The sequence below is a fragment of the Silene latifolia genome, chromosome X (assembly GCF_048544455.1).
Source record: "Silene latifolia isolate original U9 population chromosome X, ASM4854445v1, whole genome shotgun sequence".
Taxonomy (NCBI): domain Eukaryota; kingdom Viridiplantae; phylum Streptophyta; class Magnoliopsida; order Caryophyllales; family Caryophyllaceae; genus Silene; species Silene latifolia.
Window position 1 is genome coordinate 257811265 of NC_133537.1, and position 72089 is coordinate 257883353.

Sequence of the window (72089 nt, forward strand, 5' to 3'; positions counted from 1 at the left end):
TTCTACATTAAAATTACACCTTTATCTATTAAAATTACACTTTTTTCTATTAAAATTACACTTTTTTCTGTTAAAATTACACTTTTTTCCATTAAAATTGCACTTTTTTCTGTTAAAATTACACTTTTTTGTTGTTGTTAGAATTACACTTTTTTCTGTTAAAATTACACTTTTTTCTGTTAAAATTACACTTTTTTCCATTAAAATTGCACTTTTTTCTGTTAAAATTACACTTTTTGGTGTTGTTAGAATTACACTTTTTTCTGTTAAAATTACACTTTCCTTGACTAAAATAACACTCTCATTGGACTGAAATTACATTTGCCTGGACTAAAATAATACTTTTCTGGACTAAAATAACACTCTCATTGGACTGAAATTACACTTTCATGGACTAAAGTTACACTTTTAATATGGACTAAAGATACGCTCTCAATGAACTAAAAATACACTTTAATGAACTAAAATTACAATTTAATGGATTAAAATTCCACTTTAATGGACTAAAATTACACTTTTAAAAGACTAAAGTTACACTTATAAGTCACTCAATTCACAATGAGTTGTGTTAAAATTGGAAAAATTCAAAATAATATTTGTCGAAAAAACTGAGTTACACTCGTAAAACGCAAAATATATTGTAAATTTGCTTCAAAATTTCAAATTTCAAAATAAAATTCGTCAAACCGCAATTTTTTTTGTTAAAATTACACTTTTTTCCGTTGAAATTACACTTTTAAAACAGTGAAAGTGTAGTAACATTTGTATAAGGTTTCAGTCCAAAAAAAAAATTATGCTCAAAATTTTTTTTTTGTGTATAATTAATCCATTAGTGAATGTATAATTAAAGCTAGAGAGAGAAAGTGGATTAATTAGTGTATAAGAAACTCATTAGTGTTAAGTATGCTTTTTTGCTTTCCATCTCAACCATCCTTAGTGGAAGATCTAAGGGATGTAGAGAGGACTTATGGACTCAAATATTTAGGTGGACTCATAAGAACTTTACTCTCTCTCTCTCTTTCTATATATATATATATATATATATATATATATATATCCCTTAGGGCACATGTTAATAAGTTAATTAGAGAAAGTTTGTTAAGAATATTTCACTAATTATGGTAAATGTAAGTTTGTACATCTATCTTTCATGATTTATTCTCAACAAACTTTATATATTTAACTTATTAACATGTGCCCTAAGGGCACATGTTAGAAAAACCCATATATATATATATATATATATATATATATATATATATATATATATATATATATATATATATATATATATATATATATATATATATATATATATATATATATATATATATATATATATATAGATTCGGGATCCTGTGAGAACCGTGAGAACCACTATTCTACACACGGTTAGATACTCAGCATTCACTTTTCATAACCGTCGCACACCCCCAAACCCTCCAGTTCCATTCATTTTCTCTTTCTCACTCATCTCGCTTTCTCTCTCTTCCACCGATCATCGTCTCCGATCACCACACTTCTACCTCCTTCATCTTCACGCTTCATATTTTCCGACACTTTTCAAATCTCCTTCTGAAGTTATGGTTTAAGTCATTCATCACTATCATTTTCGCCCCTCTACTTCGCTGAAACCGCCATTAAAGAGTTTCATTCCTCCAAATTAAGGTATTCTGCTTTTCAAATTAATGGCGATTGTATTCTAATTTTTTAATGCATGTTAATTTCCCTAAGATTCATCAATTTGTGTCCATATTTTAACCCTAATTTCAAGTAATTTCCCTAATAAAGCTAATTCATTGTTTTTACATGACGAATTCTTAGTTTTGTATTCTTATTCCTCAATCTATGTGGGCTTTCAGTTTCCGTAAAATTACGCAATAATCGAACCCTAATTCCCCATGTCGTTTGTTACTTTTCAATTTCAACCTGCGGAAATGCTTCATTTCAATGTGTCAATCATAGACCTTCACATTACCGTTTAGCTAATTGCTATCTTTCTCAAATTTCCAGGTTGTGCAAACAAGTCAAGCTAGCGAAAATCACCGAGAAAGACTCGCTTTCCTGGTATATAACTTATCTTCATATTACAAAATCTTTTGATTATTTATCTTATGAATTCCTGATTACAACTAGTAGTTGTTTTGTTTATAAGTTGTATGCTCGGGAATTGTTCAATTTTTGTGTGTTGAAATCCATGTTTCATGTGTTTAATTGTTTATAAGCTAATTGATTGTTCTTGATAAGAAAATTAATTGTTGTTATATGACTAATTTATAGGTTGTTCTAACTTATAAATTCCTGATTACAACTAGCAAGTTCTAATTCGCTAATTCAAATATCACTTATCGTGTTTTTTTTGTTGAAATCTATGTTTCGTTTTAACCTAAGTTGTATGTTGTTGATTTTCTACTGAAATTGTTTAAATATCAAGTTCAAACAATGCATACTAAGCAGTATATGCGCTGTGTTTTAAGCTACTAAAGTTAGTAACTGTTGTACTGAGTAAAGTAAAGTTGTACATTTTTCCTCAATTTAAAAGTCTTTCCTCTTTTCAATTCTGCATACAGAAAAAAAATATGGAAAATTGGTGCAAAGGTTGGGTAGTCAGTCTCGAGAAACTAGAAAGAGAACTTTTTATTGAACATTATGTCCAAGAGAAAACAGAATCTCTGAGTTACCTTGGTCAAGTTAACAAAATGGAGTTCGATGATCGTCGCAATCAACCAAGATATGATGTTTTAACTGATCCAGATCTTGTGTCAAAAATCTTCCACCTACTTGATAGTTGCTCGGATAGGGCAAGTATGGCCAATGTCTGTAAATTTTGGGCTAAGCTCTTTCTTTTTTATCCGTATTCACCTGGTGTTCTGGTAGAATACCTGCAAACTTTACGATTTAATGATATTAAGGGCGTGAGGATAGTGCGTAGTCGTGGTAGACTAATTTCCAAACGATGCAAGTGTTTTATGACGGATAATATGGCAACCAAATTCGTCATGCATGTTCACCAACGAAGAAATGTATTTCAGAACACCCATCGTCTTAATCCACTTAAGGACATTCAAATTAAACAAGTTGATGAGATGTTGCGGGATATGCCAACTTTGTCACATGAAGAAGCGAAAGCAATAGCAGCACCCTTACTAGCTCGTCGAAGGTTCTCTTATGTTGAATTTGTTGATTTGACGTAGGTCTATCACAAGTTTGTACAACTTTACTGTATTGGTACTTAGGGCACTTAGGGTATTGAATGTTAAGGTTTAAACGTTCCTTTTGTCAGGCTTCAGTAATAATTATGTAATTTAGTTTTGGCATTTTGGATTATAGAAGTTGTTATGTAATGTTGGTTTGACATATATATATATATATATATATATATATATATATATATATATATATATATATATATATATATAGGTTCAGGATCCTTTGAGAACCACTAATATAATGAGAACCGAGAGAACCCTTACTAAATCATTATCAAATCTTGTTCCGAACGTTTTGATGGATCATTTAACCTTAGTTTAGTTTATTCAAACACATTTTTAGTATAGCTAAACAAAATTTATCGATTTTATTAACAAAATATAAACTTAATGTACAAAAATACAATTAGGTATACTAAAATGGCTATAAATGCACGAAAACGAATACTAGGTGCATGGAAATTGTTACTTGCATGAAAATTATTACTAAGTGCATGAAAATACGAGGCTCTAGGTGCACGAAAACGATTTCTAGGTGCATGAAAATTGTTAGATACATAAAAATGAGTAGTAGGTGCATGAATATTAATAAAATGTTTCTCATCTTGATTTCTGTCAATAATTTATACTTTTTTGACCAAGAAATATGTTATCTAGTAATATAATTCTATGCCGAATCCAAATATGTCGTTAAATTTTAGAAAAAAAAATCCATAAGGTGGAGTTCTCACAGTTCTCACTATGTAGATGGTTCTCACCGGATCCCAAATCTATATATATATTATATTTTGGTTTGACTTTCACAACCAATGTTCTTTCATTTCCCAATTTTAATTAGTTTTGATCTGTATTCATCAAGTTGTGTTATGCTCTTCACCATTGTTTTGCAACATAATCTATTGTGAAATGTTGCAATCTATCTTCATTATAAACATGTGATTTGTACAATAGTTTTTCTTTCAACTGTCTTTTCAATATCCCTCAAATCATTGATAGATATGGGGCGAAAGAGTGTTGCAGCCAAGAAAAAAGTGCTACTAAAAGGATGTCGGTCAGTCAAAGATTATTTCCCACCAAAATTGAAAGCTGCAACAACTGATGCTATTGACCCAAGTAATTTGAGTAAGAAAATCAGTATAGTGTTGCACATTCATGAAAAAACAATATCCTTATCAGTGCATGAAGTAACGTTGCACATGCATGAAAGAAAAATATATGTACATTAAAAAACCTTACACATGCATGAACTAATCAACTTTAATTTTGACAGCCTCACATAATGCAGCCTCACCTTAGAATGAGAAATAAGGGAAAGGGTTGAGGGCTGGATTAGGCGGACCCGCGATAGCGATCCACCTAATCCAACCCTCAACCCTTTCCCGTCCCGTTCTAGGATACCCGGCAACATATGTTTATTAAAGAACCGTGTACATGCATGACAAAGCACAATATGTACATTAAACAGTCTTCTACATGTATGAAAAATAAGGGGAAGGGTTAAGGGTTGGATTAGGCGAATCCGCGGTAGCGGTCTGTCTAATCCAACCCTCAACCCTTTCCCGTCCCGTTTTTGGATACCCGACCCCTCTAAATTTTATCCCGTCCCCAAAAAAGGGTTCACTCGGCTCCTCTAGGGTGTCTTTTGGTCTCGCGGCCGATAGAGTGAGAAGAGAAAGGGTTGAGGGTTGGATTAGGCAAATCCGCGGTAGCGGTCCGCCTAAACCAACCCTCAACCCTTTCTCGTCGCGTTTTAGGATACCCGGCCCCTCTACATTTAATCCCGTCTCCAAAAAAGGGTTCACTCGGCTCCTCTAGGGTGTCTTTTGGTCTCACGGCCGATAGAGTGAGAAGGGAAAGGGTTGAGGGTTGGATTAGGCGGATCCGCGATAGCAGTCCGCCTAATCCAACCCTCAATCCTTTCCCATCCCGTTTTAGGATACCCGGCCCCTCTACATTTAATCCCATCCCCAAACAAGGGTTCACTCGGCCCCTCTAGGGTGTCTTTTGGTCTCGCGGCTGATAGAGTGAGAAGGGAAAGGGTTGAGGGTTGGATTAGGCGGATCCGCGGTAGCGGTCCGCCTAATCCAACCCTCAACCCTTTCCCGTCCCGTTCTAGGATACCCGGCAACGTATGTTTATTAAACAACCTTGTACATGTATGGCAAAGCACTATATGTGCATTAAAATTTTACATCAGTTACTAGGTTATTTGATGCTAATTCTGTTCTGAAACCCTGATGAACTTTTCCATTTTAGGTGCACTGGTGAAACATTAATGCATTAAAAACTTCTGCATTTCACCTAATTGATGTTGTTTAATATTTGACAGATGATAAGGATGTCTTATCAGAAACAGTTGACAACGAAGCTTCTAAACCAGAAACAGCTGACAAGGAAGCTACTAAAACACAAACGGTTGTTCCGCGTCGAGTGAGTCCTCGTACTAAAAGACCAGTTGATGAGGATGTCTTATCGAAAGATGTTCAACCATCTACCAAAAAAAGGAGAGTGTCGAGCTCAGGTAAGAATGATGCTAGCAGCAATCCTAGTAGGAAAGGAACACCACATAGGAAGCGTAATAAAGATTATGATACACTAGTAACTAGAATGAGTCTTTCTTTGATAATTAATTTTATCAACTCGAACCCGTCTGAGAAGCAAATTGAAGCTATTCAGAGCATGGGTTTTGTAGAGTTGTTAAAACTTTAATCGGAAGAAATCCATGGCCATTTGGCTAGATGGATTGTGGAGTCCTTCAATCCATTCACTTGTTCGTTGATGAATGGGGATTTGACTATCACAGATAAGGATGTCTACCTTGTCACGGGAATTCCTATGGGGCCATTAGATATCAATCCAGTTGGGAGGTACTGTAACGAAGAGAGTTATTCAGAGGCTGTCCGGAGATTTAAGGAGCAATTTATGACCTCAGATATTACCAAGAAGGTTTTACTAGAGAAGATGATTCAGCAGCGGGATGGTGGAGACGATTTTAAGAGGAATTTCCTCCGTATACATTATTTCTATTCTGTTGATGGGGGTAGCTAGTGATTATCCCAGCACTCGTATATTAAGCTGCCTGTCCGATCTGTACGATGTACCTAAATATAATTGGTGCAAGTTTACACAAGTCAACATGATTGAAAATGTCATTTCCTGGAAAAAGGCAACAGCTAAAGACCCTGATACGTCCTTTAAGGGGCCAATTCTCATTTTTTGTTTTATCTACTTGGATAGAGTCGTTTTCAAGACAAGAACGGTCGATCGATCATTCCCTTTGTTAGCCAATTGGTCTGACGAACGTATCAGAGAGAGGGTGAAGATGGAAAAATATGAGGCAAATGGTTTTGGAGAGAGGCGTGTAGAAGACATATTTGTTTATAAAGCACCCGTGTCTAAAACTGACAAACGGGTTGATGATGCAGTGACGACAAAGGGAAAGGAAAAGGTTGAGGGTGATGCATTGATGACAAAGGGAAAGGAAAAGGTTGAGGGTGCTGGAGTGACGACAAGGGGAAAGGGAAAGGTTGAGGATACTGAAGAAGGAGGTCCCGTTGATAAGAAAACAACAGATTGTATCAAGTTTTTAGCGGGAACTGTTGTTACTCTTGCAGACAGTTATGGTTCATTCTCAATGGCAATCATGCAAGCAAAGTTTGTTGTTCCTGGTATGGAAGCAGTTACCAAAATGTCCACTTTGGCAGATTCGTTATTTGAAGGTTCTCACTTTCACAGCAAAGTAAAGAAGAATCCGAGATGGAGGAAGAGGAGAGAAAGGACAAGGAGAAACATGACCATGAAATGCAGGAAGAGGAGAGAAAGGATGAGGGTAAAGTGGATGATAAATTTGAGAAGGATAAGGAGAAAGATGACCATGAAATGAAGGAAGATGTGAGAAAGGATGAGGGTAAAGTGGAGGAGGGGAAGAAGTATGGGGATTATATGGACTCTGATGAGTTTTACAACGATCCCAACATCTTGGTTGATTTAGAGGAGATTCTGAATAGTGCATATAACCGTGTTGGTGAGGCATTTAAAGAACACCAAGTTACGAAGGAAAAGATGGACAATGAACTCATGGAGGGACCATCTTTCAGTCTCTTCCACGGTGAGGATGCGTTATATACATCTCAAGAGTTCCACGAAGCACAGAGGTCTGGTGATATGCGTCATATGGACGTTACCCATGTGAGCACGTCAACCTCACCTTTCATTTCATCCCCTCCCTGTGCAACCACGTCAGCTACACCTTCAATTCCATCACCTCCTTGTGGAAGCACTTCCGCTGCACCTTCCATTCACTCCTCTCCCTGTGCAAGCACATCAGCTGCACCTTCCACCACATCCCCTCCCCGTGCAAGTACGCTAGCTACACCTTCTAATCCATCCCCTGTATCACCAATACTTATCTCGTCCCAACTGCCATTGAATGAATCTCCAATTATGCCTTCTTCTCCGCTAGTAGAACTGTCCCCAACCGTCCCCTCCCAGACTCGGAAATGTAAGAGGAAAGTTGAGTTATCTGACGTTTTTCGTTCACCTTTTTTCATAAGAAATGTGAATGTGATGGTTGCCTTGAGTCAGTCTGAAAAACTGATTGGTGACTATGCATTCGCTGCTGACTTAGATAAAGGGTATGTATTAGTCTATTAATTTTGCTTTTTTTTTTCTTATTCGGTATATGTATTATATTTTCTTTCTATAACACTAAGGTTTTATTTTTGTAGCGAGGTTCTGTTCAACCGTGGGGGCAAGATTCTTACACGATATGATATGCAGACCTTGCTATTTGGTGGTAACGTTAACATCGACGTGACCAGTGTGTGGTGTGATTATCTGAATAATGGAAACAGGTTAAGAAATCGTAGATCAATTTCCCATCTCTTTCTCACTGAAACAACCGATGTAAGTTTTAAATTTAAATTTTGTTGGTCTAAGTTATCAACTTGTAGCTTTTTATTCTCTAATATGGGTCACCTGATTGAAACAACAGATAGCCTCATTGGATATCAACTATAGAGACGTGAAATTGGTAAGTTGTTCAAAATTTGAAAAGTTTTCAAAATACATAATTAAATAATATTCAAATCCAACTAATCATTGTTTGACAGGGTTTTTTCCCTGTTGTTGCACCCAACCCACTTCTTCATTGTTTTGATGTTGATTATAACTTGTATGAAGTTATACACCCGTGTGATCAAGCTTGTATTTATTTTAATGTCAATGTTCAATACGTGGTATGTTTTCACACCGTTTGGCAATAAGTCTGTTAAATGGCTGATTTAATTCTTACATAACGAACTTATTTGTTTGGCATTGTCTTTTGTCTAACAGAAGAAACAATTAAGTGCAAAGCTTTCTTCCATGATTCCAAAGCTGCAGGCTACATATTTTTTAGTAGCCAAAGAGTATGTTCCGAATAAAAGTTTCTCTGTCGAGCGTGATACTGGAATCTACATGATGCGACATATGGAGAAGTACAATGAGAATAAGTGTCGATATACTTTAAAGCTGCTCAACAACGTAAGTCTCCATTATTTAAGTCAAATTTTTAGTTGGTGTTTCTATATTTTCTGATGACAGTAGCCATCAAGATGCATGGATTAGCTTTGTTCTTTCATGAATCAGCCTTGTATGTGTATTAAATATGTAGGTTCTGCTGTTGATTTCACTTTATGTTATTGTTCAGAGAACTGATGTGAAGCGTTACATTGTGAGGGTTTGCAATGAAATTTTGACTTGGAAAGACAACACTGTGAACGATCAAGTGACGTCTAAAACAAAAGCTTACAAGAATGGCTATGAGATTCGGTAATCAGAAATATTTTACCAACAATGCTTCTCATTAGTATATGATGACTCCTGGTTTATTAAAAGTGTGCTATGATTATTTAATTGTTCTGCGTTTTTCCTTTTTCTCCCCAGGAATGAAGTTCCACGAGACTTGTCCTATACAGATGAACACTTGATGAATTTTATTAGGACAAATGAGGCAAATAAGTAGTAAGTTATCACTGACCATATAACATCTTTTTAAGTTCGGTTTGTCCACTTTGCTGTTCTGTGTGAATCTAATTACAATATGTGCATTATTAGTGACATTGTTGTAGACACTCCATGGCTGCAAGTAACCCAAGAAGTAATGTCGACTTTGTTTCAAGGAAAATGGCTCATGGATATGGTAATTGACCTTGTTGGTCTTCGTTTAACACTTGAAAGACCAAATCTTATGTACTTTACGATAATAATCAAGGTATTCATATTCATCCTTAGTAACCGCTAATGTTTCTACTTGGAATTACCAACATTTTTTACAAATTTTCTCAACTTTCAGGATGTTGTCTCTAAAAACAGTTTTCGAAGTTAGTACATTAAGCTTCAGTACTTGCCCAAAAGTCTAACCAAAGATAAACTGGTAATTATCCTGTCACTTTTTTATTTTATTGTATCGACGGAATTTACTACTTGCCCAAGAAAGAACTTAATTCATTATCCTGTCAAACCTGAATCTGTTTGTATATTATCTGTTTTCATTTCCCTATGTGCGTTTTTGCAGGCTTTCTTTCCTTACTGTGTCGACCGTCAACATTAGTTTTCTTGCGTGTCTGACTTTGTTAAAAAGACCAACTTTATACTTGACTCAAGTTTGCCTAGGCGTCCTGACGGAAGATGTAAATTTTTAGTTGAAACGGTATGATTATATCCGTATGCCTTAGGGGTTTGTTACCTCAAGTTTGTCTTGGTTTTCCTTCGCTTTTATATTATTGTGTTTTTCTTTTTTTAGTTTTTGTTTTTTTAGTTATTTCCTGCTTTGAGGATTATTGCAAGAGACTTTCCAGAATACAAAAGGCTGTTGCAGATAAACAATTTTCCGTTTATGATTGTGGATGTGCCTCGACAAAAGAAAGGGTACCTCACATGTTTAAATTATACTCTACTCGTATTAATATTTTCGATGGGATACATACCATTTTAAAGGGTTTAATAAATTTCATTATTTTAAAAGGTATTCTTGCAGAGTCTATTTGCTAAAGTGGCTAGAAAACTTGAGTTGTCAATCATTATGGTCCGATAAGACTTGTTACGAGGTAATGATGTTTAAACCAAGTTATATTAGTCAAACATTATTCGGCATATTTTATTGCAACACTTTCAATATTGTTGTCAAATATATATGCAGAATTTGGATGAATATGGTGAGAGTTTGATTGTAGATCTTATCAGATGGGAGGAAAACAAGAGAATAGTAATATCAAGATCTTTCGAATGCTTTATCTAATTTTGTTTCTATTATTTCCCCATCTTTTAACTGCAAGACTTTCAATATTGATGTCAAGTGACTTAAACATAACAATATTTCCCTACCTTTTTTTTTGTAGGATTATAACTAGGTGTTATTTTTAAACACTTGAGTTGTGTGCTTAGCAAACGGAGTGGCAGAGAACCTTCTAATTGTCGTTTGTTGATTCCTTGATTTGGGCAGGCATTAGTTTGTAGGTGGAGTAAATTTGTAGGTTACATATGTGTAAGTACTCTAAGTAACTTTTGTGTGTATGAAACACCCTTCTATGTGCATGAGAAGGCGTGGTGTTGTTGTAAAACTCGCCTTCAAAAGTTACTCAACCAAAACAATATTTATAACTTCACAAACTACTCTTAGTAAAGAGGCAAGTAAAGGTCGGATCCCAAGGGATGGGTATTGATGTAGGATTTTCAATTGTAAATGGTCGTGTCTTAGGGTGTCACAATTTGGGGTTGAGATAGGAGATCAATTAAAACTAATCAACAATAAAAACAAAGCAAGGTAGATAAAATGAAGGTGTAAACAATTGATTAAAAGCATTATGGTATCATGGGTTCATAGGGGAATACAAGGGAGTTGATCATACAAATATGTTCTCAAATTATAAGCAAGCAATTATTGTTGTGATGGGATCGAGTTAGTGTATATCTTACAATCCCTAAGAAGGTTTGGGTCCCGGAGCCGAATCGATTAGATTGTACAACACCTACAAGTCGACTTAGTCCTTCCTATTCAACATTATGCATGGTCTAATGAGACTTGAGTTGATTAATGTCTTACAAGTCTCATTGAAAAGATAGGTAATGGGTAAAAAATGCAAGGATTCATAGGCTCGCATTTCATCAAACATAACATGTGCATAAGTTGAAATCACAACAAGCAAGCAAATAAATTATGTGAACATATTAGATTAAGCATGAATCATTCCCCATGTTGGTTTCCCCTAATTACCCATTAACCCTAGCTAAGAAAACTACTCACTCATGATCAAGTTTAATATGTTAACAAGGTTGTCAATCACATTAACAAGGCAAAACATGATGAATGAATGAAAATGATTAACAATAATTAAAGTAAGGATTAAGAGAATTATACCTATGGAGATTCCAAAATAATAATGTAAAAAATAATAGAAGTACTTGATGATTGATGGAAGGTTGTCAATCTCCCAATAAACCTAAATGATCTTCTAATTATCCAAAATAAATGATGAACAATAGAGAAATTAAGGAAAGATTAAGTATTGAGATTTGTATTAAGACTAGATTAAGAGTTGATTACAAGATTAAGATGAGATTACTAATTAATTACAACTTGATCAAGAGAGTATTAAGATTGCTTTTCAATCTAGGTGGTACAAAGGGGTATTTATACTAAAGATTAGGTACAAAGATTAAGGTTACTAAGGGCTTAAATGGCTATGATGACCCTTAAGAAAAGTTGAGGAAGTGCTCCTCTCCAAGGAGATGCGCATCTCCGTTTTTCTAGTCCCCCATAGATATGCTCGTCCCGAGCGGCTTGGAAGCTGGCACGGTGGTTTCTGTCAGGAGATCCGAGCGGATCATTAGGGGAGACGCTTGGATCATAGGGCTTCAAGACGAGCGTCTTAAGCTCGGGACGCTCGGGTTGTTGTGCAGGGAGACGCCCGGATTGCTTGCAATCCGCTCGGATCCTGGGTCAGACACTTCTCTTTTTTTCAATCCTCAACAATCCGCGGGGATCTTGTTGGGGATGCAAGGATCCTTTCATCATTGACCAATCTACTTTATTATCTACATAGGCCTTCTAGTATCGTCTTCCCTTTGATGCTTGGTCATTAGATGCGATCAATTTAGCTCCATTTCGCCATGTAAATGCAAGATTGGCACTCCTCTCCTACCAAGGAAACAAAACCTCAAAGAATATGCAAAATGGGAAACTAAAGATAGTAAATGACCCAACTATGCACTATAAAGCATAGGAACGAGGCTAATTCGAGGACTAAATGTGCTCAAATATGAGTCACATCAAACATCCCCAAACCGAACCTTTGCTTGTCCCGAGTAAAGAGGTGACAAAAACTAGGACCCTTATTCGAACTAACCTACTAATATAGCCGATGTGAGATAATTAGCGGGTCTCACTCCGCCCCTTCAACTCACAACAAGACAACCATGAGGTAGGATGCCTTCTTGCAAGGCAAGGTGGGGCTTGCCAAAATGGCGATACATCCAAGCATTAAAGCACACAAAACAAGTAATGGATGCATCTACAAAAATAAATAGCCACTTTCCTCATCTAAGTGGCGGAAATTATCTAAAGGGGAAGCAATCTAAGGGTACACATTCCATCATAGATATGGTTTCTTCAAACTACTAAGCCTAGAAGGATACCAATAAATCACATCCAAGTTGTGTCAAGCTAGGGTATCTTTGTCCTCAATCGTTAAATGCTTTCGTCAAGAGTGGACTCCCTATGGTGTTAGAAACACTGGAGGATCGCAGAATTCCCCTTCTTGCCTAGACAAGAAGAAGGGGCGTCCCCTCTCTACCATGCACAAAAGTGGATACGATGGAAAAGGGATCAATAGAACTTGAGTTTCATATGGGAGTTTGCTTTTTGTTGTTGTTTTTCCCCCCGATTTCTTGCATTTGACATTTTGAGAACATTTCTTATTTGCCATTTCTTTGATGTTTGGCAATTTCAACACTTGACAATTTCAACTTTTTGCACTTCTTTTTGAACATTTTCAAAGCTGCCCCATTTGTAGTGACGGTGCTTATTTTTGAAGCATAGGAGTTTTCATTTTTGTTACTCCTCTTTTCTTTTGATGCATTTGCAAACTTTTTGACTTTTCATTTCAATTCTTGAACTCAAATTTTGAACAATTTTTGTGCCCATTCCTTTTGATGACAAAATGTGGTAGAATATGGATGATGGTTGCATGGTTTCAAGGTTCACCTTGGAATAAACGGTAGCCAAGGAGTTATCACACTGCAAGGTACTCTTGACTAGGCCTTAATCCATGGGTCAAAGGATACTAGCATGACACATCCTAGGGTGTTTTACAAGTATTCTAACAAACAAAGTCTTAAGAAGATAAAGTATCTACAAGGGCCTTATATACACTTGTCAAGCTTCCCAAATAGATGCTTTCACAAATTTTTTCCTAAATGCAACTATATGCCATGATGCAACTAGCATTTATACAACCTAATGCATATGCTTCTACCAACTAATATGCCAAATAATCTAAATGCAATCCTATAATCACATTTTTTGTACCGCATCAAACAAAATAAAGCCACATAGTCATTAACAAAAAGAGGAAAAAGGAAATTGGAAAGATCATACCATGCGGTCTTCAATATCCTCATGTCTCGGATGTGGCGTAGTCAATCAATGTGAAAAAGGATGAACAAACACAATATATATACAAGACTACACTATAAAGGAAATGAACATGTTTTTGGGATTTTGCATTTTTCAAATTTTTATGGTTTTTATGTTTATGAATAGAGAGACATATTTTTGTTTTTTTCAAAATTTTTTAATTTTTATCATTTTTGTTTAAAAAGTCATGTTAGAATTTCCCATCCCCACACTAGTATGGGCATTGTCCTCAATGGCCAATACGATAGGAAATTATGCAAACTATATGAAAATGCATGATTCCTAAGTGAAAACTATATGACATATATATATATATATATACAAAAGTGAATGCAAACTAAGCTATGCTATTGCATTAATTTTTGTTTGGTTGGAGAGCATAATTTAAATTAACTCCCAATGCATATGCATAAACTTCCCCAAACCAAAATAGACATTATTTCTAATGTCAAAAATTGGGAAAGTTCATGCATAAGAGTGATATGCATGAAACTAGAATTGTCATTTTGGATTTTACATGGTGGGAACAATGAAAATACTCATGATCAAGAATAAAAATATATGAAAACAAGAATAATGAACAAAGCTAAGGGAGGTGTAGGAAACTCACAAAGTATTGTGGCATCCTCCCAAGAGCTTGCTAATCCTCAATCATCGCCCATGGCGACGTCACTATCATCTCCATCATCATCACCAACTTCCTCACTAGCATCGTCATCCTCATCTACATCCATAGACCCGGAGGCTTCACCACTTTCACTTGAGCTTTCTTCTTCTTCACTTCCCTCTTCTTCTTCTCTACCACTCTCAACAACAACCTCCTCATCACCCATGCTAGCATCCCTAGGAGCATTAGGAAAGAAAACTTCCCTATCCGCCCAACTAGGCAAATGACATGATGGGTCAAGAAGTCCTTGCCTAGCTAGGTGTAAGAGGGGCAGATATTGAGCTCTATATGTATTGACTCGGTCTTCATGGGCTTGCTTATTCATTTCTTGCATCAAAAGAGTCAAGTAATCATTCCCCACCGTAACATTTTCGGGTCGAAATTCATGGTAGGTGAACGGGTAAGGTGGAGTGATAATAAAGGAGGAGGGCTCGGCAATGGCCTCCCTATGGTGTTGCATTATGGACTCGGCTTTCTTGGAGAGTGGGAGAAGATAGTGTGGGCTACGGACATTGAGCCGATAAATTTTGTTCGGTAGAATGAAGGACTTGGCATCTTTTGTAAGCCACTCAAATTTGTTGTCAAGTGTGTCATTCTTGACCCAATGGAATTTGTGAACCATAGTGGCTAGATCAATGAGTTGGCCTCCTTTAACCGGTTTATAAGTACCGTCTTTGTTGAAATCCCGGTTGAAGTATTTTGCCAACCAAGTTACCAATCCCCTATTTATTATAAAGGCCGCACCTTCCTTGCCATGATCGATATTAAGACACCTTTCGATCAAAAGTTGAAGAATATTGTACTTCGTGGTGAACTTTCTATCAACATTCAAGGTTGACTCGAGATAGATAAAATCAAGTTCGGTGAAGTGGTTTGTTCCCTTCCTAGCAATAAGAGTATTTCCCACTACCTTGTGCCACACCCTTATGCCCGGGTGATGAACATAAAGGGCACGACATTCATGGAAGGACTCGAATTTCCTTCCGGTAATAGCTTTCCACAAAGGGCGGGATCATATTTTATTGAAGGTTTCTTCACATAAGTTGAGTCATTATCAAGACCGAAAACTTTGCCAAACTCATTAAAGGACATCTTTCTATCCACATTCTCAAGGCGGAATTCAATATTCGTTCGAGTCTCCACCTTAGTAACTTTCAATGAACTTAGAAATTCCAAGGTGAGGGAGGGGTAGGTCAACTCTTGTATATTAAACAATGTAAGCAACCCCATAGACTCCAAGAAGTTCTTGGTCCTTTCAAGGACACCCAATTTGGTCAAGGCATCTTGGCAAATAAACTTGGTGGGTAAAATCGATTTCTTAGCAAGAGACACAAAAATTTTCCTATGAGAATCGGATGTGAAAGTTACCTCCGGATGTTTTTCTAGTTTCTCAATAAGAGGGATAGAAGGAGTAGCTTCCACCATAAGAATAGGAGTTTCTTGAATTTCCATTCTTGCTTGTTGAACCACCAAAGCTTTTGAGGCTTGAAGTGCTTGTTGCCTTTTGGAAAGGTTTGGTTTTGTAGGTGCCTTGCTTCCATCTTTGGTCCTAGCCATTGTTCTTCTCCTTGTATGTATCAACAACCAAAAATTTGCTTGAATTCTTGTGTAATCGTCAAGTTTCAATAAAACACAAATCGATTTAGGATTTTTGAATTTTGCCTTGTATCCTAGAAAATCGATTCAAACTTTGAGGATTTTGAATGTTTGAATGACTTTTTGTTGATAAAGGAGTGATTTGTTTGAGTTTTGAGGGAGTTTGGAATTGATTTGGGTGAATTTGGTTGAGAAAATTGATTTTTATGGATGGAGGGATTGAGGGTTTTGGGGTTTTTGGAGGTGTGTTTGTGTTTTGAATGGGTGAAATGAATTGGGAAAGGGGGGTTTTAATCCCGTAATTTTGAATTTCAGCAGGGGAGACGAGCGTCTGCAGGTCGGGACGCTCGGATTCTTTATTAGCCAGTTTGAGAAATTGCAATCCGTGCTGAGACGAGCGTCTTCAGCAGGAGACGAGCGTCTTTCTGAAGGGAGACGAGTGGATTCTTTTGAGGACGCTCGGATTCTTGGTCAGGGAGAAATCCCAGATTTTAATAGAAGCAGGACGAGCGGATCCTCACTGAGACGAGCGGATTCCTTTAGGAGACGCTCGGATCTTCAGACAGAGAAAAAATTTCCTTTCCAACTCTCTCAGGACGAGCGTTTTTCTCACAGGACGCTCGGATTACAGCCAAGACGAGCGGATTTCTCATGAGACGCTCGGATTGCCCTTGTGCCTCACGGATTCAGTTCCACCCGTGGGTATTTCATAACCCAAGTCATTCCGTCTTCGTTCCTTTGGTCTTCATTGTGGGGGCACTATGAAGGCTTAGATAGCCTAGGCAATTGCTATCCCCACACTATGACACTGTTTGGTAAATGGCATATTGACCAATTTTTAGCATATTCAAGGATTTTAGCATGTTTGACCAATCAATATGCTAATTTTAGTGTTTGGTAAACAACATATTGAAACAACATATTTGGGGTCAATATCTGTTTTACAATATGCTGCTTATCCCAGCATATTGTAAAATTGGAAATTTTTCTCCATTTTACAAAGAAAACTAACAATTTAGTAACCGTAGTCTGCCAATTACCAAACACTCAAATTAATTCTGCTAATTATAATATGCTAGTCAAACCTTCTGATAAAATATACCATTTATAATCTGTTTTTGCAATCTGCTTATACTGAAATTAATCCGCTGTTTACCAAACAGGGCCTATGTCAAAACACTACATATCAATAAACATATAAGTCCCTCCCTCACTTTCTCTCAAAATGATAATCTTGATCAAAGCATAAAAATATAAATCCAAAATTGACAAAAATGCAATACAATAAGTAAAATGCAAGTTAAGGGGTTAGAATATTTACAAATGGTGGTTTAGGGAGGACTCCACCAAACTCTCATTCATGTATGAGATGTCAAGGAGGCATAGCCAAGGTGTTGTTGATGTTGCTCAACACCTTGAAGAAGTAGTCGAAGGCTTGTTTATTGTCATTATAAAAATCTTCAATAGACTTTTGCACATTGTGTTCTTCATTGTGGTGGCTTGAGTGGAAATGGTCACCAAAGCCTTGGTCTTGGGTCATAGCATTACCAATATAAGGATTGAATAATCCTTCAAACTCATCATCCCATAAACCGCATACTTCATTAGCTTGTTCCCCGATAGTATCATGAGTTGATGAAAACAACTCCTCTTCCTTATTGTCATTATGGCCAATGAGGCCTTCTTCTTCTCTTGTCATGAGTGGTGGTGAGCTATTCAAGCTCTCATTCTTGTTGAAACATTTTTGCTCTTTGGATGGAGCATCTTGGAGATTATCCACTTTCTTCTCCCATATGGGTGTTGATTCTTTACCCATAGCTTGTTCTTTGCATTGAGATGCCAACTTCTTCCTATCACTTTCTCGACTATAATGATCAACCATGAAACATGGCTCATGTAAGCGGGGATCTCTCATTGTCTTGTCAAGATTAAAAGTGATTGTTTCATCTCCCACTTCAAGTGTGAGCTCTCCATGTTTTACGTCAATCACCGCTCCCGCGGTGTGTAAGAAAGGTCTCCCTAAAATGATAGGAATGTTGGAGTCTTCCTCCATGTCAACAATAACAAAGTCCACCGGGATGAAGAACTTGCCAATTCTTACCGGCACATCCTCCCATACCCCTAAAGGTGTCTTCCTTGATCGATCCGCCATTTGAAGTATGATATTAGTGCACTTGAGTTCTCCCATTCCTAGCCTCTTGCACACCGAGTATGGCATGACACTCACACTTGCCCCAAGGTCACATAGAGCTTTGTTGATTGTAGTGTCGCCAATGGTGCATGGAATAGAGAAACTTCCCGGATCCTTTAGTTTTGGAGGTGAACTTCCTTGTAGGATGTCGCTACTCATCTTAGTGAATGCAATAATCTCTAGCTTCCGGATGGATTTCTTCTGTGTAAGAATATCTTTCATGTATTTCGCATAGGCCGGAACATGGTTAATCAATTCGGTGAATGGGATTGAGACTTCCAAGTTCTTCACAATCTCCATGAACTTTCCAAGTTGTTCATCGAATTTAGGCTTAGCTTGACGACTTAGAAATGGAAGCCTAATCATAATAGGCTCTTTCTCCTTAGCCTTCTCTTCATTCTTCTTTGAAACTTCTTGAATGGTGGTGGGTTCTTCTTCTTTCTTAGAGTCTTCAACTCTTTCCTTGTCACTAGCATTCACAACATCTTCATCAATGGGCCTCTTCGGCCCTTCATACCTTGTACCACTTCTCAAATGGATGGCACTCACCGACTCATGTCTTGGGGGATTACCTTGAGGTGGTAATTTCCCCTTTTGTCTTTGAGAACTAGAAGATGTTAATTGAGGCATTTGGGTCTCCAACATCTTCGTGTGAGCTAGTATGTTGTTAATGGTGATGTCTTTTGCTTGGCTATCCTTTTGCATTTGAGTGAAAAACTCTTGTTGGTTCTTTTGCATTTGGAGGACCGCTTTTTGAACATCAAAGCCTTGGTCATTTGTTTGATTGTATGGAGGTTTATTTTGATAACTTTGGTTTTGATTGTAAAAGGGTCTTTGAGCTTGGTTTCTCATTGGATTTTGGGTGTATGTTGGAGGATTTTGAACATTTTGACTTTTGTATGAAAGATTGGAGTGGAATTTGGTGTTTTCATTGTAATAGTTGGAATAAGGGGTGCCACTCTTGTATGCTTGGAAAGCATTCACTTGTTCCCCTACATTCACTTTGGTAATGTCCCAAAGTTCCACAACTCTCACATACTCCACTTGGAATTGATGATGATGCTACCATAGCATTAACATGTTGCTTGGGTGATTTGGAGGCCTCTTCAAGTTTAGCCATATCCTTCTCAAACTTCAAATTAATGGTGTCAATATGAGCGCTAAGTTGAGCACCCAATTGAGTAATGGAGTCCACCTCATGCTTTCCTCCTCTAGTAGCCTTCCGAGGTCTACTATATTGTGAGTTATGGACCGCCATTTCCTCAATCTTATTCCATGTTTATTTGTCATCAACTTCGGTAAATATACCATTTGATTCCATATTGAGAATGTTCCGGGAGTCTTCATATAGACCAATTCCAAAATTGTTGTACAAGGAACTACTCGCTAAGTCCATGGTGTGGAGAAGATCGACAAATGTCCTTGAATCTCTCCCATGCTTCATACAAATATTCCTCATCCCTTTGTTTGAACCCGGTGATTTGGGCTCTCAACATGTTAGTCTTCTCCGGAGGATAGAATTTTTTGTAGAAAGCAAGTGCCAATTTCTTCCAAAAATTAATACCAAGAGTAGCCTTATCTAGGCTCTTCAACCATTGTTTCGCGGTACCAATCAAAGAAAAAGGAAATAAGACCCATCGAATTTGGTCTTGAGTAACTCCGGTTTGAGAAATCGCATCACAATAGTCACAAAAAGTCTCCATATGCGAATGAGGGTCATCACTAGGCATCCCTCCAAATTGACTTATCTCAACTAATTGTATGAATGCGGATTTGGCAATGAAATTACCGATTAAATGTTGTGGTGTAGGAGTACCATTTGGTAGGTTCTCCTCGGTTGGGACGGAATGTGATGAAAATTTAGGCATTATGGGTTGATTTTGTGGTGAGTTTTGTATTGGGTTATCCTCTCCTTCTCTTGCAAAAGGGTTGATGAACTCAATGTTATTTGGTTGAATGTCCACAATCTCACCAATACCTCTCAAAGTATTTCTAGCAAGTCTTCTATTGTTGGTCAAAGTTCTTTTGATTTCAAGATCAATGGGTAACAAGTTACCTTGTGATCTCCTAGACATGTAAAATATCAAACAACTTGAAAACAATTAGAACAAACCTTGAGGAGATTGACTTCGCCAAGGTAAAGAAAGACACAACTAAAAACAATTCAAAGAAAATCAAATCAAGTTAATACCGTCCCCGGCAACGGCGCCATTTTTTGGTGTTGTTGTAAAACTCGTCGTCAAAAGTTACTCAACCAAAACAATATTTATAACTTCACAAACTATTCTTAGTAAAGAGGCAAGTAAAGGTCGGATCCCAAGGGACGGGTATTGATGTAGGATTTTTAATTGTAAATGATCGTGTCTTAGAGTGTCACAATTTGGGGTTGAGATAAGAGATCAATTAAAACTAATCAACAATAAAAACAAAGCAAGGTAGATAAAATGAAGGTGTAAACAATTGATTAAAAGCACTAGGGTATCATGGGTTCATAGGGGAATACATGGTAGTTGATCATACAAACATGTTCTCAAATTATAAACAAGCAATTATTGTTGTGATGGGATCGAGTTAGTGTATATCTTACAATCCCTAAGAAGGTTTGGGTCCCGGAGCCGAATCGATTAGATTGTACAACACCTACAAGTCGACTTAGTCCTTCCTATTCAACATTATGCATGGTCTAATGAGACTCGAGTTGGTTTATGTCTTACAAGTCTCATTGAAAAGATAGGTGATGGGTAAAAAATACAAGGATTCATAAGCTCGCATTTCATCAAACATAACATGTGCATAACTTGAAATCACAACAAGCAAGCAAATAAATTATGTGGACATATTAGATTAAGCATGAATCATTCCCCATGTTAGTTTCCCCTAATTACCCATTAACCCTAGCTAAGAAAACTACTCACTCATGATCAAGTTTAACATGCTAACAAGGTTGTCAATCACATTAGCAAGGCAAAACATGATGAATGAATGAAAATGATTAACAATAATTAAAGCAAGGATTAAGAGAATTATACTTATGGAGATTCCAAAATAATAATGCAAAGAATAATAGAAGTACTTGATGATTGATGGAAAGTTGTCAATCTCCCAATAAACTCAAATGATCTTCTAATTACCCAAAATAAATGATGAATAAAAGTGAAATTAAGGAAAGATTAAGTATTGGGATTTATATTAAGACTAGATTAAGAGTTGATTACAAGATTAAGATGAGATTACTAATTGATTACAACTTGATTAAGAGAGTATTAAGATTTCTTTTCAATCTAGGTAGTACAAAGGGGTATTTATACTAAAAATTAGGTACAAAGATTAGGGTTACTAAGGGCTTAAATGACTATTAAGACCCTACACATTGTCCAAAATTAAAACGTCTCTCTCTCTCTCTAAACTTTTCTCTCTTTTTTCCCCAAAAAAATAGAACAAAACCCTAGTTTAATTTAGCCGCCGCCTCTCCCTTCCACACACCTACTCTCCTTCGCCTCCTACCCGATTGCCGGAGATGGGCTCTCCCTTTAGCCTATCTCCGGCGATTGCATGTGCCTCCTCTGGTTTTTGGTCCTCTTTGGCCTGCTTTCACTCCTCTTTCCGGTGACGGACCGTGGTTCCATTTCGTGGTTTCGGTGGACTGGTTTGGTTTTTTGTGTTGTTGCTGAGGTCGTTCCGTTCCTCCGTTCTCCTGTCCTGTCATCGAAGGACTTGCATGCCACCGGGGGTGTTTCCCCTCTCCCTCGCCCCTTTCCCCGTTCTGGTATGGCCCCGTTTTCTTCTTGTGGCCGTCGACTTTATCCATGAGTTTTGCTTTTCTTGGTGTCTCTGGTGTGTATGTTGTGTGAATCGCCACATGATTGCATTAGCGTCCTGTGTTGTAGTTGTAGGGAGTATGACCATCTCTAAAAGCCAGTGTTTTTTTGTTGAAGTTCAAATTTAGACATTCTGAAAGGGGCACACGTCTCAATCTGCCCTCCACAAGAATCACAATTAAAGTTAATTGGTAAATTTTTGTTAAATTTACAAATTAATTTTATCCTAATCTCTAGGTTTTTTGGGCTGTTCCGTGGTTGTTTTTTAAGCTTTGCTTTTCGGGTGAGCTAGGGACTGATTGGTGATCCCTCCATTTCCCCCACCTATCGGTCCTTAGCCTTTTGTTATGAGGTTTATGAACTTGGATCTTCGGGTTTTGTCGGGCTGTGTCGTCGTCTTGGGTGGTATTGTTGCATGTAGCCGATGGTCCTGAGGGAGTCGGTCGGAATTTGGAGTCTCAATGTCTTTTCGGGGTGGGTGTTTGTTGGGTCTGCCGTGTTTTGTGGATGGCTTGTGTGGTCCGTTTCCGTTCTTTGGTTGTAGTGTGGTTTTGGTGGTTGTGAGGTCGTGGAGGCGTGATGGGTAGTGTGGAATCGGTTTGCTGGTTGTGGCGTTGGTTGGGTCGGATGCGGTGGATCCGCCTATAACTAATGGTTATTTCTATTTTAGCATGTTTTTTGTTATTTCAAATAATAAGCTCATGTTGGTTTGGGGTGTCCTGTCCCCTTATCCATGAGTCATGTAGGATGAATGGTACATTGCATGTGGTTTGTGTTGAGCCTAGCTCTCGGTGGTATCCAGAGAGTGTTTGGGTCAGGGGGATTTTCAAGTGATTTTCTCCATTGTTACCCAGTTTTTTACTTGCTTTTCAAAGCTACGAGGTCCGGGTTAGCGGGAGTTATGGTCCAAAGTGTAGGAGTGTTCTCTCCTTTGGAGACATATTTTTGTTGTCTATTATCCGCCTTTTCTTTCTACGTCCTTGTGGCGTAAGTGCACTTTGTTCTCTCTCGTTGGATCAAGGGGCTCGTTGGTTTCCTGATGACGTGTACCACAGCCAAGGAGATGAATCTCCGAGACGCTTTTTTGGGTCTTGTTGTAGGTATTTCTCTGCAGCTGTATCGATGAAGACGAGTATAGATGAGTTTATGGGGGCTCGTTGTTTTTCTAAGGAAGTCTATCACAGCCAAGGTGATGAATCTCCGAGACTTTCTCTGGGGTCTTGTTGCAGGTATTTCTCCGAAGCTTCATCAATTAAGTCAAACAAAGATGGGTGGTTTCCTTTAGTCAGCGATGCTTGTCCATTAAAGATTATAGGGGAAGTTGATTTTGAAGGCAGTGTCCAGACTTCCGTCGAACGACACCAACACGTGACTTTTAATCGATGCAATTACTTTGTATTTTTAGTTTATGCTACTATTAGTACTTTGTTTTATGTTGTTTTTATAGGTATGGCTTAGTGAGCCGTACCACCGCAATGTAAAACACTTTCTTTACAGCTGTAAAAAAAAAAAAAAAAAAAAAAAAAAAAAAAAAGACTATTAAGACCCTTAAGAAAAGTAAAGGAAGTGCTCCTCTCCAAGGAGATGCGCATCTCTGTTTTGCTAGTCCCACATAGATATGCTCGTTTCGAGCGGCTTGAAAGCTGGCACGGTGGTTTCTGTCAGAAGATCCGAGCGGATCATTAGGGGAGACGCTCGGATCATAGGGCTTCAAGACGAGCGTCTTAAGCTCAGGACGCTCGGGTTGTTGTGCAGGGAGACGCCCGGATTGCTTGCAATCCGCTCGGATCCTGGGTCAGACACTTCTCTTTTCTTCAATCCTCAACAATCCGCAGGGATCTTGTTGGGGATGCAAGAATCCTTTCATCATTGCCCAATCTACTTTATTATCTACATAGGCCTTCTAGTATCGTCTTCCCTTTGATGCTTGGTCATTAGATGCGATCAATTTAGCTCCATTTCTCCATGTAAATGCAAGGTTTGCACTCCTCTCCTACTAAGGAAACAAAACCTCAAAGAATATGCAAAATAGGAAACTAAAGATAGTAAATGACCCAATTATGCACTATAAAGCATAGGAACGAGGCTAATTCGAGGACTAAATGTGCTCAAATATGAGTCATATCAAGGCGTTATATGTGTATGAAATACCTTTCTACGTGCATGCAATTTGTCAACTTTCGGGTCCGTTTACATGCTAAATTGTAACGTGGGGGCACAATTATGTCACTTGATTTGGCCTTTTTTAATGACTCTTGTAATGAAAATTAACCCATTTGTCAGGGGGTTGTCTTTTTTAAATCCCAAAGTACCATGCCTAAACAGACTTGAAAAACGTAGTAATGTGGGCCAAAATTATATAACTTGAATATTTACATGCATGAGAAGGCGTTATATGTGTATGGAACAGCCTTCTACATGCATGAAATTTGTCAAAACACAATTTACTTGCGTTATTTAGAGATCGCCTAGGCAGTGCTCGGTCATGGCCTGGGCATTGCTCAAAATGGCCCGTGCCGGCCCACTGTGCTGTGAAATTGACAAATTTATGGAAGAAAAAGGATCGGCCCAGGCCCAAGCCCATGCATGTCGTGCCCGTGTAGTGTCCGTATCGTGCTTGAGCGTGCCTGACCAATTCTTCAACTTTAAGCCAATTTCTATGTATTTTGAGCGTGCCGTGTTGGGCCGTGCCTAAATTATGGCCTAAAGTGCTGATAGGATGGGCCCGACTTCTTCAATAATCACTCACATTTAAGTTTTGGGCTATTCTCATGACTTGAGACTTGAAATGAGAATTAAAGCCCAAAGTAACATGACTAAATTAAGCTCAATTTATTTGCTAAATTATGGCATTTTTTAATGATTTGTAATGAGAAATAACCCATGTCATGGAGAACTAGCCCATTTGGGTTATCTGTGCTTGAAATAACCTTCCATGTGCATGGAATAACCTTGTATGTGCATGATATTAAATGACTTGTCGTACACGATGATGATTCAACTAATCACATTTTATTGTTGGCCTATTCTTTTTACAGCTTTTTAATTACCAAATTTGGAGAAATAATGATCACATTTTTCAGATTTCTTAATACTTGCCTTATGTGCATAAAATGACCTCGTACGTGCATAAAATGACCTTGTATGTGCATGACATAATTTGCTCAGGGAAACACATGTTTTCCATTCTTAAATCCAGAATCACAATTTCATCTTCTCAAATATACAATTTGAAAATCCGGAGGACTCCCGTTACATTTATTACAAAACATTGTAAATGAAGAAAAATAATCCAAAAAACAAGTGTTGTCTTCTCAAATGATTCTAAAAAATTCCGCTGCACAAGTCCAATTCCTCGCCAAAGACTTCAATCTTACACATAAGAAAGCAAATGTCAGCAAAGATAAAAATTAGAGGGAAACAAAAAGGGTAAAAATAGAAAACTTATGCTAATAAGAGACATCACTTAATCGACTAATTGTCAGTGATCCTTTGGTCGGTCACAATTCCTGCTGTCGTGGTTCGCCATCTGCCCACAAGCCTTGCATCTTCTTAGTGGTTTCTTACTGACTTCCCCCGCTCGTTCTCTTTGTGAAATCATTCTTTTTCCCGAGCCTTTGTTTTTGCATTGTCTTGGAGGCAAACTTTTAATTTCGCTAGGCACACTTGTTCCCAAGAGCATTCCAATTTCAGCATTTTTGTCCCTTTTCTTTCCAATACAACTATTACCACCATCATCAGCGACACTACTTGTTGTTTCTGCAAGTACCCTTTCCTTGAACCTGCGTAAAATGGTTAGTAACTCATCATAATTAACAGGACTCTGTTCAACTAGTGACACACAAGTGAACATTTCTGACCACAATTCAGTCAGTTTGTTCTTTTGTTCATCGACTGATATGCAATCAGCAAGCAACTGCCCATCAGAATTGAAAATTGGCTGCCAGGTTGCTAGTTTGCTCCATCTATTAAGTAGGTATTTGCTTGGAATTTTCTCAAAACCATAATCTTTAAGGACACATAGAATATGTCGACAGAGTATTCAATGTCTTTCAAATTTCTTGCAATTGCATACTAGTTTCACTTCATATGTCTTATAACCCACCTTATAGTCTTTCTTTCTCTCACGATCCTTGACGTCTATATAGAGAATTTCATGATTCTTATCTTTTTCTTTGTCCCTAATGGCACATGTAAAGCATGCTGCTTTTATTTCCTCTTTGAACTCATCGAAAATTCTCGGAGTGTAGGTTTCTGCTGCATGCTTTTCTAGGTCTAGAGGAGTAGCCAAGTCAGGAAATGAGTACTTTGATTGTGCAATCAGTTTTGATTGAGCCCATCGTTGTGTATCCATTGCACTCTCAAAGCGCATCCAAAATTCAACAAGGGTCAAATTTGGATTAGTGAAATTGCTAAAAAAATGATTTTCTGACTCGGACCACGAGGTTGTTCTCATCAACCCTCCTAACAACAAGTCACGAAAGTAAGCTGGAATCCAAAATTGTCTAATTTTTCCTGAAGCCACTCATTATCCGACAACCCATGAGCTTCCACAATGGTTGTCCATCTTTCCTCAAATTCAGCAGGCTCCACATCTTCACCCCAAACACATGAGTTTATCTCTTTCAAAAACTCAGTTTCTTTACATATCACAAGCCCTACCTTCTCTGGCAACTTCTTCAATATGTGCCACATGCAATATCTATATTGCACCTTATCTTTAAAGACTTTCTTAAGTCCTCCTTCTATCCCCAAATCTTTGTAAGTTATTATACACACAGGATAACGACCTCCCGTAGCTTCTAGGAATCTCATAAATAACCAAGCAAATGACTCCTTGCTCTCATTAATAAGAAGTCCAGCCCCAAAGGTCACACATCTCTTATGATGATCCACCCCTGTGAAAGGAGCGAATATCATTCTATACTTATTTGTCCTAAAGGCAGTGTCAAAGGATGTCATGTCCCCAAATAGCAAATAATTTTTTATACTAATAGGGTCAGCCCAGAAAACATGTGACAATCTACCTTTCTCATCTACCTCAAAGTAAAAGTAAAAGGTTGGACACATTCTTTTTATTTTCATAAAATGCTCAATAAGCATTTGAGCATCCCCTTATGACAAGAACTTTTTCATATCCCTTGAAAAGTTTTTAAAGTCTTCCTGAAGCACCCATATTCTGATAACATCTGACATACTCCTTAAACATCCTATAGGTCATAATTGGACCTTTGTTAACCTTTGAGTCGTCAACTATCATTTTTTTATAAACTATATTCAATTCTCTCGTTTGCGTCAGATGTACCATTGTTAATGGTGTAGCTGGCATATGATTATGCCTTTCAACAAAACCATAAATTTGGTATTTACCTTTAGCAATTCGTTTAAATTTAATCCTATCAAGGCAACCTACCCCAGTCCTTTGCCTACGGTGTTTTTTGCCTTTGGCTTCACATTCTCCAGCCTTATTACACAAACAAGATTTATGTGTAGTGACACCCTGTTTATTCTTTTGTGAGCCTTTTCTAGTCACAAACCCACATTCTTTTCCATATGCTTCATAAAAGGCAATACAGAGTTCAAGTGTATCAAAGACCATACCAATAACAGACTTGAGATGGGTAGGACAACCAAAAATCCGATTCATGTTGCTTGAACCGGACGCCTCCTCCTCCTATGCATCCTCTATTACCTCTGCCTCCTCTATTACCTCTGCCTCGTCTACTATGTCATCTGCAAATGTGATGAAATTAAAGTAGAGTTAGGATTTAGGTTTACTGGATAACTCAAGTATACAATAAAGACGATTATAGAACAAGATTCGATCATTCAACAGATTCAACAGAATTGTACCTTGTACGATTTCTGAATTCAGATTTTCAGGAACATCAATGTTAAGGGCAGATATTTCTGATATGGAATGAGATGCATTAACTTCAACCATCTGTCCTTCATTTGTAATGACATTAGAAGAACTATGTGATCCCATTGAACTAAGAATGTCATTGCTGCAATAACAACCATTTAAAATTAAATAACTAACAATAAAATCATATCAGGAAATTATTACATAGATATAACCCGAATTTTGATGCACATAGCAATAATTTGATGCACGTAGCTAATAGTTTGACGATTGTAAAACCTGTCTAATTCATAAAACTGAGTCAACAATATCACGATTTCAACCAATTTAAGCAATTTCTCAATTTACCGAACCCTAATTTCTCAAATTACCGAACCGTAAGTTCTAAAAATAGCTAAAGACGATGATACAAACAACAAATTCAACTAATTTAATCGATTATTTGATAAATTACAAACAGATCAAAATATAAACCCTAATTTGGGGCACATAGCAACAATTTGATGCACGTAGCTAATAGTTTGACGATCGTAAAACCTGTCTAATTCATAAAACTGAGTCAACAATATCACGATTTCAACAAATTTAAACAATTTCTCAATTTTCCGAACCCTAATTTCTCAAAATATAAACCATAATTTCACAAAAATTAATCAGCAATTTCGAAATATTACCTTGAATAAAAAGGTTCCATTGATTAAGGACGCGTCGAATAGGTAGATCGTTGAAGAGATTGATGGATCAGTAGTTGAGGATCAATCGTTTCGATCGTAGAAGAAAGAAAGATATAGCTTTGTGGAAGATGGTGACACTCGAGGAGAGAGAAAGAAATATAAGAGGGAAAAGAAAATTGGTAAATGACGGAGTTGAGAAGGTTTAGGGGTAGGACCGAGATTGATTTTGGCGCGCTGTACAATCCTCCGTACTATTATTATATTAGATTAAGGTGGTTCTCACGGTTCTCATTATATGGGTGGTTCTCACTAGATCTCGACCTTATAAATCTCTTATAGGTTCACAAGGGTATACTTAGTATTTTATCAGTTGATTAACGATTACTTAATAACGGTTGGCTTGCTAGAAAGTTTGACGTTATTATCATACTGATGGCGGTGATCAACTGGTCCCTAAAAGTCACACCTAAAGGATGTGTATGAGAGATGTGATTGTATGAAGATATAATCACATTGATGCCTTATATGAATAAAAGGTTAGTTCATGTATTTGACTAAACGGTTAGTCAATGTGATGATGAGATGATTATTTAATACAATTAAATAATATTAGCTGAGACGAATTAACTGTCAATTCGTAAATTGAATATAAACTGTTATATTTAATTATTGTATATAATGTTAGCTTAAACGAATTAAGATATTAATTCGTAATTAAACATAAACGGTTATATTTAATAAGAAAATTATAAATATGCGATATTTATAGTTAATGTATATATTATATAATATTGTCATAATAAATGTTGACAGACTGGTATTGATAAATCGACTGTAAACTGTTATAAGTGGACTTATTAATACATGTCGATATATATGACAATTGATAAATAATACACATAATATACAATTAAACAACAACCAAAAATAAGAAGATTATATCCTCATTTGGTTGTTGGGATCACTCGGTCAAACCGGGTAAGAGGAAGAAAATAAAGAAAAAAAATCTTTCCCTAATTTTCTCTTAACCTACACGGTTTAAGAGGGAGAGTGGGATTCATTTTTTTCTTACTTGTTTTTCTTAACCTAATTCTCTCATCAAAACATAAACCCCAAAAATAATTAATAAACTTTAGGGATCTCATTCTAGCAAATTGAGGGGCATTTCTCATAGCATCTTGGGTGCAACAATTAGGAGAATATCAATTCGATATTGTTCTTAGGCCATATTTGCTAGGACCGAAGGTTGATTCTTAATCTCATTCTTTTTGTTTATGTAAATTCGTTTATGACTAGTTTTCATTATTATAATTTCGTTATAATCCTAAAATTTATAGAGGAAGTATACCGATATTTCCTACACACAATACGAGGAAGAAAATAAAGTCAAAATCATCACCAAGAATGACTTAAGCTATGCAGGATTTGAACCTACATCTATGTACAATATTGCACATTGCTCTAACGTTGAGCTAATAGCCTTTTAAGAACCATTTTAGTAAAGATTGCACATTACGCCAAAAACAAGTTAACCTAGAGAAAAAAAACAGATATGAGGCTTAAACAATCACTTTTGTTACGCTATGTGCGCTTATGAACGACTTGAACCCATACCTCTACGCTAATTATTTGGCTATCTCCATCAAGCGTAGCTTCCCATTCCACGGAAAACAAAAGGATCTGCAAGACTATTATCACTGCTTCCCAAAGACAGAAATCTTTATTTCACAATCACAAACAAATGCAAAGTAAGCAAGGGAACTTTAACCAGTCAAAACTGTGTTGGCTGTATGAAAGGATACTATGAACACTAGTTTGCTGCCAATCATCGGACCTATCGCAAAATCTTCAAGAAGCACAACAAATAATACTAGAATTCCGCAGACTCAAAAACTTCTGGGCATGCCTTCTTCCAGGATCTGTCTGTTGACTTTGCTGACTCTCTGAGTGGTAGACTGATGACCTCAACTTCAGACATACAAATACAAGTATGAGAATCAGAGCTAAGCAACTAAAATTAGTCCATGGGTCATCGTACAGTTCATACACCACATTGTAATTCTTTTCCGTTATGTTTAATATGGCCGGATACCTCTTGCATCTCACATGAGCTAACATATCTTCACAATCACAATTCACCGAATCAGGCATCGTCTATTCGGCCCATTTCACTTCATTTTCATTGCAAAGATTCAACGAAAAGGAGGCCATGTGGGACTTGAACCCACATCTATGTACAAGATCACACATTGCTCTATCAGTGAACTAATAGACTTTAGGTTTTGAACTCAGCAGCCCATTTGTTGAAGGAAATAATATTTCGAACTGTAGATACGAAACCAGAATTCCCTCAGAATGTACCAGTATTTAATGGAAATTAATTGCTCAATTTCAGTTGATTATAGGCAACGCTAGCTGTGTTCATAGACAGTTTTGAGTGATGGAATGTTCCAACAAATGATTTGTGCATCACAAAGACAATACAACTTTGCATTGTCCAGATTTATCAAATGCTAACACCAACATCGTGGCTCCACATCACAAAATTAAGAAGAGAGCGATAAACCTGAGTACGGGCACCAGGTGGAAGCATAAACAAGACCACCTCCCTAACAACCTTCACAGCCAGTATATAAAAATGTCAAAACTACATACATTTCCATTTAATCGTCAAAACTATTGCATAAAATTAGGGTTTACCTCCGAAAATCTTCCGATCAGACATTAGATTATCGCAGACATAAGCAATTACAAAAGATCTGGTGAGTGCTCCGACGATGTACTTCGTCGCCAGTGTTGTAAGCTTCGCACTGAAAAATGCGTCGAAAAATCGCAAAATTAAAGGCAAATCGGAAAAATGAGAATGTAAATAAACGATTCGATTAGCAATTTGAGAGTGATGAAGCTCGAAATTGATTAAATTTCTGGATGATACAAATAATAATTCTTAGACATTTTGATTTAATTCTATTAAAGTCATCTAATTCAACATACATACAATAATTTCAAACAAAATCAACAAGTATAATCAATTTAATACTACATAAGTTGAAATAAAATCGCAAAAATGAAAGAAAACGAGTAACGAATGTACCTTAACGATTTTTGAGAGAATTCTAGTGAGATTATTGAATCTAGTGAACGAATAAATGTAGAATGTTGAAACGCAGTTGAAATCGTCTTTGAATTTTTCGGTTTTTGCGGATTTTTAGCGAGATTTTAGAGAGGATTTGTGATTTTTTTTTGTTTGAAATGTTTTCAACTGATTTTGGTAATGTTTTTAGATAGAGAAAATCACGTCTAATTTTGGGGTTTTAGGGGGTTTTGTTTGTCAATTTTTCTCCTGATATTGTTTTGTTTATGGTGTGATATTCCATCCTTTACTCAATCCTCAAATATTTAGTAGTTCTCACCGGATCCTGACTCTCTCTCTCTCTCTCTCTCTCTCTCTCTCTCTCTCTCTCTGTATATATATATATATATATATATATATATATATATATATATATATATATATATATATATATATATATATATATATATATATATATATATATATATATATATATATATATATAAAATGGTTGAAGCGCTGTGGATACGCCACGTGTCAACCCAGCCATAAATACAAGTATTAATTACAACAAAACATTCAATACAAACATGATAAATACTGTATAAATCTCAGCAAAATATTAATTATAGTTTAATAAATTTTATTATAAAATTACATTAAATAATTACGGTGACTTAATTTATTAAAAAACTATTTTGATAAAAATTCTAAAATGTAAATAATTACGTTCATTGCGAAAAATGGTTCAAATTGAGTATAATTTTCATTGTATTTATTGAAATATTTTTTATTTGTAGAGATGATTAAAGTGAGTGTCTCATAATGTTTTATGTTTACGTAAAAAGGTATTTTGAGAAAGTTATAAAACTTAGATCACTAAATCCTAAGAAAAATATATTTGGAAGAGTCGTTGTATTTCTTAAAAACATAACTTAAAGAAAATTACTAAGAGATAAGTATTTATATGAGAATGAAAAAAAGTATGTTGCGAGAAATTGAATACATATGAGATTTTGATAGGTTTAAATAGTGTGATAACGAGTATGTGTACGAGTATGTATGTATGTATGTATACAGTGATCGCGAGTGCATTTGAATAATCAAAACAAAAGTAATGATTATCAAATAATATATATATATATATATATATATATATATATATATATAGTACTATAAACGACATGAAAAAATAGAAAAAACGTTACATTTTTCTTTAATATCTTCAATTAAAATATATATACATCAAGTATACATATTGATTATGACTAGCTAAATATTACTGTAACAACAAATTTGCGTTAATCTCCAAACAAATAGAGAAAAACACAAAAGATGCAACAAAATAATAATTTTATTAATCAAAAGGATTTAGGGTACAATCTACTAGTTATTCTACTGATTTGATTTCCGCAATTGAATGAATAGGAGGGTCTTGATTTGAAGACTTGATTCTCCTTTGGATGAATTTGACTTGCTTCTCTTTAATCGATCGAACTGACGGATCTTGACGTCGGATTGAAGAATAGTCCTTTCTTTTCTCTAGTTTTCTCTTAGGAGAGATTTTTGTAGAGATGTAAATATATTTTCTTTTCACTTATTTTCTCTTGGGAGAGATTTGTTTAGAGAGTGTTTTGTAGGGAGGTTTTGTGTGTAGTGTATTTTTTGTGGGATTTTGGTGATTATGGAGATCCGTCCTCAAACAAGAATGCTTTCACTTTACTTATAATGCTCCTCTGAATTTGCTTCCTCCGTATTAGTGCGTAATTGACGGTGAACAAACAACATATGACTCTCCATTATTCTCGTTGACTCACACTAACTTCCCTCATTTAGTGATCACTTCCATTATGACTCTCCAAGTATTTGATTTGTTTCCAAAGGCTAACATTACGGAGTAATATAACAAATGCATGGGTGGGCCATCATAAGCCATGTCTTCAGTTTAAATTTATGGACTTGTCACCTCTATTTCGTGGGCTCGTCAAGCTTGGTCCTATTCGGATGTAACACGATTACTTTTGGCCTTTAACATTTATGCCCTATACTTAATATTCGAAATAAAGCACAATCCATCTTTTGAGTGGGTCGAATTTATTTCTTAACAAAATGGACTAATTACGGACATATTTGTTCGGGTTAAAATCCACCGATCCATTTCTCAGACGATAAACTTTCATATAAGTCAATATTTGACTTTGACCCATTTTAAAAATGTAAGACATATTTTTATGTCTACAAATTTGCCCCCTCGGGATTGAGTCATGTACACGAACTTGAGTGTTTAAGCGTGAGTCGGTCCCGATATTTCACTTGTGCAGCCATCCAAATCCATTCTAAACGGACCAAACTTTATTTTGCGGGCACACACTAGATATATGACCCATGGAAGCTTAAGACTTCAAGGCCGACCATGGTTTATCTGGTATCAAAGTCTTTAAACTCAATCCATTGGTCAAAGTAGATTCCCTTTGGAACTCCTTATTGTTCTGGGATACTACAAATTTGGTAAAAGATAAAGCTTTTGTCCTCCACTTTGATCAATTAATATATCATTGGATATTATTCAATATGGAATTAAAAGTTTTGTAGTCTGGATCAAATTCTGAGTGTACTCGTCTACCAATAAGGCAATATGTATAAAAGGAAGGCAGGGCTTCATAAATTTACACCCATTACCACCGCATCTCACCCCAGAATTCACAAACTATCTTCGACGGAAGCATCTCATCTCGCTAAAACACGCACAAGAATTGTCGAAAGTACTTCAGTTCAGAGACAGTACCGAGCCAAAGCCTCAGGTGAGCAAAATTTCAAAATTTATTGACCCTTGTTTCCTGTTTGTGTATACAGTATGTTGTCGAACGACGCGGAAATGAACTTCTCGTCATCATAGCTGCTTCATCATTGACGCGGACCCAGTGCTCATTATCATCTAGGCGTGGTCCTGAGTTCTCAACGTTCAAAACTCACCCCTCCTTTTGGCGTGTGAAGTGCGAAATTGAGGTGGTCACCTAGCTTGACGATGATATTTACATTGGGTTCTCCTCATTGACCGGTCGGGTGCCCCACCAATAGTGACGCCATGCTTCTGAATCCATCTCACTTGTGACTTACGGACGCCTTGACTAATGATTCACGACTTCACGCCATCTGCATCATTCGATCTCTGCCTTTATTCTATGACGATGACAATCAAATCACCAACTGGAACGAGAGATAGAACCAACTCTGATAACCCCATTGTTCAGTTGTACAAGCTGCTTGGCGACGGAGTGAAGTTTCTATCGACTGACAGCCACGCTTCCGACTGCATCCTTGACGATGATTGACATGAAAGCACGCCTCCCACATCCCTACTCCTCTGCTCAACTCCTCAAATCCCAAGGCAGCCGAAGTGAATTCTATATACGACATTGTTTTCGTCAACTTTCGCTACCGCTGGTGACTTTCCATAAACTCGGCATTGTTTTCGTCAACTTTTCGCTATCGGTGGTGACCTGCCATGAACTTGATGCCTGCGATTCCGATGCTGCTAGCCATCTGTTTTAATGACGAATAGTTAGCCGTCAATCGAGGGTCACGACTTGACATCCAAAATCGGAGTGTGGTCAATAAATCCATCAGCGAATTAATTGTCATCTTCCGCATGCGACTTCGACGACCGAAAATAAACTTGATTTGGTGGACAATTTGAGATACACTGGACTTGAATTCACCTTGACATTCGAGAATTTGAACCAATCTTGAAATCAACGGCATATTTAATTTTGGTTCATTGTTTGCTTGGTTCTGTTTTCACATTTTTTTTTGAACGTGGGAGTGTAGTATGCAGTAGGAGGAAACTCTTTTTTTTTTTCTTTTTTTTTGAAATTGAACACATACTCCACTTACTTTATTCTCGCTTTTTTTAAAAAAAAAAAAAATAGGAAAATAACTTTGGTTTGATCTCAAGTCAAGCAAATTCACGACGACTAGCAAGGAGTACTTAATGACTGTCGAACATGCCACAAACCGAGCAAATAACGAAGTCAAACACACCATTTTCCTTCTATAACGGGTCCATTTGCCGAGGCGTGGCTACCGATTATATATTCACCGAATTTGTACTATTAGCAGCTAGAAGTCGAAGGCTCTTAGCTGGTGTTCCGAGAAAAACACTGTGCCAGCGTTTTCCGAAGTTGTGACACTTTTCACTCCGTAGAGATGAAATTTAACAAGCGGCATCTTTCACTTGACTTGATGATGTTTTAAGGAGAGTCGCGATGACTTTAATTCTCCTTTAACGGGATGTTGTTTTCTTGACCTTGACTACACGATTTCGGGTGATTGACGTCGACATTTGAGGAGAAGAACGAATTGATGGAGGAGGGTCGCTTGACTTGATCTCCACAGATGATTTGATGGAGGGTCGTCGGACTTGCTCTCGTTTGATGATTTGACTCCTTGGTGAAGACGACGATGCATTTATTTTCTTTCTTGATGGAATTTAGAAGGATTTGATTTGTAGAGAGAATGAATTCTTCTTTCACTTTTGATTTGGATTATTTTCACTTTGCGTCACTGGGTGTATTATTTTCTTTTGTTTTAGAATGTTTTTGACACTTGTGAGTGTATACTTAACGATGCCCCCAAGATACAAACTTTGAGTTTTTTTTTTTTAAGGTGTGGCTGGACTTGAGCAAGACTCAAGCTGTCTACATACTCGTAAAAATAAGAAATTATTTCACGAGATCAAGTCAACGTAGTTTCTGCAAAACAAATTCGATTTTGTTTGGGGGTTTGGCCGCACCTAAGAAAAGGAGTTTTACTTAAGCTGCCTACGTACCTACAAAGTAATAATACTTCGCAGGATCAAGCCAACGTAGTTCATCAAAGGGATTTGTGTTTGGATTTTTTTTTTTTTTTTTTTTGGTTTTTTTTTTGGTGTGCAGTTTAGGCTCGTGCTCAGGAGTTGACATGATGATGGATCTCCGGACTATTGCCCTCTCGGAACCTTGTCATGTGCACTTTTTTTGTTTTTTTGCGTCTTAACGTGGCGGGGTCCCGATCCATTTTTCTTTGACTTGGAAGTCGATGACGAGCGTCATAACTTCTCGAACGCAGCTCCACTTGGCTTGACTTGGAAGTCGATAATGAGCATCCTAACTTGTCGTAAGGATGATCCATCACCCTGTCTGGCGGGCGAATTTATGTTTGACTTGGAAGTCAAGGCGTACCAAAACTTGTTGTAATAGTAATGATTTTTTTTTTTTTGAAGTCACCCTGTCATTGTATGACTTGGTGGATGATTAGTCGTGAGTGAGCTCCTTGAATTTTCCTTGACTTGGCAGTCGATGGCACGTCAACTTGTGCCTAGATTGATTTCCTTCAAGTCACCAACATCACTTGACACCATCTTCGAGAGTTTTAGGAGTTTCAACAACTTCCATCTCATCATCCGAATCTTGGCACTTTTGTGTCGTCACATGGTTGGACGAGGCAATATTCCGAGCGATTTTCCTTTGACTTGACTCGTCTTGCGGATTCGTGAAAATGACGGTATGTCCTTTTATTTTCAGTGACCTACCCGTGGTTATTTCCAATTCAAGATGACGTTTCATTCGAGAGGGAATTACACTATGAGTATCTTTGCTGAGGTCGACTGCAACTTTTGTCTTCGAGGACTTCTTCTGCTTTCGTCGACACCTCTTTTGCACCTTTGAGCTGCCAAGGCGACTGAAGACTGATTTCTTTACCTCACTTCCTCCAATGCGAGTGAATACTGACGTATTTGACCTTTGTTGTTGAGAATATGATGTTAATTGCACCCGGACGGTCTCTTCCCTTTCTCCGAGCCTGTCGAACACGGAAGAGCGAGGAGTAGAAGGTGGTTGACCCAGCCTGTCGAAAACAGACCTTTGTGGCAACATTTCTGTGTTCTCGCCTTCACTTTCCGCCAGTTCTGCCACAATATATTGTGATGACGCTTGATTTGCCTTACGTCGTGCAGAAATTTTAACGGGCTCGGGAGGCGAAAAACCAATACCAACCTTTCCGATTTCGAGCTTGTTCCCTTGTTGATGAAATTTCTTTTGCGTTTGGTTTAAACCATACGGGGTGACTTCAATCACTTGGCCTAATGGCGTTGGATTTTCAAAATCGTACCCGGACTTCGTCATAAGCTTGTAAGCATTTGGATCGAATCATCCCTTTGTCGACTCTTCGGCACATGTTTGGTCCTTTTTCATCGACGCCGTCGTAAAACCGGGCAGAGGTTGTTTACTCGTCCTAAAGCGATTTGTTCTTGCAACCGGAATGATGACAATGTCTTTCAAAGTTTGAAGATCGTCATCATCAATTGTTCTAGTTGATGCGGATTCTTCATTTCGAGGTGCACACTCTGTGAAAGGTGTCTCTCCATCTTTACGCTTTGATTTTGGCATGTACTTAAGGATTGGTGTCGCTTTTTGCGTGATCGGAGCAACTTTCTTTTCGGCAGAGTTCACATTTGTTTGACTCGTCTTTATGAAGATGCTTTCATGATGTTTGACTGTTGTCGAATCCTTTTCGGTTGGAATTTTGGCGTCATCCGTCTTTTTCGGAACTTTGGTCCCAGTCGAAAAGATCTTTGATGGTAGCATCTCATTTGGTGTGTCATTCTCTTCGTAGAATCGAGCATCAGCAAAGTAGGACTCCACCGTAGAAAAGGGCTTCACATCGCCATTTATTTTTTTCTCGCCGTCTCTGTAGTATTTCAGGCATTGATGTAGGGTTGACGCTACAACACCATTTTCATGAAGACAAGGTCTACCAAGCAACAACTTGTATGACGTTTTGGCATCGATTACTTGAAAAAGCGTGGTGGATAACATATCTCCCATTGAGATTTCAACACTGATCATGCCAATTGCTTTTTGTCCACCGAGATTGAAGCCTTGGATCATCAAACGACTTTTGGCGAGCTCGCTTACAGAAATTACAAGCTCTTCCATAGTGGCTTTCGGCATTATGTTGACGGCTGAACCTCCGTCCACCAAGATGCGACCCACCTTCCTTTCCCGAATGTATGCAGATACAAACAAAGGGCGATTGTGTAGCTTTGATCCTAGTAACAAATCTTCATCAGAAAAAGAAGAGCGGCATTGCAAGCAACACATTTTTTTGATTGATCTGCAGACTCTCCTGCGGCTTTAAGTTTATCAGCGTACGCTTCTGGTTGAAGAATCGCCAAAGACAACTGTTGACGCATCTCTTCGGGCAAGTGAAACATTTGTTGCCACCCCATACGTGCAGGCAATGTGTCTAGGATTGCATCAACCTTTGGCTCCTTGGTCGAATTTGACGAGGATTCTTTAGTCAGATCGTCTTTACTGCGATTTTCCTCAATAACGGCAGAAGATGCGGTGTTCACCGAAACTTGTTCAAAGTAACGCGTGGGAAAGTAGTCTTGTAACGTCACGACTCGACGTGACTTTGTCTTGGTTGTCTTAGACGATACGACATTTGACGAAGAATCCATGACGATTCCTCCATCTTTCTTGTGTGAAAATCTCCATCACTACTACAAATCCAGGCAACTACAACGCCCCTTTAACAACGTTTATGCACGAAAATCACAATAGACGTAGAATATATGGCGCGATTTTTACTAAACTTTATTACAACGGGTATGGTTATATAACCGTTGTTATACGTTTTAACAACGGGTTAAATTTGCACAACCGTTGTTAATAATTTGGCGCAAAATTGGCGCAAAGTTAGTGAAAAGTAATCACAACGGGTATTTTTAAACCCGTTTTTAAAACTTATTTGACAACGGTTGTTGATTTACAACCGTTGTAAAACTTATTTAATAACGGTTGTTGTTTAACAACCGTTGTCAATACTTTCCATACTATAAACCACACAAACACAGATCAGCTACAACCACAAAATACATACATAACCTAACACAAACACAAACACAGACAAACACAAATACAAACACAGCAAACACACTTTCTCATCGTCTCTTTCTCTCTTTCTCATCGTCTCTTTCTCTCTTTCTCATCGCCGCTTTATCATCTAAATCCTTTCGTTGGTTTCATCGTCTCTTACTTTCTCTAATTATCGGTAAATCTCGCCGTCATCCTTTGTTGGTTTCATCGTCTTTCATCGTCATTGTTTTCTTTTTTTAATTATTTCATTTGCATGTATATATGATGGGTTTTTATCGATCATTATTATGTTATTATTCGCTTAATTAGCTCGTAAAACAAATTAAATAAAATAAAACAAAGAAGAAGCAAGATGATAGAGAGGAATGCATGATAAACTTAATTAATAATTAATTAATATATATATATATATATATATATATATATATATATATATATATATATATATATATAGAGAGAGAGAGAGAGAGAGAGATTGGATTTGGTGATTTTGGTTCTTATGGTGAGTTGTGAGTTGGGTGAATCTCAACCATTAGTTTAAATTAGAGATGAGTGGCCAAGATTAATCTTAGTTGTCATATAAAAGCATTGTTATTTAGTTTATTTTCTCTTTTTTTCCTTTTTCTCTCTCTCTCTTCTTTCCCTCATTTACTCTCTAACGATTTCTCTCTCTAATTAATTATCCACATTTACTGTTAACCGTTTATATAATTATCACCACTGCAAAGCGTTCCTCTCTCTTCTATTATTCTTGTGTTATTCTTCTTCAACTGTTCGTCTCCTTCGCTTTTTCTCCCGTTTTCTCTTCGCCGTTCATCGTCTTCCTTCCTATTGTAGGTAATTTCATGTCATTTTCCTCTTTTATTTTGTAACTTTGTTTAATTTCATGCTTTTGTATGCTTTTTAATTCGTTTTTCAGTGTAATTATCGCTAGGTTTACTTAATCGAGTACTTTAATGTCGTTATTATCTTTGCATTTTTGAGTTTTCTATAGTTTTGAAGTGATTCACATGTTCTATGTGTCGCGTTGTGTTGAGAACTTTACTATTGTTCTCTGGACTTTAGTTTTGTGTTACTCATTTGTTATTCTATCGCTTAGTTTGTTGTCAAGTTATTTGTCATGTTGTAATTGTTTAATGTGTTTTTCTAGGGTTTTTGTGTTTGTTCGTGTTGTCTTCACTTTTCAAGATTTACGTTATTCATTTGTTATCTTTGGTCGTATGGTGTCATTGCGGCGCTACTCTTGCGGTCATTGTAGTGTTTTTCTTTGTGTTGAATTTTTCGTTATTCTTTTCCCGTTATTCTTCATTGTTATTCTAGTGGTTTTGTTTGTTTGGCTTTGTTTGTTTGTAGGTTTCAAAGCATTACTAATGGACTTAGTTTGTGAGGGATGGGCAATAAATATAGTGAATGAAGATAAATTGTTATTTGCTAGCGAGTTCGCTCATCGAAAAGAAAAAAATTGGGATGGTTATTGACGATAAGATGAAAAGTGCTTTGAAGTTAATGTACGAGTTCGTCGTCGTAATCAATCAATGTCGGCAGTTTTAAATAGCCAGGACCTAATGGAAAGAGTTTTCGATTATGTAGAGACTACTTTGGACAAGAGCAATATGTCTCTTGTTTGTAAGAAATGGTCACAAATGTTCCTATTTCATAAAAGTTCGCCGGTGTTCACGCCCGAATATATGAAAGTTCTAACAACAAGTCACGATCAAGGTTTTAAGATTTTGTCAAGGGCTCGGACAAAGTAGTTTCCAAACGATGCAAGTGCTATATGCTTGCAAGTGAGCCATCAAAGGCGGTGTTGCATGCTTGCCAAGATATATACGATCATGACAAGATCCTTGATGCACTGTATCGAACGGATGAGTCTAATTCACGAGTACTTTGACGCACTCGGGGACTTTTTTCTTCGCTTATGATCTTGCTCACCAATTGTATTATAAGTCGGTCGATGTTGTTGACGTTGTGACTTTTTATGTTATGTCCTGTATTTTCGGAAGTACATTTTGGTTCTTTGTGGGAAAGAATGTATTTTGGGTTTTATGTAATTGAAACCTTCCGGGGTCTGTAATTTAGTACGTTATTTTGTTTTTATGAAGGCTTATGTAGGCTATATGTAATTTTGAAACTGTCTTTGACTCTTTATTCAAAGAGGCTTTTGTTTTGATTCTCTTTCGTGTTTTTGTTTACACATCCATCATGTTCTTTTTGTGTTTTTTTTCTTTGTTATTTGTTATACTAATTGTTAGTGTTCTGTTATTCTGGTGTTACGGTACTCTCATTCTGGCGTCATTATTAAAAAAGTCTAGCTGAATATCTATTTATCATTGAAAGTGATCCTTATCTTTATTTTCTGGATAGTAAAGCAGAAAATGAAGTTAAGAATCAAATCCACCGCTTCATCAAAGTCTACTCAACTGTCATCATCAAATTCTCCGGGTCCGTCTCCATCCAAATCCCGTGTCACATCTCCATCAAAGAGCACTGCTTCTCAGAGAAGGAGTACTCGTAGTCAAGAAATATGTACAACCGAACCACCCACGAAAAAAACCAAACGAAAGGCCGAGACCCAACTTGTGAAATTGTCGTCTAGTCCACCCAAGACTAGTAGTAAGTTGGGTGGCAAAGTTAAGCATGAGAAGGGAATTGTGGTAAGTAGCAAGCAACCTCAGCCGGAGTTTCTGCAGGAAATATCCCACCGTATGTATCTTTGTTATTCTACTTTTATTTTCTTTGTTATTTAGCTATTAATATGTTACTTTTCGTGTTATTTTTTGATGCTCTCTTGTTATTTTGCTATTATTTCCGCTTTTGCTTATGTCATCTTAAATGTTTTAATGCATTGTTTATTTTTTTCACCCTTTTGTGTGGACAGTGCCGATCCATTTATTAGTCATTTGTCGGCCCGCTTTTCTTTTCAAAGTTATTGAAGCCCTCACCGAGGAGCGGAAGGAGGTGTTAGGGAGATGGGATTCGGGGTTTACTTGAGTTGAAGCTTTCTTCCCTCCCCCATGTCATGTTTCGGGAGTTTGTATATGCTTTTAGGAGTGGGAAGTATTTTGAAATATCTGAAACGGAGAAGTTCGAGTTGATTGCAGATGATGTGCACGATGTGTTTGGTTTACCAAATTCCGGTGCGAAAGTGGATTTGGTTATTCTTGGATTTCTGGTTCCGCCGACATTTGAAGGACAAGCTTTGAAGCGTGCTTGGCGGAGAAGTATGGTATCGGCAATAACAAAAGTGGGATACCACTTAACAAAGTTCAGGAGACCCTGCTAGAGTCTCTGGTTGCGGACGATGAGTTTAAGAAGACTTTTGTTACGCTTGCCATGTCGTGTTTCCTTGCTCCGTGTCGGGTTATGTGCTTGATCTTAGACTTCTAAGCGCTGTGGAAGATGTTTCTAGGATCAAGGAACTTAATTGGTGTCGGTCATTTGTCTTCTCGGACTTGGTGACTTCAGACGTGAAGCCCTTATCGGGAGGAGAAATATTCGTTGTAGTGTAGTGTTGTTGGCTATCACCTATTTTCACCGTTATTTCTTTAGCGGTGATCGGGTGAATAATGAGCTACCGCTCATTAAACATTGGGATTTTAAGTCTTTCAATGAGAGGTTGCGGCGTGAGGCATTTCGCCGGTGCTCGGGCACCGGGAGCGTTGACGTTGCTTTCCCATTGTCTCGCCCAAACATCGTTGGCTCTGGTCAACGTACTCAACGTCGATGTCTTGTTCGGATCTACCGATGATATTCTTACGGATGAGCAAGTACGGTCCGCAGCGTGGTCGACGTAAGCACTGTTTGATTGTTTTTAAACGAATCATTCTAAAATGTTATTTCGTTATTGTCCTCGAGCATTAGTTTTCATCTTTGCTATTATTTTACTATTATTCCCATTGTTATTCCTCGTTTTCCTCTTTGTCATTCCATCGTTATTCTAATTTTCATTCCAAGTGTTCTTGCATCGTTATTCTATCGTTATTCTACTACTACTCCACTTTGTTATTTATTCTCATTGTTAGTGTCTCGTTATTCCTTTGTTATTTTATTACTTCTTTGTCATTCTACTATTAATCCTTGTTATCTATTTTCTTTGTTAGTGTACTATTATTCCTCTGTTATTCTACTATTATTGTCTTTGTTTTAAGTAAAATTTTGGGATTTTAACTTGACGGGATGTTCATCAACTTATACTTCTTAATGAGAGGGACTCTCAGATTTTATGTCGCCGATACTTGGAACGGGCGGAACTTATAAAGTCGAAGATGATGGAAGACCCAAGGCTATGGGTCAAGCACTGCCGCTAAGTTGCCTGACCAAGTAACCCGACGAGTCGCTAAAGAAAGCACAAACAAAAATCGGAAAAAGTTGGTTGTGAAGGGTCGAGAATTTGGTTGCCACCCCATCTTTCTTCACGGATCAAGTTATCCGTGAGTCGGATTTAACGGGTAAAGCATGTATTGGCTATGCAAGCGGCCAATAAATCGCGATCAACTGTTCTGAAGAACCACTTCCAAAAAAGCTAGACATGAAGATGTCATCATTGAACCCCATCATTTAACTTTGTTTTCTCAATTCTATGAGGAGTGTGTGTCAGTGTCGGATGTGCGGTACCGACTATATCTGAAAAGAAGGGTGTAGCCGAAAAGAAGGGTGTTGAACATAGTCCCGTCATTCAACAAAGTGCAAAGGTGGGGACTCCACAATTGTCACCACTCGGTTTAGATTCTATTACGACGGATATCGTGGCGACATTGGATTTCGTTATGGAGAGCCACGGTGATGTCGGTGAGAAAGTAGTTGATGTTGGGGATATTAGCATTGGCGTGGAGGATGTTAACAATGATGTGGAGTACGTTAACATTCAAGTTGAAGACTATCTTGTTGATAATCCGCCGCAGGAGGTGGCTAATCTTGTTGAGTGTCCACCGGTAGAGGTTCAAGCAATCGAAATTCCAAAGGCCGATGCTTGTTTGCACGAGACGGAGGTGACGGATACCGTCGACATTCCATCGCGTAATGACACTCAAAGCATTCCACTCAAATTGGCGGTGAAGCATTCGTGATCGAAGTAAGGAGGTAGCGGATGTGGTGATGTCTTGTCATGCAGACTTGTTGCTTGGGGCTGCGTCGAGATAGATAAACGATAAACAGGATTCCGAGGTTGTGTCGGAGGCCGGGCATCTTGTTGTTGGTGAGGTGTCCCGAGAGGACAATGGCGTTCTTTGGGTTGAATGCTCCTACTATGTGTACAAGTTATTTATTTGCACTCGCCGCACATGAGGAGCTGTTGTCCATTTGTGCCTCGAATTTCGGATGCGGCTATGATTGTGGTCCCTGTGGCTCCGAGCTAGTTGTCTGTCAAAATCAATGATAACGATGGGACATGTTTTCAACCCAATGCTATCCAAGCGGAAAGAGGTTGAGACTCATCGCTTCTTGAATGATCATAACCTTTCGCAAGGGTAAGAGCTTGTTTTTATTGTAAAAATTTTCGGCTTTCTGTTTAATATATTATATTGCTTTTTGTTCTTCAAAAATATATTCATGTGACTCTTATTTTGCCTTTTTATTCGGTTTTGAAGGGATAATCTTGTCACTTGGGGTGTGGACGATTACACGAATCGTGAGGATATGGAATCGATGGTTCCGATACAATGATAATGCTTGGTGTTGTGCTTTGGTGGTCCCTCTTTCTTAATGATACTTGTATAAGAGGAAGCCCAAGTCGACTTTTCTTTGGGATGGGTACAACGGTTAGTTATTCTATCTTATCTTTTCTTTTACTTTATTTTTCATGTTTGGATCACGTTTCAACTCTTTTCTCCACTTCTTGTTTAGTATCCATTGCGGCAACTTTGTATGCCGTCGAAAGATGATAAGGCTTCTGGGAGTGATTTATGTGCGGAAGTCAAATTGTCATTTATTGTCTTTGTCAATAACAACAAGAAAGAGTGTGATCTTACTTCTGATATGGTATGTTTTTCTGTACTTTGTGTGTTTTCTACTACTATTCTCTTTGTTAGCCTACTATTACTTGTTATTACGATGTGTTTCTGCTTTTTTAAAAAGAACCACATAATTAGTAACAATTTTTTTTGGCCAAATATTTTCCCAGATTTTCATCCCAATTCTTTTGCATGAGCACTTTAGCTGTTTGTGCATCAATTTCATTTCGAAGAGGGTTGAATATCTTGATAATGTATTTCAAGAGGCGATGTTTCTTTGATGATCAAAGCGTGTGTACATTTGGTGTATTGTCAAACTGCTTTGTAAGTCATTTATTGTGTTTTAATTTTCTCTTGGTGTTTAGCCTAGTTTTGTTTAAGTATTGTTAGTAATTATGTTTTCTTTTTCCTTTTTTAAAAAAAAAAGGTGAACTTGATGTCCGATTTCTGGTCCACAAAGGAGTTGCCCGAGGTGGGGAGGTTAAAGATTATAAAATTGTCAACGTCCCTTTTACCCGGCAAACGGCCGAGATTGAAAATTTGGACTGCGGTGTATATACGATGTTGCACATGCTCTTTTACCGTGGAACTGTTTTTGATTGTGACTTGAGTAATTCTGATTCAAGAGCCCTCTACCGCGCTGAGATCGTTGCCTTGTTGGCTGTCTCGATATGAACGAGTCCAGGGAAGATGTGTTGAAAAGTTTGGAGGAGTTGAATAAGACAAGAAAGGAAACCCTGAGCGTGCTTGAAGAGAGACGGCATATTGAGGATGCGAAAAAGAGGGCTTCTCAAAGCGGTAAGAAACGTCGTGGTTCCTAAGCAGGTGAAAACTGTTGGTAAGAAGGTTAAGACGTCGCGCACTGTTGACGAGCCCGTCGCTTCTCTCCTTGTCATTGACGGCCCTAAATTCTCTAGAAAAACCCCTAATGCCGGCCCGTCAAGTGGGAAGCGGGGTGTGGATAGCCCCGTGAGTCCACGATCGGCTTTGGGTAGTCGTAAAAGGGGTAGGGCGACGACACGGGTCAAGGTTGCTCTATGGATTGCGGGCCGACGACGATGAGGTTTGTTGCGGTGTCGGATTTGTTTCGGAAGAACAAAAAACAGTTCTCTAAGATGTGGAAGGTGCGGAAGCAAGTGGTGGACTTTGTTCTTCGTGAAGACGCTCGATTGATGACAGTATGTGTCGATTTTCATTTCTTTGATTGTGGTGTTTCGCATTCGATTAGTCTTTCATTTCCCCGTTAGTCTGCATTGTCTATTTGTTATTATCTTCGTTATTTTTGTCAACCTAGCGAGCCGTCTAATTTCACCGTTAGGCCCCTTTGTTATTCTCGTTATTATTGACTGTTATACCACTATTATTCCATTTGTTAGTCCACCGTAATCCCACCGTCAATCCCGTTTTGTTATTCTCACGTTATACCGCTATTATTTTTTGTTATTGTTCTGTTATTGAACTGTTATTCTGCTGTTATACCACTTTGTAATCCCACTTTGTTCTCATCATATGTTATTTTTGTGAATGCGGGAGTCTGTTAGTGTTGTACAATGACGACGACGTCGGCGTGTTTTTGGACAAGGGGGATATTGTTTCCCTTGTAGATGCAAACTAGTATGATGTCAACAAGAGTAGTTGATGTTTGGTCGGTTCTTTTGAATTCGTTGGAGTTTGAGGAACGCTCAGCACCAAGCTCAATGTTTTTCGGAGTTCGTCATATGGTATTTTAGTTTTTTCCTTTGCTATTTTGCGTTATTACCTACAGATTGACTCACAAGTATTGATATAAAGTTAACACTTGTGCACTATTTTTGGTTGTTTATGCTTTCTCTTTTTGTAGGATCCTCTTTATTCACTCTTAGAGAACTTTGATTCCTCAAGTCCTCTTGACGGTCAGGGTAAGAAGTCGTTGGCATTCTCGGAATGTGTTTTACGATTCTGCAATGGAAGATGTCGTACGAACTCCGACCTTGTGTTTGTGCCGATTCTGTACAATGATCACTACTCTTGTTTTTGCATCAACTTTTTGAATGAATCGATTGATATTTTGGACAACATGACTCACGATTCCAAGCAAATAGCCGATTCTGAGAAGATTGGCCGAGATTGTGGCAAACTATATGCGTGTTTTTATGGAGGGTCATAATGTTCTGAAGGGTGAAGATTGCCGCAATTTCGAAATTGTTGATGTGCCTTTTAAATGGAAAAAGAAGGAACTGCTGAATTCGGAGTCGGGGTGTTTCTTCTTTGTACACGATGGCGGAATATGGTGGAAGCGTGTTTGAGTGCAATCTTCACAACAAGATTGCTCGTCGAAGCTACCGTGTTGAAATGTTGGCTTCCCGATCTTGGCGGATATTAATCTTCATAGGCGAGTAGTTCTTGACAAAGTGAAGGCTTGTGAGACTGGAAGGCCGAAGACGTTGGGTTTGGCGGCAGCAAGGAACAAGTTGCGAAAGTGCCCCAAGTGCAACCCCAATCATCTCTTTGGTAGTGAAGAGTCGAGGCATCGTCATGAATGCAGACCTTTGGATGTTGTGTATCCAGGAAGTCGGACTAAGTTGGTGTAAATTGTGTTGTTAGACTATTAGTGTCTTTGTTATTGCACCGTTATTATGTATAATTACTAGTTTATTGTCTTTCGTTATTCCCGTATTACTCTAGTGTTATTCCAAAGTGTGTACTCTAATTTTAATTGAGTTTTGATATTCCTTGTACTTTTTTCAAACACCATCCATTTTTACTCTAATCCCATCGTTATTCTCATTGTTATTCGGGATAATGAGCGGTTTGTTGTCTTTGTTATTGCACAATTAGTCTGATTTTTTATTCTAATTAAGCTTTCTTATTACCTTTGTTTTCTAGAAACACTATCCATTTCTATTCAAGTGTAAATTTAGTCAAGTGTAAAAGCAAAGTGGTTTAGCGTTTGCGTTTTTGCCGATGTTATTCTACCATTATTCTAACATTGTTATTAGATTACTCGCATATTAAGCGGCTACTCTCTTTGTTATTGTACTATTAGTCTACACTTATTCTCATTGTTATTCCACTAGTTTAATTAAGTTTTACAAATTCTATCCAATTTCTACGAAGAATATGCATTTTCTATTCAATCGCCAATGGTCAATTTGTTTTTTCTCATTGTGATTCTATTGTTATTGCACCGTTATTCTTCTCGTTATTACTCTATTATTCCGCATAACTAGTTTATTCTGCATTTATTACATCGTTAGTCCAGCATTATTTTGTCAAAACTATTCAATTTTATTCAAGTGTAAATTTAGTCAAGTGTAAAAGCGTGGTTTAGATCGCTTTTGTTACATCGTTATTCTACCATTATTCTCAACATTATTGCAGTATTACTCCGCATAATTAGCAGTTATTATCTTTGTTATTGCACTATTATTCTCGCAAAGACTTCGTTATTCCAACATTACTTAGAAATAGTTTTAAATAGCACTTAAAGATAGTACTTACATAATAAACATTAACGTTCTAAAATATTAAAGCCATTATTTCTAAAGCAATATAATATTTTAAACATATTTAAAAGCAAACCCTGGACCATCATCGTTAGATTTTTATATCTTTATTCTATTCTCGGCGCGCGCGCCGGTCCTTGGACAAAGTGCTCTCAACTTCCACCGACTCATCCTCAAAAGGGTTTTTGTACGCTTCCATTAGTTCCATGGCTTTTAATCTGGTGTCCAATGGCCGAGATTGAAATATCGGCTTGTGTAATACTTCTTGAGCATTCACACCAAAGCAATGAATTGATTGTCCATGTCGGCTTCCGTGTAGTTCCTATTTTTCTTTTCCTTTAACTGTCTACGCATACGTTCATTTTGAAGTTCAAAGAACCTTCAATTGTGCCTTTACACTGTCGACCTCTCTTATTAAGGCCTCTTCACGGGTTTCTGCTGCCTCTAAATTTGTCCTTGTGTCGATCAACTCTATCGTGAGGGACTCTATCGTCCGTTTGGCTTCATCGATTTCCTGCCTTGTCGGGGACCTTCGGCTATCGTCAGTTACGTCACTCATCCTGCAGCATTGGAAGTATGAAACTTTTTGCATTATAAAAAGATGTTTAAAATTTTTGAACCAAATTAAAAGCAAACCAAAGCATAAGAAAGAGAATTACCTTTTTTGCAGCATAGAGAAGAGTGTTGACAGATATGAAAAATAAACATGAAAGAAAAATAAAGAATAGAAAGATAAGAAATTACCTTTTTGCAGAGGAGATAAAGTTTTTTTTTGGAATGGACTTTTTCAGTGTGTGTGTTTGTTTTTTTACCTCGAAGTAGCAGTAATTTATAGGGGTTTGGGGAATAGAATCAGTTTTTCTGTAATAAAGTATAGAAAGATAAGTAATTAACTGTCTACCAACAAAAAAAAAAGATAAGAAATTACCTTTTTGCAGAGGAGATGCAGAGTTTTTTCTTGAATACAAACAGTTTTCTGTACTTATTCAGTGTGTGTGTGTTTTTTTTTCTCAAAAAACCACGCAATAGCAGTATTTATAGGGGTTGGGGAATACAAACAGTTTTCCTGTAATTATATTAGATTAGGTTAGGTAACTGTTTTTAATAAAAACTGAAAAGTGGAACTGCTTTTTATAAATATTACTAAGCTGTTATTATTCAACTGTTATTGTAGTGTGTAATTTGCAGTTTTATTTTTGTGGTTGGTTTGTGAAAAAAACAGTCAGATAATATTAACAAAAAAAATTAAAGTAACTAGTATTAATTCTCATATAATGTAGGTCTCACTTTATTAGCTAGAAGATACATTTTAGGTTAAAATGTAATTCGAACAATGACAAATAGTAAAAGTCTTTGACATTTTTAGGCGAGGTCTTCATCGTAGCCGCTGTCTTTTGTGTCTCTTTTGTCTTTGTTAGTTCATGCATCTGATTCATATTCCTGCAATTTTTGCTTAGTATTTAGCAGCTACATTAATAGCAGAATAGCAGTAGAATAACATTGATAGCAGTAGAATAACAACACATTAATAGCAGAATAGCAGTAATCTAAATTTAGCAGCTACTCTGCTTTGTTATTATTGATACACTATCCATTTCCACCAAGAATATCCATTTTCTATCCAAAAATAACAACACATTAATAGCACAATAGCAGTAGAATAACACAACAGCAGAATAGCAGAGTAACACAGGAATAATAGGGGAATAACAAAGAGAATAAAAGGATAACATATTCCTGCAATTTTTGGTAGTTCATGCATCTGATTTATATTGCTGCAATTTTTGCTTAGTATTTTAGAAGCTACATTAATAGCAGAATAGCAGTGGAATAACATTAATAGCAGTAGAATAACAACACATTAATAGCAGAATAGCAGTAGAATAACACAACAGCAGCAGAATAGCAGAGTAACACAGGAATAATAGGGGAATAACAGTAGAATAAGAGGATAACATTAGAATAATAGGAGAGTATTAGTCCAGATTCATACCTCTTGATTTCGATTCTTCTTCATCTTCGTCATCGAGAAGGGGGACTTTCAAAGCAAATGGAAGAGTACAAGTTCTCTTGTTGTGGTTCACCCACTTCTTGCGATTACCGCATCTTCGCTTCCTCTTTTGTTCCTTGGTTTTGGCCTTTTCTTTGGAGGACCTTAATCTTTTGCCACTGCCCTTATTCTTGGCCTTGTTTGGCGGTCGAAGGTCAATGTCATTTGAAGCTGTGATGCCTAGAAGAGCCTCGATTTCTGGTTTTAGTCTTCGGTTCGATTGGTCTGTGATGTTCTCCCTGAACGTGTCGGGATTTTCTGCAGTTGTTTCATGTGTTTAAAAGTAGCATAATCGTCCATCACCCCGACAGTTGCATAAATCTCAGACCAAACCTTTGACATCTCAGCTTTCTTGATGTCGGCCTCATCAATCTCTTCTATCACCTTTCCATTTTCATCTCGGACAAGCGCTCTGTATGATTTCTTTGTCCATCGAGCAAGGACATAAGGGTCGGGTATCCCTGTGGACCGCCTACCATTCCACACCCAAAGTATATGGCGACAAACAATGCCATGCCTCTCAAACAGCTTACATGCACATTTGCTCTCGTTAGTTTTGGTGTTAAATTCAACTCGGAAGCTCCTGTGCTTGAGTCCATCACGAACGTCATGATACTCCACCGCCCCTATCGTTGTCAAACCCCCACCCCCATGCCGCATATGGCATGTTTGACTTCATTTCGAAAGTCCCCAAAGATAGGATGGGTGTAGACAAGTGAGGCATGCATGTCCACCTTAATAGCGAGAATAGCGGTGGAATTACATTAATAGCAGTAGAATAACAACACATTAATAGCGAGAATAGCGTAGACTAAATTTAGCGGCTACTTACTTTGTTATTGCAGACACTATCCATTTCCACAAAGAATATCCGTTTTTTATTCAAAAATAACAACACATTAATAGAAGAATAGCAGTAGAATAACACAAACAGCAAAGAGAATAACAACAGATTAATAGCGAGAATAGCAAGTAGAATAACAACACATTAATAGCGAGAATAGCAAAGTAGAATAACAACACATTAATAGCAGAATAGCAAAGAGACTAAATTTAGCGATTACTTTTTTGTTATTGCAGACACTATCCATTTCCACAAAGAATATTCGTTTTTTATTCAAAAATAACAACACATTAATAGAAGAATAGCAGTGGAATAACATTAATAGCGAGAATAACACAAAAAGCAGAATAGCGGTAGAATAACACAACAACAGCAGAATAGCGAGTAACACGGGAATAATAGGGGAATAATAAGTAGAATAGCAAAGTGGAATAACATTAATAGCAGAATAGCAGTGGAATACCTTCATCGGCCCTACTTTCTCGAGCATACTATGCTCATTGGCATTATCCATCCTCCTTTGTGTATGCCTTTGTTGCTCTATTGCGGAATTGTACCTCATCCAGAACTCGACGAGGGTTCCAAAATGGCTTTCAAACCGCTTGAAATAGTGTTTGAACTTTTGATCTCGGGTTGTTCGCAACAAACAACCTAGAGGCGAGATCCCGAAAGTATGCCGGTATCCACTTTTGTCGATTGCAAAGACATACTTCAACCACCGGTTGCTTTCCATACCATGGGCTTCAATATGATCTTCGATTTGTTCAAATTCGTGTGGCTCGAGGTCGACATCCCACACAACGGCATTTATGTCGGTCATAAATTCCGTATCATTGCAGATTGCCCTTCCCACTTTCTCGGCATTTTCGCATGATATGCCACATGCAATACTTGTGGATGAGAGAATGGTTGAAGACATTTGGGCAGGCTTTTTAATTCAGGGCACGGTCCAGTAATTACACATTGAGGTTCTTTGCCCCATTGCTTCGAGGAATTTTTTAAAAATCCACTCAAATGAATGCTGACTCTCAAAGTCAAGTAACCCATTTCTGCAAAAGTCACCGTCTTCTTGTTGTGGTCTACTCCGGTGAAGGGATTAAACACCATGAAATATTTGTTTGTCCCATAAGTAGGGTCAAACGAGATCGTGTCTCCATATAACTTGTAGTTGTTTATCCCTTCCTTATCAGCCCAAATAACCTTCGTCAAGCATTTGTTCTCATCCTGATCATAAGCAAAGTAGAACCCCTTTGTTTTTGACATTTTGAAATGCCCAATGAACATTTTAGCATCGTTATCCCCAATGTAACACTTGATATTTCGTTTGAAGTTTTTGAAGTCTAGCAAAGAGGCACCGATATTCTGATAACCATTTGAGTATTCCTTGAGAATTTTGAAGCTCAATGTTGGACCTATGTTGAGCTTAGTATGATCAATAATGGTCCTCTTAATGTAGTCATGGACGTCCCTTGAGAGCTTCAGGAACTCCCTGTTTTTGTGAGTAAAGAGAGTGATTGTGAACGTCTACAAAGACATCCACAATATACCCAAACGGTCGTGTCTGCTTTTTTCACAGGTTCTCAACCTCATGTTCGCCTTGCGGCCACACCTTGTCGAGCATGCTTCTTTGGTTGTCTAATTCGCCGGTCTTTGTTCTCTATCGTACTCAAATTACCAGCTTCATGATTTGTTGTTTCAAGTCGCATTTTTCTTTTCATATCCCTATACCCCCATCTCATTCTGGACGGTGATTTGACGTGACGCCCCCTTATATTGCGCATTTGTGTACCTTCTCACATCAAATCCGCAAGCCGATGCATATATCTTTGTAGAACCTATCATCGCATCCTCCAAGGTAAGAAAGAACATGCCACGTTTAGGCGTAAAATCACTCTCAACAATCCTCACCCACCGCTCGGTCCCGGGTGTCACTTTGTAATGAAGAGTTGAGACAAACTCATCGTTTTCTTCGTGCCCGAACAGGTTGGGCTGGTGTATATACTTGTTATTAGAAGAATCCCCATTAGGTAAGACCGCATTGTCTTCAACAATAGACACAAAGAGAAAGATCTGCGATAAAGTAAATTAATATAATGAGTACGGTCGTTCATTGGACAACAAAATCACAATAACATCACAATAACAATAGCACGGGGGAGAGATCAACATTGCAGTAATGTGACAATAATAAAAGATGATAACAAAGCAGTGTGAAACAAACGACAATCAATAACATCACAATAACACTAAATGTGTTTATCTCATGCTACTCTCTTATCAGTAGTATATTTTCACGCTTTTCGCACAATAATATCACAACAATAGTAGCATAATATCGAATAAGAGTACAATAATATCAACATGTTTCTCTACTTTTTTACAATAATAGTACAAAGAATATCGAATAACGAAGACTCTGGTTCTACTTTATTACATACGAGATAATATGTATTTATTATGTAACTCTTTTGCAAGGCATATATTTTCATGTTCTTTGCACAATAATAGCACAATAATGTTACAATAATACCACAATAATAAAGACAATAATATAATCATGTTCTTTATGCATTTACAATAATAGTACATTAATATCGAATAACAGTTCTCTTTTTCTCTCAGTAATGCAAGCTGATAAAGATACAATAGTATCGAATAATAAATTTGAGAAACACATAGAAAGCAATAATTGATTTATAAACACTCAGGCTAATAATAGAACATTAATATTAGAATAACAGTTCTCTTTTTGTACTCTAATACAAGCCAGATAGTACAATAATATCAGAATAACAGCTGAGAAACACATAGAAATCAATAATTGATTTATACACACTGAGGCTAATAATAGTACATTAATATCGAATAACAGATTTTCTTTTTCTACTCTAATACGGCTTTAGAAGACAATAATATCGAATAATAAATTTGAGAAACATGTAGAAATCAATAATTTATTTATAAACAACGGCGGATGAAGAGATAAGAATGAATAGCAAGATTACTGTTTCCATATTCACTGTCGAGTTGATTTCTTCGCTAACATTGTTATTGATCTCGTTGTCCATCTTTTATACCTGAAAACAGTAAAATCAAGTATTGAATTCAATTAAAATCAACGAATTTACACTAAAAATCAACGATTTTTACATTAATTAGGTTTTTACATTAATTTGAAAATACGATTGAATATACTAAAAATCAACGAATTTACATTACCTGTAATTCGATTGCAGCTACAAATCAACGATTTTGTGTAATTTTATTAGGTTTTTTATGAATTTCCTATAGTCGGCGTTCTGATTTTTGAGTTTTCTCTGTTTTTGATTTGTAGAGAGATGTAGAGAGAGAGAGAATATCGTTAGAATGAGGTTGCTGTTTTCATGTTTCAGCGCTTTTGTATTTTTCGATTTTTCCTTTTTTTTTTTTTCTAATTTATCTTTTAATCTCAGCCCTTGATTTCTTTTAATCTCAGCCCTTGATTTCCCCAACTCACAACTCACCATAAGACCTCAACTCACGAGATCCCGCCTCTATATATATATATATATATATATAAATACATAAATTAAAAAAAGAATTACATTTCTAAAAATGCAATTCTTATATTTTCATAGAGAGTCTTATTCTCTTCTATGATATCCCTCCTCTCCTCCTTAGCTATTTGGAGGTTTCGCTCAGCCATTCTTGCTATATCGTCATATAGCCGCAACAATCGCCGCTTTCTGTTAAGCCATTTCTTTTGGCGTCCTTGAGTGCGGCTTGAGCATCCACAAGATAGCTCCTAAAACTGTCCTCGATGTGGAGCAACCGGCGGATGAAGCTGTTGTTGTGCTCGGTCATAGTAAGAGTTTTAAGGATGTAATCGTTCATTTTGTTGATGAACTTTGGAGTTGTTAGTTTGAAAGATTAATTAGGAGTTGGAGATTGTTTTAGCAGTTAGGGTTTGAAGATAGTGAGATAATGGAATGGTGGTTGAGATAATGTATGTATTTATACTAAGTAATGTGTCCTTTGAGTTGTTTTTTAATTAATATAATATATGCATGTTTAGGAAGTTGTGTCATAATCATCATATCTCCTTGCTTCAAATCTTATGTAAACCCTTCTCATTCCATATATTGTCCATTCATATGCCGATGAGGATGGCGGTAATAATGCATGCATCGGAATTATAACGGGCCCCGTAATTATGCATGCATCTAGTAATATTTAATTTAATTTTTTTTTATTTTGTAAAAACAAACAACAACGGTTATGTAGATACAACCCGTTGTCTTTAGTTATAACGATGGTTCCTTGTAAATTAACCGTTGTTATAACTTTCCCACCAAAATTGAGTCACACTTTCAACAACGGGTTTTGATACTTAAAACCGTTGTTAATAGTTTTAACAATGGGTTGCTTAAGAAAACCAACCGTTGTTAAAACCTTTTACAACGGACGCTTTAACAACGTCCGCTTTTTTATATAACAACGGTTTTTAACCGTTGTTATAGCCTGTATCTATAGTAGTGCATACTTTCTCACGAGTTGATCTTCGATTTTGAGGTACCGACGCCTAACCGTTTTGCTTCTTTTGTCGATGCCTAGTCACAAGGGTCCACCCTTCGTCACCGTCCTCTATATTGTGAATGCGAGAAGTTGGCGATATGATGAGCTTAGACTCTTCAGGCATAACGACTACCACCGACTCGAGAGTTCCAAACTGAATCATTCGTGCACATTCCTTGACTGCCGAAGGAGGACATGTCTTAACACCTTCGACGTTTACACGTGCTACGATATAATTGGATTCAGCGGTATCTTCGAGGTCCAAGAGAATTTTTCCATCCTCGGCTAACTGCATTATTTTCTCTTTGAGGGTTATGCACTTCTCCAACGGATGACTCACGACCCGATGATATCGACAATACTGGTCGGTCGACGTCCGCTTCACTTGGTCGTTTAGACTCGGGAAGCTCGATCACCTTCTTCTCCAAGAGATCATCTAACATGCCGCCCAGATCAGAATCCGGGAAGGGATACTTCTTCTTCTCAAGCTCTTTCAAAGTTGGTCGTGGCTTTCGTGTATCCTTTAAATAGGTCGCCACCTTCTTGTCTATTTTTGGTCGAGCCGAAATTTTCACCGGATTAGAAGTAGACACCGTCATAATCTCCTTCGAAGTGCTCTTGGATGCCTTTTCGTTTTTCTTATACTCATTTCTTTCCGTCTTTGGTTCTAAATGAGTAAAAAGTCGTCCCCCATGGCTAGCGATAGTAATCTCCATGTCGTGAGCTCGAGTGGCTAAATCTTGGAATGTTTTTGGCTTGTTGCCTTGGAGGATGTAAACTAGATCCAGATTCATTCCCTGAATGCACATTTCAATAGCCGAAGTCTCCGACAAACGATCTTTACACTCGAGGCTTAACGAGCGCCACCTACTTATGTAGTCGATAACGGGTTCGTCATTCCATTGCTTCGTGTTAGTTAGTTCCGTCATGCTTACAATACGCCTGGTACTGTAGAAGCGATTAAGGAACTCTTTTTCCATCTGGTCCCAACTGCCGATTGACTCGGCGCTTAGATCCGTGTACCAATCAAAAGCAGTCTCTTTCAGAGATCGGACAAACTGCTTGACAAGGAGATCGCCATCAGTACCGGCAGTGTTACAAGTTTCAATGAAATGGGAAACATGTTGCTAGGGATTGCCCTTTCCATCAAACTGCTGAAACTTCGGTGGTTGGTAGCCGATAGGCATCCTCAAATTGTCAATCCTCTTACTATATGGCTTGACGTAACGGTGATTGCCGACGGAGCGAAAGTTTCCATCAAAGTGACTTTTGAACGCCTCCGCGATCATCTTTTGGACGTCTTTAGCAGTAAACGACTTATCCTTATCACGATCCTCCTCGTTCTCGCTGGGATAGTCACTATCTTCATTTTGAAATGACGAAGTAGGCCGCTTCTCCAAATTTTTCGTCAAGGCGGCAATCTGCTTGGATTTCTCTTCGTTTTCCTTTTGGAGGTCTTCAAGAATAGCTTTCATTTTAGTAAGCTGTTCTTCCATATTTTCGCCCTCAATGACCATGACGCGTGCCACCATGGAATATGACGGTTGGCTTAACATCTCCTCGTTACGCCTTTGTGGTGACGACGGAGACGAACTAGCGCTACTGTGGCTATCATCGACGGTGAATGGCTCGAACAAAGGGCTGGTGTGAACAGTCATCTCCTCAAAAGTGCCGGACATTATCTCTCGAAATGTTGACGAGACAAACTGAGGGTCGTCGACTCGGATGGGAGAAGATGAACCGAAGACAGGATATTCACATGGCCTAGAGTTGCCGGCACCATATGATTCCCTTGGAGCATTGACAGTGACATTGGATTTACGGGGTCTCGTAGGCACGGATGCAGAACGGAGTCTCGCTGCAGCGGTACGGAAGAGGATGGATCTGGTCCTGCTCCTTGTAGAAACACCAATGGGCGATCTGTCGAGAGACCCACCGAGACGGACTGAGTTTTCGTTAGAAGCCATTGAAACGATTGTTGTGAAACTTGATTGTGCGGAAGAAGAGATGAGTAGTAGAGATGTCCCACCGAGCGTGCCAAATTTGTAACAACAAATTTGCGTTAATCTGCAAACAAATAGAGAAAAACACAAAAGATGCAACAAACTAATAATTTTATTAATCAAAAGGATTTAGGGTACAATCTACTAGTTATTCTACAGATTCAATTTCCGCAATTGAATGAATAGGAGGGTCTTGATTTGAAGACTTGATTCTCCTTTGGATGAATTTGACTTGCTTCTCTGTAACTGACTACAACGGATGCTTGACGTCGGATTGAAGAATAGTCCTTTCTTTTCTCTAGTTTTCTCTTAGGAGAGATTTTTTGTAATACTCCGTATTTATAAGTCTTGGGGTACTATATCGAGTAGGCCTTACTCTGTCGAGTAAGGGTAAGTTGCGAAATAAAATAGTTTCTGACCTGTTGGGTACTCGATCGAGTAGTGGGGCACTCGATCGAGTAAGGAAATTTTCGATCGAGTACCTTGGGTACTCGATCGAGTGTCCGGTTTTACGGGGAGTTTTCTCGGGTTTTGTTAATTATGCGATTAAGGTATTTAAGCTTCATCGTCATTATTCTAAATCACTTTTACAAAACCTAAATTCCTGTTTAAGAGAGAAAGCAAACAAGTTCATCTTCTTAATCGCATTCTTAGCAATTCCGGAGTTCAGACGGTCAGTTCTTGTCGTTGTTCGCACGTTGGGTTCCTTGCGTCGAGGGTAAGATCTATGTACCCTTTTATTGTATTTCCTTTGATTTGGTTAAACCCTAATTTAGAGATTGGGGGTTTTATGTGTAGTATGTGATGTGGTAGCCTCTATGTGTTATATGATAGGAGGAGGGTTCATAGAAGAGGCCTTTTGACTCGGTGAAGAGAGACCGTGACGATTGTGTGCATACCAGGTAGGATTTCTACTCGTATTAGTCCCATAATGGGATATTGGTTGATGTATTGTATTTGGTTGTTTGATATAATAATTGTCTTTGTAATTGTGGTTGTGATCGTTGTTGATGGTTCGCGAGGCGTGGCCTCGGCTGAGTGGGGTCACTTGCGGGAGTGACTTCACGCCCTAGTTTCGCTTATGCCTCGTGGAAACCCACGAAGGGATGTGCACATTAATGGACAGGGTTATCGCTCACTATGTGGAGCGGGGATTTGGTGGGTACGGCTGCGGTCCCCCATCTGGCGGTCGGTCCAAAGGTGGACGATCAAGATTGAGATGATTGGAATTGGTTGGTTGTGTGTGTGTGTGACAGTTAAACTGTCTGTTTATCTTATCATTGTTGTTTATATTGATTGTGTGATTAGTACTGACCCCGGTGTTGTTTTGTAAACCTGCGGTGATCCATTCGGGGATGGTGAGCAGATATTGAGCAGGTATTGAGATGAGTACTGGGATAGCTGGGATGCCACGACATGATGATAGGAGTCTTCCGCTGTAGCTTTTAGTTTATTTACATTTCAGTTAGAACAGTCAGTTTGAGAACATGTATCGTACTTTTGGTTTGGTTTTAAGGATTGTATCTATTCGTTAATCATTTATAATAAACCTTGTTTCTTCATTGTTGTTTTATTATCATTGCCTCAGGTAACCGAGATGGTAATGTCTTCATACCTGAGTGGTCCTGGTAAGGCAATTGGAGTATGGGGGTGTTACAAATGGTATCAGAGCGACGATCCTGAAACTTGTAACCAATGAACCTAATGAACATAGGGAGTCAATTAAAATGAACCCGGGGTAAAAGTTGTAGGAGCTAGTGCAAAGGCTTGGGAGACGTCCTAAAGTCGCAGGGGTCGCCCTACAACTTTGAACCGGTCACATGGGGGAAGTGTTTGTCGAGTCGTATGTGTGTTTGGTTAACTTGTGTAAGAATGTGATGAAATGTGTAAATTATTGGGTGTTGAAGTAGAAAGTTGAGCATGTGAAAGAAAATGGTGATATGTGGGAACTTGTTGATGAGATGATAACATGTTGGATGATTTACAATGTGGCATTTAATAACATGATGAAATGATCTCGTAGATAGTAGGAAGGATGCATAGCATGTTTATTATGATATAATGTGGTTTATAAGTTTAGCATGTTAGCATATGACGTAACATGCGGGTAGCTTTTATGTATTAGCATGACTCGATCGAGTGGGGACCGACTCGATCGGGTGGGTTTTGACGATTTTGAGTCCAGAATCGTGTTTTTGGGTACTCAATCGAGTAACTAGGGGTACTCGATCGAGTAGGGGGTCACTCGATCGAGTAGCCTAGCTACTCGGTCGAGTAGGTAAGAGATCAGAAGGTCTGTTAGGGGTCTGATGTTTGGGTACTCGATCGAGTATGTTGGGCACTCGATCGAGTAGCCCGTTACTCGATCGAGTGGGTTTGGGAACTCGATCGAGTAGTTCCTGGGTGGCGTGTTTTCGTGTTTTGAAGTTTAGTACGTGTGTTCATATCTACCCTTTTTTATATATGTATAGTTTCAAGATGCCGCCAAGAAGATCGCTTCGTATGCGAGAGCCGAGCTTATGATCGTGGATGACATCGTTAAGATGTTAGAGCACCAGGATGCTCTTACCGAGACCCTAAAGAAAGTGAATGAGGATAAGAATAAGGATAAGGAGAAGGAGGTTGACCATTCTAAAATCAGCCTCTACATTGCGAGGTTTAACCCGAAAGAGTACAAGGGAGTTCGGGAGCCTAATCTTCTTGATAGTTGGCTGAGAGAGATGGAGAACATATTAGACTTGGTTCACCGCCCGATGAGATGAGAGTGGAACAGTGCGTTCTATCCGAGGGAGGCAAGAGGCAAGTGGTGGGATTCGGTGAAAGTGAGTGCTAAGGAGATATATACAAACCTAGGCTTACCTGCTATACCTTGAGAGGAGTTTCGTAGGGCCGTGAGGAAGGAGTTTGTACCGGAACATGTGAGGAGTAAGTTGAGAGAAGAGTTTGATGGTTTTAAGATGACCGCCGAGATGTCCGTGGCCGAGTACTACAGCATTCAATGAGAAGTCTAGGTATCGAGGATATGGGTTTGAGTGAGGAGAATCGGCATTGAGGTTTGAGAGGGGTTGACCCCTAAGATTATGGATAAGTTACCCGTGGGAGTCCTTGCGATGTTAAGGAAGCTTATGAGAGGGCCGAGAGAGCCGAGAGGTTGGTGGAGATGGCTCGGGAGAGGTTAGGTGGTGAGAAGAGGAAGTCCGAGAGCGAGGGTGGTGGCCAATCGAATCACAAGAAAGGCAACCACAATCAGTCAAGGGATTTTCTTCGGGTCCGGGTTCGATCTTGGGGCTTCCTTTGGGCGTGGCCGTGGAAGTGTGAGTAATAGTTGGGGAGTGACTTGCTATAGCTGTGGTGGTGTAGGCCACAAGAGACATGAGTGCACAAGTGCACCAGGATCTTTCCGAGACTCGCGCAGTGAGCTTCGCGAGCAAAGGCCGGGCTGGATCATGGCCAAACCGGGAAGTCGAGTTATCAAAGTGGAGGCAACCACAACGGCGGTAATTCTTATCAGAAACCACCAGCGAACAACAACAACAATCAAGGGTCGGGTGCTAAGCCGACCACCTCACCAAGATCTTGTCCGAGGAGGTGGGCGAAGACCATGGCAAGTTATTCATGATGGAGAAGAAAGCGGCCCGAGGAAGATGCGCACGTTATCACCGGTACATTCCTTGTTAATGGTATTCCTACCTTTGTTTTGTTTGATTCGGGGATTCTCGATCGTTTGTGTCTTCGAGTCACGTCAAACAGTTGGGTTTGAGAGTATATGAGTCTGTTAGTGAGCAAGTTTTCATACCTTCGGGTGAGTCCGTATCGTGTGGGAGGTTGTTTAGAGATGTATCTTTGATAGTTGGGCAAGTTGATTTCCCTGTAGACTTGCTAGAGTTTCCTTTTAACGGTTTTGAGATGATAGTCGGGATGGATTGGTTAGGAAAGTATAAAGCTAAGATAGACTGTCATCAAAAGAAAGTGTCTTTAAGAGGTCCTAAGGGTGTTAGTGTGTCTTATCGTGGGTTTCTAGTCAAACCCAAAGTTAAGTTGATTGCTGTTGTTACCTTGAAGTCTTATCTCGAGGAAGGGATGTCCTTTAATCTTGTGCCATGTGAGAGATGACCGGATAGAGAGTCCGACGGTTGATGAGATACCAGTGGTGGGAGAGTTTGCGAGATGTTTTTCAGAGGAGATTCCGGGTTGCCACCGAAGAGGGAGATATATTTCACCGTTGAGTTGAAGCTGTGGACGGGGCCAATCTCTAAGGCACCGCACCGTATGGGTCCTAAGGAGATGGAGGAGCTTAGGAAGCAGATTGGATGATCGATAGAGAAGGGATACATTAGACCAAGTGTATCGCCGTGGGGAGCACCATTTCTTTTCGTGAAGAAGAAAGATGGGAGTTTGAGGTTATGCATAGATTACAGGGAGCCGAACCGAGTGACGATAAAGAACAAGTATCCTTTGCCAAGGATAGATGACCTTGACCAGTTGAGTGGTGCAACAGTCTTTTCTAAGATTGATTTGAGGTCGGGTACCATCAGGTGAAGATTAGAGAGGTGGACATACCAAAGACTGCTTTCACGTCGAGGTATGGCCATTATGAGTATGTGGTGATGCCGTTTGGGTTGTCTAATGCGCGGCGAGTGTTTATGGATTTGATGAACAAAATCTTGAGACAGTTCTTTGACCAGTTTGTAGTGGTGTTTATCGATGATATCTTAGTCTACTCTAAGACTAAGGAGGAGCATGAGGAGCATTTGAGGATCGTGTTGCAGACTTTGAGGGATCATGAGTTGTATGCTAAGCTGTCCAAGTGTGAGTTCTGGTTAGAGAAAGTTGCTTTTTCGGGGCATGTAATTTCAAAAGATGGGGGTTTGTGGATCCGGCGAAGATTGAGGCAGTGACAAAGTGGGAAGCACCAAAGAATGTTGCCGAGGTTAGGAGTTTCTTGGGTTTAGCTGGATACTACAGACGGTTCGTGAAAGATTTCTCCAAGATAGCTAGACCGATGACAGCGTTGATGAGGAAAGAGAACAGGTTTCGTTGGGATGAGAGTTGTGAGACGGCGTTCCAAACATTAAAGGAGCGTTTGACCACGCTCTGTCTTAGCATTGCCTGAAGGGAGCGAGAACTTTGAGGTTTATACGGATGCCTCGAAGAATGGGCTGGGATGTGTGTTGATGCAGAATGGTAAAGTGATTGCCTATGCTTCTAGGCAATTGAAGCCTTATGAGGAGAACTACCCTACTCATGATCTGGAGTTGGGTGCAGTGGTGTTTGCTCTCAAGATTTGGAGACATTACCTCTATGGAGCAATCTTTAAGGTATTTTTTGATCACAAGAGTCTCAAGTACATCTTCACGCAGAAGGAGTTGAACATGAGACAGAGGAGGTGGATGGAGCTGATTGGCGATTATGACATGGAGATCATCTACCATGAAGGGAAGGCCAATGTTGTTGCTGATGCTTTGAGTAGGAAGAGTGTACATTCTCTGTGTACAGCTCTATCCTTGATGAGGCTGAGGGATGAGGTAGCGAGTTTTGGGATACATATGATGCAGAAAGGAGATGCCATGGGTGATATGACAGTACATCTTGAGTTTTACGATGATATTCGAGGTAAGCAGGCTTTGGATCCTAAGATAGTGGAGTGGAGAGCTGGAGTAGAGAAAGGGACAGTGTCCCGGTTTTCTATTCATACAGATGGTAGTTTGAGGTTTGATGGTAGGTGGTGTGTTCCTAATGATGAGGAGCTGAAAAAGACTATCATGATAGAGGCACATTGCACACCATATTCAGTTCATCCAGGAGGAGACAAGCTATACAAGGATTTGAAGAAAACGTTTTGGTGGCACAGGATGAAGAAAGAGACAATTTGAGTTTGTGTCCCGTTGTTTGACATGCCAGAGAGTTAAAGGGGAACAGAGACGACCACAAGGTAAGATTCAGTCTTTAGAGGTACCTGAGTGGAAGTGGGAATCCATTTCCATGGATTTCATTGTGGGTTTGCCAAAGAGTCAACAAGGTAACAACATGATTTGGGTGATAGTGGATCGTCTGACCAAGTCAGCTCACTTTGTTCCAATGAAAGATACATGGACTAAGGCACAACTGGCTATGGCCTATCGAAAGAACGTGCTTAAGTTACATGGAGTCCCTAAGGACATAGTGTCTGACAGAGATGCGAGGTTTATATCGAGGTTTTGGAAGGAGTTGCAGGAATCGTTGGGAACAACTTTGAAGATGAGTACGGCATTTCATCCTGCGACAGATCGGGCAGATCGAGAGAACAATCAAGACTCTTGAGGATATGTTGCGAGCTTGTGTGATGGATTTTGGTGGTAGCTGGGAGCAGAGGTTGGACTTGATAGAATTTTCTTACAATAACAGCTATCACACCAATATAGGTATGGCACCGTTTGAGGCTTTGTATGGGAGGAGATGTAGGAGTCCAATCTGTTGGGACGATAGTCTTTGAGGCAAGTGGTTTTAGGACCAGAGATGGTGCATGAGATGGTGGAACAGATTAAGATGATCAGGGAACGGATGAGAGAAGCTCAGGATCGACAAAAGAGTTACGCAGATCTACATTGCCGGGACATAGAGTTTCAAGTTGGGGACAAGGCTCTTTTGAAAGTGTCTCCTATGCGCGGGGTTATGAGATTTGGGAAGAAAGGCAAGCTAAGTCAGAAGTTTATAGGGCCTTATGAGATCTTAGAGCGAGTTGGGGAAGTTGCTTATCGTCTGGCTTTACCAGCTGCATTAGAGAGAGTGCATAATGTGTTTCATGTATCGCAGCTGCGGAAGTATGTGAGTGACCCGTCACATGTGTTAGAGGCAGAAAGCTTAGAGCTAGATGAGTCCTTATCATATCTTGAGGTGCCTAAGCAGATTCTAGACCGAAAGGTTAGAAAGACTAGGGGTGGTGAGACAGTTTTGCTTAAGATCCTTTGGTCTAACCACGAGACCGAGGAAGCTACATGGGAGCCAGAGGAAGCTATGAAAGAGCGTTACCCTTTCCTTTTTGATCAGGTATGTATGGTTACGGGGACGTAACCTTGTTTCTTTTAGGGGGGTAGGAGATGATCGCGAGCAGTTTTTAAGAGTTTTATACCCCTTTTATATGTTGTGTCGGTATGTTTGTCGGGATGAGTTGGGTTAGTATCATGTTTTATGTTGAATTTTGTTTTGGTTGTTGAGTCGGGAATGTTGTGGGAGTACCTTTGTTTAGTAGTGGTTTGAACTTCGGGGACGAAGTTCCTTTTAAGGAGGGAAGACTGTAATACTCCGTATTTATAAGTCTTGGGGTACTCTATCGAGTAGGCCTTACTCTGTCGAGTAAGGGTAAGTTGCGAAATAAAATAGTTTCTCACCTGTTGGGTACTCGATCGAGTAGCTGGGGCACTCGATCGAGTAAGGGGGTACTCGATCGAGTACCTTGGGTACTCGATCGAGTGTCCGGTTTACGGGGAGTTTTCTCGGGTTTTGTTAATTATGCGATTAAGGTATTTAAGCTTCATCGTCATTATTCTAAATCACTTTTACAAAACCTAAATTCTTGTTTAAGAGAGAAAGCAAACAAGTTCATCTTCTTAATCGCATTCTTAGCAATTCCGGAGTTGAGACGGTCGAGTTCTTGTCGTTGTTCGCATCAGTTGGGTTCCTTGCGTCGAGGGTAAGATCTATGTACCCTTTTTATTGTATTTCCTTTGATTTGGTTAAACCCTAATTTAGAGATTGGGGGTTTTATGTGTAGTATGTGATGTGGTAGCCTCTATGTGTTGTATGATAGGAGGAGGGTTCATAGAAGAGGCCTTTTGACTCAAAGTAGAGACGGTCGATTGTGTGCATACCGGGTAGGATTTCTACTCGTATTAGTCCCATAATGGGATATTGGTTGATGTATTGTATTTGGTTGTTTGATATAATAATTGTACTGTAATTGTGGTTGTGATCGTTGTTGATGGTTCGCGAGGCGTGGCCTCTACCGAGTGGGGTCACTTGCGGGAGTGACTTCACGCCTAGTTTCGCCCTTCGTGGAACCCGCCACGGAAGGGGTGTGCACATTAATGGACAGGGTTATCGCTCACTATGTGGAGCGGGGATTTGGTGGGTACGGTTGCGGTCCCCCATTGGCGGTGGGGTCCGGTGGACGATCGAGTATTGAGATGATGGGAATTGGTTGGTTGTGTGTGTGTGTGTGACGATTAAGTCATCTGTTTATCTTATCATTGTTGTTTATATTGATTGTGTGATTAGTACCGACCCCGGTGTTGTTTTGTAAACCTGCGGTGATCCATTCGGGGATGGTGAGCGGATATTGAGCAGGTATTGAGATGAGTCTTTGGGATAGCCGGGATGCCACGACATGATGATAGGAGTCTTCATTGTAGCTTTTAGTTTATTTACATTTCGATTAGAAACAATCGGTTTGAGAACATGTATCGTACTTTTGGTTTGGTTTTAAGGATTGTATCTATTCGTTAATCATTTATAATAAACGTTGTTTCTTCATTGTTGTTTGATTATCATTGCCTCGGGTAACCGAGATGGTAATGTCTTCATACCTGAGTGGTCCTGGTAAGGCACTTGGAGTGTGGGGGTGTTACATTTTTGTAGAGATGTAAATGTATTTTCTTTTCTCTTATTTTCTCTTGGGAGAGATTGGTTTAAAGAGTGTTTTGTAGGGAGGTTTTGTGTGTAGTGTATTTTTTGTGGGATTTTGGTGATTATGGAGATCCGTCCTCAAACAAGAATGCTCTCACTTTACTTATAATGCTCCTCTGAATTTGCTTCCTCCGTATTACTGCGTAATTGACGGTCAACAAACAACATATGACTCTCCATTATTCTCGTTGACTCACACTAACTTCCCTCATTTAGTGATCACTTCCTTATCTTGTGGAACAAAATGCAATGCTGTTGACCAAGTATTTGTTTTGTTTCCAAAGGCTAACATTACGGAGTAACTATAACAAATGCATGGGTGGGCCATCATAAGCCATGTCTTCAGTTTAAATTTCTGGACTTGTCACTTCTATTTCGTGGGCTCGTCAAGCTTGGTCCTATTCGGATGTAACACGATTACTTTTGGCCTTTAACATTTATGCCCCATACTTAATATTAGAAATAAAGCACAACCCATCTTTTGAATGGGTAGAATTTATTTCTTAACAAAATGGACTAATTACGGACATATTTGTTCGGGTTAAAATCCACCGATCCATTTCTTAGACGATAGACTTTCATATAAGTCAATATTTGACTTTGACCAATTTTAAAAATGTAAGACATATTTTTATGTCTACAATTACTTTTAGTTAAATATTTTATATGTTATCTTTTAAATACTTTGAAGTTAAAGCTCAAAAAATATTATTTGAGAAAGTTTAACCTATTTTATTTACAGGCAAACTCTTAAATATCATTTATATATAGTTGTTTTAAATACAAAAGATGCAATTCTTATAGATATGTTTGACATATAATATATGCAAGACACAATCAAAACATTCGAATAAGTTGAGTTTGAATTCTATATGTTTAATACGTAAATATCACACGTTATACATAAAAAATTAAAAATTATATAAAATTATATTCACATCATTTTGAACAAATATTAATTAATTTGGAACATAATGAATCGTGAAATGATACAATTTGAGAACTTGAGGTTGACTGTTGCATTATTTGAATAAATTTTATTTTAATTGATATGATATTTGATCAGTCACAAAATAATTTATAAAACGTTGATCATGCAAAATTAATTATTACTTATTAGTTTTAATTAAAATTATATGTATTTTATTTTAAAACATTGATGTTAAACCTAAAAAAATTAAATTTGAGAAAAACTAATTTATTTTTATTTATAAGTAAAAATATTAAAGGTCATATATAAATTATGTTATTTTTCTTCAATTATAATAATAAAATTTTAAAACAGGCCGCGCGAAGCGCCGGATACTACCTAGTTGTAAACAAAATTGAACAATACCATATTTACAAGCTCAAAATTCAATTATTCCCCCATTCAACCTCACATTACAAGTTTCTATTTTGTACACTATTCATAAGTGAAGATTCAATTTTGATTTTCTCTCGATTCATAAGTAAAAATATATTCATGTGGGATCTTATTTGATTCGTCTTTATAAGTATATTAAGAATATCTAACTTTTATAATTTTTGCTAATACGTAGCTAAAAATATTTACCGCGTAAAACACGCATTGGCAAACGTGAAAAAGCAAACTTGTAATGTGGAGTTGAATGGAGGGAGTATTTTTTAACTTGCTATCAGACTGAGGTTTGTTTGGATCGTTTATGAGTGAAAATGAAGGCGGTGAATGTTCATTGTTAGACAACATTCACGAATGTGATTCCGATTCAAACGACTAATCTGATTCCGACTTATACGAGATAACGAAAGACGAGAAGGTGAAACTATATTTTCCCTCTATGAGTAACAAACCTGATAATGACCCAAGTCAAATTGAAGGGAGATAATTATGATGAATGGTCACTTAAGGTACGAGGAGCGTTGCATTCAAGAAAGAAGACGGGATTCATTGATGGGTCGATTAAGAAACCCGGGGATGATCCCAACGAGATTGATGATTGGTACATGGTCAATGCCATGGTTGTATCGTGCGTATTTAACATGATTGAGACAACCCTAGGCTTGTCAATTTCTTATGTTGAATAGGCTGAAACAATCTACGCGAAATTAAGCAACGTTTCAACATTGGTAATGGACCAAAAGTCCGTCGAGCCAAATGAGCAATTTTAGCATGTAAAGCGGAAAAGAAAACCGTCGCCGATTATTATGCCAGGTTGAAACGCCTTTGGGATGAACTCGACAAGTACAATTGTAATCCTTCTTATGGTGTCGGAGGCTACAAGTGCAACATTCATAAACAGTTTGATAAAAAAGGATAAAGGTAAAGTACACAACTTTTTATTAGGAATCAATCTGCCTATTCTACCGTTTGCTCGAATTTGCTGCTACAAGAACCGTTACCATCTCTCAATCGTGCTTGTTCTAAGTTGGTACAAGAGGAAGGTGTGAGGAGGTGGTCCGACGAGTCGTGCCTCAGGTACAAAAGTAGGTGATGCTACGGCTAAACCTGTGAGGTTTGCATCTCTTTTGAACAATTATGTAGGCGCTTGAGGATGATAGAAGGTGGAGATACGGATGTTGATGAATAAGCCAAGTGTAAAAATTGCAACAATCTAGATCATGTGAAAGCATGATGTTTTGACATTATAGGTTATTCTAAAAGTTGGCGTGAGTGGTCTATGGGACAAGGAAGAAGTGTTGCTCCGTTCTATAGTGGAGGTCGCGGTTATGAAAGTTCTTTTGAAAGACTTACGGCTACGTACTAGTGTAACGCGAGTTGGTGAAGAAAACATAGAGCATAAATAATTGTTGGTCAATATGGCTAAGGAGCAGTAAATGTGTGTGTTAACCATGTCAAGGGTTCTTCTTCGACCACGCGTATGACTGGTAACACGAACGACACTACTCTTTAACTATTAGACTCAGATGTGACCTATCATATGACGGCGGGTTGCTACGAGCTATTAACTGAAGTACATGAATTAACAGTTTTAGTAGACCGAATAGAACGAGATGACAAAATTTCATCAAGAATAATACCTCAATAAAACATTATAAGAAGTTTTACCTCTTATGGTGCTAATTCATACTCTAATGGTGTAGAATGTGAATAAGAAACACGAATACGAGGACACCCATGAGGTCGAGCCACAATCATGAATAAATTTGATCTTCGATATATTGCATATAATACTTTCAAGCCTGGAAAACCACCTATGCAAGTCTATAATTGCTCCTAGCAATTCATAAAATGATATTTCAAGGCTTGAATCTTAGCAGCATACACATGCTTTCTGATTAACCACCTCACTCTTCTTCTTAACCACCACTAGTCCACTACAAATAACCCTTCGCAAGAATACACACCTGCAACTAGGAGTTCAGAAATGCCATACACCTCTGGTTGTACACACATCTGAAAAAACAGTTGATTGTGATAATCTTCATTTTGAGTCGCACACTAATCACAAATCAGATAATTGTTAATGTTCATCTTACTCAACCTGTCTTTTATAAGCGACATTTCATGGACCACATTCCAATTCATAAAACTATACTTGAAAATGTTTAATCTACTTCAAACAAAAGGGTACCAAGTTACTCAAGTACCATAATCTTTTAGCTAGTTATAACCCTTCCTGATAGTATATTCTACACATCAATCATCCAATTGTTGGTTTGAAAGTCAATTTTCATTTTCTCCTTAATCTTATCTAATCTCTTCCAAGATCAACTTGCACTCTGCCTAGGTATGTAATCATCCAATCCTCCCGTTTTATGTATACTAGTTGTTGCTCCGCGCCCTACCGGGCGCGGTGCCCCAATTTGGCTAACCGTTTAGGCTAACCGTTAGAGGATGTAGTTGAATAGAAAAGGATGTTGGCCATAGTCTCCGAAAGCGCCAGTGGAACATAGGAAGCATTATACATGATACGCACGTACGGAAAAAAAAAGACGTTGCAAAATACTTATGCCACAGTAGTCTAAAAACATAAAGCGAAATGCGTGTGCCAGTAAGACAGCCGTTTTTTTTATATATAAAAGGTACCCAATGCAAATTGAAATAAAGAACGAGATAACGGACAATTAATGATTTTGGTTTAAAAAAGCTCCATAACGGGTATAGCTTACAAAATAGGTCTACATGTGATTAACTAAGCAATATGATTGGAATACCTTACATAATCTGAATCCTTACAAATTGTTTTGTGTGGATTTTGCGCAAGGCGAAATCAGGTCAGGGTAGAGTTGTGTAAGGTTAACTAGCTCTAGGTAGTCTGTTGGTCAGGTCGTCAGGGTACAGTAATAAGTTGTAAATGAAATAACAACAATAACAATAAGACAAGCAATTTTGTACGTGGAAAACCCTTGAATGGGAAAAAACCACGGGCACCAAGCCAGGAGAGGATTTCACTATGTTATTTGGGAGAATAATTATATGATTATGACAATCTTTGTATTTCTCTAAGTATTGTGTATGCTCCTTCTTGCGTATGAATGATATATCCTCTGGTATTTTTAAAGTGTTCCTTATATAGTCTTCTTCCAACCGAACCGCTTGATCCTAGTATTAAAGCGTAGAATATTCTCCATAATTGCCGATAATAATTGCTAATTATTCCTCCCTTAATTATCTGCATTTTGCGTAATCTTCACACTTAATCTGCGTATATAATTCCTTTATTATACGCGTATATGGTCTAATATCGTCATGATATTTTGACCGTTGTCCTCTCCATGGCCTGACGCCTATCTTCATGTGCCCCGATAGGCGACACCCTGGCGTACTGTTAGTCGAGTCAGGTAAGATATCGATCGGGAAGGTCTGCGGATTTCCGTGCCTAACAATTGCCCCTTATCTTCTCATTTGTAGTGTGCGGGGCGGAAAAATG

General features: G+C 38.2%; 3 protein-coding genes and 1 non-coding gene across 4 annotated transcripts; 1 reads left to right on the plus strand and 3 right to left on the minus strand.

Moving 5' to 3' along the window:
• Nucleotides 1-19727: 19727 nt before the first annotated feature.
• LOC141625160 (small nucleolar RNA R71) lies at nucleotides 19728-19834 on the plus strand. Its single transcript, XR_012534955.1, has one exon. It is a non-coding gene; the product is annotated as a small nucleolar RNA R71 (small nucleolar RNA).
• A 5803-nt stretch (nucleotides 19835-25637) lies between these two features.
• LOC141619987 (uncharacterized) lies at nucleotides 25638-26510 on the minus strand. Its single transcript, XM_074436977.1, has 2 exons — nucleotides 26285-26510; nucleotides 25638-26164 (listed from the first exon to the last, which is right to left on the minus strand). The coding sequence occupies exons 1-2, from the start codon at nucleotides 26508-26510 to the stop codon at nucleotides 25638-25640; spliced, it is 753 nt and encodes a 250-aa protein (XP_074293078.1).
• A 110-nt stretch (nucleotides 26511-26620) lies between these two features.
• LOC141619988 (protein FAR1-RELATED SEQUENCE 5-like) lies at nucleotides 26621-27226 on the minus strand. The gene has a single exon (XM_074436978.1). The coding sequence runs from the start codon at nucleotides 27224-27226 to the stop codon at nucleotides 26621-26623; it is 606 nt and encodes a 201-aa protein (XP_074293079.1).
• An 82-nt stretch (nucleotides 27227-27308) lies between these two features.
• On the minus strand, nucleotides 27309-27803 carry LOC141619989 (protein FAR1-RELATED SEQUENCE 5-like). The gene has a single exon (XM_074436979.1). The coding sequence runs from the start codon at nucleotides 27801-27803 to the stop codon at nucleotides 27309-27311; it is 495 nt and encodes a 164-aa protein (XP_074293080.1).
• Nucleotides 27804-72089: the final 44286 nt, after the last annotated feature.

What these genes read in the sequence shown, in the direction of transcription:
- LOC141619989 (XM_074436979.1), bottom strand. Translation starts at nt 27,803, where the DNA reads ATGAATCGGATTTTTGGTTGTCCTACCCATCTCAAGTCTGTTATTGGT.
- LOC141619987 (XM_074436977.1), bottom strand. Translation starts at nt 26,510, where the DNA reads ATGGATACACAACGATGGGCTCAATCAAAACTGATTGCACAATCAAAG. An exon ending in CTATATAGACGTCAAGGATC is followed by an intron (nt 26,165 to 26,284) that starts GTGAGAGAAAGA and finishes GTGTCCTTAAAG; the next exon opens with ATTATGGTTTTGAGAAAATT.
- LOC141619988 (XM_074436978.1), bottom strand. Translation starts at nt 27,226, where the DNA reads ATGTGTCCAACCTTTTACTTTTACTTTGAGGTAGATGAGAAAGGTAGA.